Genomic DNA, 60948 nt, shown 5'->3' with positions numbered 1-60948 from the left:
GCGCAGAGCCCACCGCCGCCTCGCCCAACCGCCCTGCATCCCCTCGGCGCGACGCCAGCTGCCCCTTGGGCTACAGGCCGCTCCCGCCCCACGACGGCTGACCCAGCACCGGGCCCCGGCCCCGCCGCCGCGGGCTCCCGACGGGCAGTTCCGGCCGCAGGGCCGGCAAGCGCCCGCCCAAGCGCGCTCGCCTCCAGCCCACGCTCCCATTGGCTCATCCCGCCCGGCGCGTGACCGCTGCGCCGCCGCTGGTTGGCCCTCCGGGAAGCGCGTGTGGCGGAGCCGGCCCGAAGAGCGGGTCGGGGGCGGAAGCGGGCCCCTGTCTCCACGGCGACAGCGCCGGGCGAGGGACCGGAGGAGACAGACGGAGGAGACAGACGGACGGACGACGGCGGCCGCCACCACCGCCACCCGCCGAGTCGCTGCTGCTGCTGCCGCCGGAGTCACGCGCGGCCGCCGCACCTGCCGGTTGGCCGGCGCCCTCCGGCGGAGGAAGGCGGGTGGCGAGGGGAGGCGCCACGTGACGAGGCGCCGCCCGCCCTCCTCCCCGCTCTTTCTTCCTCCTCGGCGCCCCCCCGCCCGCCTGCGCGCCGGCCGGTTGGCTGTTGCCGTGGCGACAGGGGAAGGAGGGGGCGGGGCCGGCGCCCCACCTCAGCCGCGCCGCAGCCCGTGAGCGCGGCCCCGCCGTCGGCAGCGCCGCCCAGGAGCCGCCGCGGCCGGGAGCATCCGCCGGGCGGGCGCTAGCGGAGCGGAGCGGGGGAGGCGGCGGCGGGCAGGGCGGGGCGGCGCGGCGCGGCCCATGGCGGGGGGGTGAGGAGGGGCCGTCGGCAGGTGCGGGTCGGGCGGGCGGTCCGCGCTGGCGGCGGCGGGAGGATGCGCGAGTACAAGGTGGTGGTGCTGGGCTCGGGCGGGGTGGGGAAGTCGGCGCTCACGGTGCAGTTCGTGACCGGCACCTTCATCGAGAAGTACGACCCCACCATCGAGGACTTCTACCGCAAGGAGATCGAGGTGGACGCCTCCCCCTCCGTCCTGGAGATCCTGGACACGGCGGGCACCGAGCAGTTCGCCTCCATGCGGGACCTCTACATCAAGAACGGGCAGGGCTTCATCCTCGTCTACAGCCTGGTCAACCAGCAGAGCTTCCAGGACATCCGACCCATGCGCGACCAGATCATCCGCGTCAAGAGGTGACTTGCCCGGCGGCCGCTCCTCCGACGGCCGCGCCCGACGCCCACCTGCGGCCCGGCCCGGCCCGCCGGGGCCTGCGGGCCGCCCGTTCCCCCCTCCGTCCCTTCCTCCCCCGCGCCGGGCCGCCCCGCAGTGCCCGGATCTCCGGTCCGGCGGCTGCCCACGCCCTGCCCGCTGCCCGCTCAGGTGCCTGCCCCGCCGCTTCCTTCCCTCACCCGCCTCCCTCTTTTCCCGGGGGCGCCCCTGGGCGGCAGGACCCCCCTCCTCCGCCCCCGCCGGTGCCTCGCCCGCAGCCCCGGGCTCCCTGTGGGCGGGTACCGGCCGCAGGGGTGGCGGAGCGGGGGCAGGGGGCTCCAGCGGTTTCCGCTGCTTGCCCTACCACCCCCCCCCCCTCCACCCCTTTTGCGTTTACAACGCGGTAAGTTTGGGGTGCCCCTGCGTGAAACATGGCAGACAGGGTGGGCACAGGCGGGCAGGCGGCAGTCTGTGCCGCGGCTGTGACCGGGGGGCGGAAAAGCGGGTCCCCGAATGTTGGACCGGGTCAGCCCTCCAGTGTACTTTCTTAGTGGATGTGCCGGAGCAGATCTGAGAGGGAAGCAGCCGGGTGTTTTTGTGCAGCACGCGTGTCGTCAAAGGCGGAGAGAGATCTGCCTTTTCGGGTACCTGCACAGGTATTTCCGTGAACTTCCCACTCCTCTTAAAAGTGCAGAACACAAACCTCTCTCCTGGTAAAGAGGTGATGGCTGTGAGCGTTAGGCCTTCTGCATGCCCGTGTTTCTCTTAAATTTCCCACGGTCGCGTTGCCAGCCGCTCTGTTAGGAGTGAATCCACAGTGGCGAAACACCAGTGTGCACTGCCAGTTTGTTTTTATAACCACGGCGTTGTTTAGATATGCGTCAATCAGATAGGTGTCGGCAGCTGAAACGCAGCCAGTCACACTAGAATAAGGGTAGATGCACCATCTGAAGTCGTAGCAACCGTTTGAACCATAGCGTGGATGAGAAAACGCCGCTGGCCACATCGTCGCAGACAGAGATCTGTTATTGCCCGTGGAGAGAGGTGGTAATTATGTCGCAGAACTGGTTATAGCTTTGGCTTGGACATCTGAAAGGGAAACCCTTGCAAATAACTTAGTTGGACCGTGGCTGTTGGATTTGCGTCGTAATGTAGAGCGGAGTGCAAAAGGTGGCAATGGCTAATCGTGTAGTTGGGTATGGTCTGTTCACAGAAACTACTGTTCCAGACCGAGGCCTGGGGAAGGTGTATTTTGAAATTGGGGAGGAGGGTGAGTAGGGGAAAAGGGAGAGAGGGAGGAGACAGAGCGCTGGTTATTTTTGGAGACTTGCAACTTTCTCAAAGTAGGTGTTTCTTAATATGTGTCCTAACTTTTTCACTGGGGATTTCTAAAGACTGATGTAATTAAGTTATTTTGAATCTATTACGGAAAATGCATTTCCCATATCCTTGCAGTCCTTATCGTTCACATGTACCTTATAGAAGAACAGCTTTTCTTTAAGTAGTTAGACTTTATTCATTAATAAATACTTTTGGTTTTCCTGCATTTAATCCATGATATAAATTCATCTAGTCTCTGAATGCCTAGCTGTGGCTTTTGCAGCTTGCATTGCGCGTTGCAGTGGAGTGCCTGCATGCAGACCCCAGCTGACAAGCTGTAGACAGGTGAAGCAGAATGGGAAGCAACTTGTACTTCCATAGTTGCGTTGACTCAGCACTGCTCAGAGTGGGTCTAAATGCTGCTCTTATTTTTCTCCTGACATCTTTTGTACTGCAAGATTTCAACTTTTGGCTTTTGGCTAGGTACTTTGCAAAAGACACGTGAGCAATTTTTAATCTCAAATTTCACTTATGCAAAGTAATCTAAAAGCAACTGAAATCCTGAAAATTTTAGCAAGTCCTGAAAATTTTGATTGAGTTGTAGTTGAAAGGGATATGCTGTTGACTTGCAATATTAAAAAGATGTAGTTTCAGGAAGTGAACCGGATCTTTCCTTGTCAACTTACCTCATCTTATATTTGTGGGTTTTGTTGTTATGTTTTTGAACTTAAGTTTGCAGTCAGAATAAGACCTAATGTGCTCTTGACTTAAGCTTGCATCTTTTTTACCGGTTAAACTGGAAGAATGCATATTTACAGATATAATATGTATCTGTACAAGGACTTCTAAATTATAATTTAGAGTTGCACAAATGCATTTAATCCATGTTGAGGCAAATAATCATAGTCTTGTTTACTTAGAGATTTTGGATGAGATGTGCCTGAAAATGACAACTATATGCTTATATTGATACGAAACCACAATCTAAAAATCTCTCAACTTTCACTGTACCTGAAAACTGATTGACCAGGTCTCTAACTGGCAGATATTTCTGCATTTCCCATGTTGTCCTTGCTATTTTTTTTAATTTGGATGAAAGAATCCCTGTGTTATTATATAATTAGAGAGTAATTTTAATTACTCTCCCAAGAAGTAGAAAAGCCAGGTGAAATTCCCCCTTCAGCTTGAGATGCACGCCTGAGTCTTCTGCTTCCCTGGTCTAACCACTGCATACCAGGCCAAACTAAACCAAGGGAATCCTTCACTCCACCTGGTGAAGTTGAGTTACTTTATAGGAATGAATGACGTGTTCGTGAATGAAAGAGAGGTAACAAGTGGACCTTTACTTAACTCCAAAGCTGGTGATTAGAAGAGGTTGAGATCACTCTTGCCAGTGTAGCTTCTGTTCTCATTTGACTATTTAATATTAAAAAATGCATAAATAGACTTAGAAACAAGACTGAAATCCAGGTCTCCCAGTTTGCAGAGAAGTCACCTAGTGGCAATACTATAAAGTCAAGCTTCCTCTTGTACTGTGTAGTATGGGAGCCTTGCATCCCTTTCAGACATGGTGCACAGCTTTAACAAGAGTAGAGGATGCCCCTGTAGCTTTTTAAACAGATAAAGTTCTTTCCAAGGAAATGGTTTAAATGTAAACCATTTTCTTCTTTTTGAAGTAAACAAAATGTTTTTGTCTGGATTTTTCATAAGAACGAGTCAAGGTGCTTTACCTTCAGTAAGGGAACCGTCTCAGTTTTAAGTGGATGGGTGCACTCCCAGCAGTTCTGCCTAGACGTATGTGAGGAAAAGGAAAAGATTTCAGAACTGCTCAGTGTACTCTGGGCCAGAGTTGCCCACTGTGCATCATGATGCCAGCATTGGATGAAGGATCTTGGTGGTACAAAATCACAGCTACTGTTCTTCCTCTGGATGCTGCGTTTTACAGTAGTTCCTACCCAAGGAGTGGCTTGGCTGTAGCTCGTGTCGTGCAAAGCAACTGCTTCTGCCATCGGCTCTTCTTGCAGTGCCTTCAAGTAGCCCTACTTGTCTGGACTGTGTGCGTTAGGATTGGCACTTGGCGGGCAGGAAACTGATAAAAGGGCATGTGCCCTACATGAGTGAAGCTATGGATGCCTTGTTTTCCTGGATAAGGAGTGTAGTCAGAAGGTAGGAGGACAGAGGTGTTGTGTCCTAGTGTAGGGCAGTGGACTGTGCAGAATAAAGCCAAAGGTATAGGGTTCATCTCTGGGTTTAGAAACTTGAGAGTGCTTCCATGCTTGTTTGAAGCTGCTATCACTGATGATGATAGCTAAGTAAACAGTTTGGGAGCTCCTATTCACTGTGCGATTGACTGCTTGTCTGAAATGCATTCTTCGAACCCCGTGATCTTAGTGTTTCAGACATCTAGTACCAGTTTCTGGATCCTACTTGTGCCAGATGTGTCCAGTAAGCCTTATTTCTTCTCATGCTTGCAAATGCTGAGGTTTTATACTATTAGGAAGATGGAGTGTACATAAGCATAATAATGTGGTAGCATTGAAGGATGCTCCTTACTTTCTGTGTGCAAGAAGGATAAAGACATTCAAGTGCTGGTTTACTGCCTCCTGGTGAGATACTGCACAAAATACGTTGTCTGAGCATTTGTAGATGCTGTAACTCTGGGACCTTCTTTCCCTCCAAAATAGATTTGCAAGCTTGGCGGCAAAGAACTATCTGTTGTTTATGCTGCAGACAGAACCCACTCTAGTTTCAGAATGAACGATTTTCTGGAGAAATCTTTTATTTGTGAGAGCAAGGCTGAACTGGATGAGTGGGTCCATGCCAGCAAAGGTCTGCAGTGATGTAAGAACAGAAGCTGTCAAATGAAACAGATTGGAAGTGGTACACCCCAGGTAGATATCAAGGTTTAGAAATTAGTGAGTATGCAGATTAAGAAATTTAATTTTTTTTGGTGGAAAAATGAGTTAGGTAACTTCTAACACTGTCACGCTTGCCTTTCGTGTGATTAGAAAGCTCTCTGAAGATAATCTGCTGATATTGACAATATACTGAATTTTAATTTTGGTTATGACTTTGCCAGTATTTTTCTCCCATGAAGGTATGTTTAAACCTCATTGGGTATGTATGCTAGGTGCTTATCTAGTCTTCAGTAATACCATTTCTCAATCTGTCCTACAGGCTTGAATGTATACTATTTTTTAGTAGAACCCCATGAAATAAAAAAGTATTATTATTATTTTTATTCAAGCAGAAAATTAAAACACAGAAATAAAAAAGAACTCACAAAGTTAATTCAGAGTTCTTCACTTGAAATAGTTTCTCTAGATGTCTGACCAGTGTTTAGAAGACAGGACTGTTGTGTTAATGTTTTGGAGAATCTGTCAGATTCTACTTAAAGTAGTGTTTTGGGGAAATGCTTTGTTTCAGGTAGTGGGAAAAAAATACAAAGCTTTTCATTGTTGCTTTTCCTCTAGGAAGCAAAGACCAGAAAATTTATTAATTTGGATTGTCTGAAAATGCAGACAAAACGATAATTGCTATGAAATATCAGAGAAATGTCTCTGAGTTGACAATTTTCTTTGTGGTAGTGTTTATCATGAGGATGAAAGTCTGCTCCCAGTGTAGTGATTCTGTGTGATAATTTAAAACATACAAGAGAGGTAATTATTGAAATTTATTAATTGTGAAATCAGCATCTTGAGTCAATGTTAATTGATGTATTTAGTGACTTAATAGTGATTAAGTCTGAAAAACTATACTCAAAATTACAAGTTGCTCAAACATCTAGTTTGAAAATGTTGCTTTCCAAGAACTGTGAAAACTAAGTATGGTTTTTATTCAAAGATCATTTAGCACATTGGGGGTCCAGATTCTCAGTAAAACAAGATAATATGATCATACAAATGACTTTCAGTAAATCTAGAAATTTGAGGAGATGAAATAGTTCAGTTAGTTCTTTAGCTCTTCACCCTAATAAGTAAGTACTCTTTAAGTAAGGTTGCATTTACCGGTTTTCTGAAATTCTATGTATTTCTCATCTTTTTTTATTTTAAGAAAATACTTTTCCAATTTTGAGAACTATTTAGAAAATTCATCATAAACACGGGTACAACACATTCAACCCCAAACATGGCTCCAGCCTTCCAGGAAGAAATACCTTAGTGTTCAGAAGTGAAACTTGAAAAATACTGTTCATTCTAAAGTACTGTATGCAAAAGGTTGAGAAATGTCTAGGGACTTTCCTAGGTGCTAGATGTGTAGAGATGTTGGAAATAAGAACCGACTGAAATCTTTTTTTAAGCAAGAAAGCGTTTTTTGTTGTTGTTGTTGCAATAATCTCAATATAGTGGATTGTTTAGAGTAGTCATTTAAGTGAAAAAGGCAGGGCAGGTATTAAGCACAGCCCCCATCCCCCACAGAATGCCTGGCCAAGCTGCCAACTGCTCTTGTGCATCCAACAGATGAAATTTAGCACTTTATTGCAAGTACAGATTAATGGATTTTAAATCCCATCAAACACTTGTATGTATTTCTAAGAAAACATATGTATTTCTAAGAAAATGTGGGAACGTGAATGGAATTCTGACATGGTGCAGACATCAGCCACAGTGTTAAAATATTTAAGTACAACAGAAGAGTTATTCTGTCCTCTTTTTTTTTTTTTTTTTTTAAAGGATTATATATGAGTAGCTGTTTCTCAGGTGAGAACTTTATTGATTTACAAGAAGAAAATGTGAATATCTTAAGGATCTGTAGAGATATAAAGAAGTGGTAAACCCAAGTAGTCAGTCACATCGAATTGACCCTCTATATAATAACATCAGAGCCTTCAGCTGTATGGCCATCTCCTGTCTCTTACTGGGGAACTGATATGTAGGCCGTCCCCTAGAAAGTGTCTATGATAGAAAGACTACAGGTTTGCAGTATACAGGACATTACTGTAAAATTTCTTTAGTTTTTAACTCAAATTTTTAGTTTTTCGGTGTGCTCTCGTACTTTTAAAATAGCTTTACAACACTTCTTTCTGGTTCTATAGAGTTTAGATTTTTTTTTTTTTAGTGAATCTACCTTTGTTTTAATTTTAAATTAATGAACTAATTCTGTCAGACAAAATTATAGGTTTCTTGATTTAACTGAGGAATTCATAAATAGACAATCCTCTAAAAAATGTGTCTGACAGTGTGCAATTTTACGTTATAGAAGATTATTTTAAAGTTGTTTGGCTTAGTCTTAAACTTGGATATTTCAAGGTGCTCATGCATCTTCAGAACATAGTCCTGTAATGTTTTCCTGTAGAAGCTTTTGAATTGAATTCCGTACTTGCAGAGTTCTCTTGACTTTTCTATCACTCTTACTTTCTTGATAATCTGAAATATTCATGCTACTTTAAGTCACTTCCTGTGGAAACCATGAAAATTTGAGACAATGCTTGTAACCAGAGTCTTCTAATGTTTTTTGGGTTGGTTTTTTTTTTTTTTGGCTGTTCCCTCCCCCTGGCTAATTGTATAGGTATTCCTTTCCAAGCTTTGTTTATTTTTCGTTGTAAGGTAAAGTGACATGATAGTTTCTGTATGTGGGCACTGAAAATAAATCTTTTTATCCCCTCCTGCTTTTTAGGTGTTCTGGACTTTTATTGAAAAAGCCAGGTAGGCAAGCTCCTTTTGTATGCATGTTTAGTTTAGATTGTGCTAGTTTAGAGTATAGCATATCTTTTTTTTTTTATGATGCCCGTATCAGTTGGCATCATATTCTCTTTTCAGGTCTTAATTGCTGCTGTAGCTCATGTTGTTGTAGAGCTGTGCGAATAAACATGAATAGCTACGATTGTCAAATAGTAGAATAGTATGTGGCAAGACTTCTTAAATTTGTTTTCAGTTGTGCAGTGTTGCTTGATCGTGTCTGTGTTGTAAAAATGCTATTTAATGTGTTAAAGACCAAATATAACTGACTTTAATGGCTTTCATAGTTTAGTACAATAATATAGCATTAATGCTTGGAGTTGAATGTTTTCTATCTTGCTATTCATTAAGCTGCTTTCACACAGATTTTTGCAATGAATATTTGGAAGATTTCATAAAAAAAAAAAATCATTGCTCATTAGAATTTCTGTTTTGCCTAGAGGACAATAATTCTTTAAATACTATATTTTATAGCCAACACAGTTGGCAGTAACTTGCATCTTTTATTTCAAAATAACCATGATTCTCTACACTTCAGTTGGATAGTATGTGGATAGAAACAAATTTTGTTGTTTGGCCATACGTAAAACATTCTGGATAACAGTATGTTTAGTTAAAACTATTATGTTAGCACTCATACTTTTTGGACTGAAATTTCAAAAATAGACATTCTTTGGTGTTTGAAAGTTTTTAGATGAATAAAATTTGAAATATCTGAGTGGATGACTTTCCGAAAAATCATTAAATCCATTCCTTTTCTAATCTTCCCTGTAATAATTCAGGTTTTTATTTTTTGCACCACAGAACAAACCTGGGATTACTGGTTGTTTCTTTCCCGAAATATTGCAAGTGTTGCTCAAACATTTTTTTTTTTTTTCCCCTGTCTTTTTTTTCTCCTTCTAAATTGTGTAGGTGGTATGTGATGATAACGTTTTGAGAGAGAACAGGGAAGCAATTGGGACTGTGGTGCTAAATTATCGTGGCACGCAGTGACTTGTACAAAGATTTACGTGATTGTTAAGGTAACAAGAACTATAGCTATCTGCTCCTTCATATTCTCTTCTTCATTAGCTTCCTGCTGGTCTGTTTTTTGTGTTGGTTTTTTTGTATTTTGTTGTGGTGGTTTTTTTTTTTTCTTTTCCAGAGGTTTCCAATACAGGACTAGTATTTAGTTTTTGCTGCACTAAGGCAAACAGTATAGTCTAGGTACAGTTTACAGTGATGAGTGCAACTCTTGTCAATGGGTTGCATTTTAGCAGCTGTGTTGTCTTAAATCCTAGTCTAGACAAGAGAATTAAAGGTGTGATATGAGCACGTTATCCTTTCTCAACGTTAATGTCACAGGGCTAGCTCAGTTAGTTGGTGCTGTACTCTTTAAAAATGTGATGGTGACAATATTTTAATTCTTGTCTTGATTAGGCCTAGAGTAGGTGAAAGATCAGGAAAAAAGGAGTAAGTGTTTTCAGAACTGATTAGCTTGTTTTTGAACATTGCTTGTGTCATGCAGATAGAGCTTTAACGTCTTTGAAAATATTGTTAGTATCTTCTGCAAAAAGTCAGGGTAATGAGGCAGACAAAGCATTTGAAAATATTAGAATGTAGTAGTTTAGGGTAGTGGTCTGGGGTAAAATAAAATATAGCTCTTACTTTATAGAATAGTTTAGTGTCTTCCTGTTACTGTTATGATTAACAAGTAGCCACCTTAACTAAAAGATTAACAGTGTTTGAGATTCCCATGTGAGTATCAACTCAGCTACAATTTAATTTGAACTGGAAACGAATTGGATAAGGGTGCTGAACTTGAAGTTCTCTGAAAGTTGTGAAGAAGAGCTTTGGTCCTGGGTTTCTGATTAATTACAAGAAAAGATGCTCTCAAGAAACAGCCACATAGATCGCCTCTGGGCTATACGTGCTCTTGCTGTGACCAGCAAGTTTTGGTAGGAGAATGTTTGTACAATTTGCCCTCTTACTCCTAATATATTTTACAATGTAGAGGATAAGCCAGAATTGATCAACCTACTTTATCTGATTAGATCTGGTTGCAGTTTCCCATATTGCTCTAGTATCTTTTTAACTGCTGTACAAAATCTTACTTGAAATGTTTTATAAATGCGCAAATAACTGGAACGCTTTTTTTCTTTTGAAAAGGCCATGAACTTTGTAAGACCTATCTAGAAATGCATAAATTCTTTCCTCAAGAACTGCTTTTGTTTTGAAATTTCCTTACCATGTTTTCAATTTAATTTTTAAATTTTAGAAGCTTGTCGTTTTCGTCAGAACAAAGCAATGAATAGGAAATGTTTGGGGTTTATACCATTTTCTCCAGAAGTTATAAGTGAAGAGGGGGAAAAAGATCTGTTTTTTTCCACCCACCTCTGTATTTAATTGCACTTGGCCATATACAAAATCCTGGACAGGTGTATTTTTTGAACTACATGACAGCAGTCCTTATTTGTATACTGCTATGTGTACACCGTTTTTAAGAAGGTATATTTTCAGTCTGTGGATTACTTTCTACTGCCAAAAGGACTTGATGTTGTAAAGGGTTCTCCAAGTAGTAATCTTCTATCTCCTGGTTAAAAATTTGCCCCTCTTCTGCTGTAATAATTCTGTTGAAAACTAGTCAAACGGTGTTTTTTTTTGTGAGTTTGATATTTTTTAAAGCTGCTTAGGTTATTTTTTTAACTTTAGGAATTCAATTTCTTTTTTAAAATAATTTGGAGGACAGAAGATCATCCCCTTGAACTATTTCTTCTGGAGCATTTTATGAGATGCCTTTCATACCCACTCCACCTCCTCCCCCAGAAAAGTCTAACTAGTCTGAGTATTTCTCATTCTCCAATCAAATCCAGGCTCTCCATCTCGCTGCTTAAAGAAGGCATCTGCTCTGCTAGTCTTGGGAGCAGTTAGATTCTTGGTAGCTGACATGCAGGTTACTCCCTACAATGCCTGGAAGAGAGAAGCATGAGTCACCTTCTGCTGGGTTAATGCTGTGGTCCAGAATCAAAATCCAAGCAGTAATTGGGAATTAATTTTTCCATTGCTTTTGTCCATTTGGGTGTGGTGTTAAGGTTTTTTGGGGGGAGTGGGGGGGTCAATGTAGTACCACTTAGACCTGTTTAATCTGCTTGGGTTCTTTAACAGGTAACCTCCTCGGTATACAGTGGGGGTTTTGGGGGTAGGAGGGGTTGATTTAGTTTTTGTACTAATTGTGCAGGATGCTGTCTGAAGCAGAATGGATGCAGGCAATCCTAGCATTTATCTTCTGAACATGCAACGCACTGGAGGAGATGCCTTTTTTTCCTTTTTCTTTTTTTTTTTCTTTTCTTTTCCAGTGTCAGCCTTCTACTTTCTTGCATTTCATAAGAAACGGGTCCTGCAAAATAGCTTCATGTTTCTTTTCTGTGTCAGTTCTTCAGGAATCTGCCTTGCACTGAGGTGTGTAGTCCTGTTGCAGCAAACCACTTAAACTATCTCCTTATGTCTGTAGACTCTCTCCTCTTAAGAGGCAGTCCTTTTCACTGATCAGAAGAAAAGGAGAGAAATGGAAGCCTCTATGTCATCATGGAGCAACAACTGACCTTTTCTGAAATATTGTGGTCACCTAGACTAGGGGAGGCTTCTGGTTGCCATTCGCTGTGTGAGACGTTGATTTTGCATTTTTGCAGTGACTTCGTCATTCAGTGAATAAGCGGTCTTGAGAAACCCCTGGGTTTCAGTCCGTGGTATCCATCTTCAGCTTGCACACTTGATCTTTTTCTGTTGTTGTTCCCTCGGGATTGGTGAATTTGCCTTCAGTTACTTGTATTTGCCTTCATAGTGGTGCATCTTCAACAGGAAGATTGAAGAGTATTTTCTTAACCTCACTTGTAGCTTAGTGGTTAGAGCCATCTTCTGGGAAAAGCAGATGTGAAGCTCCCATGACGGAAGGAAGAGTATGGTGCAGATCTTTCACCTCCTTGATCAGTGTCATGATCACTGTACTGCTACATTAAATGCAAGAAACAGCATTGCCCCTACTGGCTTTTATTCCTATGGCTTGGTGTGGAAGTGATGTCTGTTGTGGCTTTTGTTTAGTATCTTACTGTTGATGTGTTACTAGATTGACAGAGGAATGTGTAGTGAATTAGGCCTCTCAAGGGACTTGGCTTCTTGCATGCCTCGTCTCTGAAGCCCAAGGGAGCTTAGGTGTGTGACCCTGTTGTGGTTCCAGTATGTGGCTCAGCTGGGCTTGCAAAAACCTTAGATGGATGTGGCCTGTCAAGAAATTAAGTGGGTAGGCAGAAATTTTATGGAGCAGTCTCTTGGACCCTAAATTCTTCTGGAGACCCAGTATATTTAACTACCTCTGTTTTGCATTCGGGCCTAGAAATACTTGCCATTAGAATGTTTTCCTGTCTTTACCTCCTACTTTTTCATGTCGTTTTCATTCCTTATGTTTTGACCAGTAAATTTCTGAATGCCTTTGCATAGATCTTGTTAGTATAGAATATTGAGTAGACCACAGACTTGATCATATCATCCAGAGCATGGGCTTGATAATTCTTGCACTTCAGAAATCTTCGTTCTCTAAAAAAGGAGTTCTATGCACAGGTTATATTGTATTATATAGCTGATTATAACATTATATTTGGAGTAGAATTTGCTTAGGTGGCTGTCCTCATACAAATAGTTGTCTGAGGAATGATAAGACTCTTTCCTAGGAAGAAACTGGAGAAGCGGATGATATTGAGAGAGCCTGCCAAGACTCCATAGAGTTTTAATGTTAAATATCAAACTGAAGAAACTTGATCAGTTAGTCTCCGCAGCCCTCTTTTCTGTGTTTTCCCCTAGTTTGGATTTGCAGCCTCACTTAACATTAAAAGCTGTGTATGCTCAGCAGGCTATCCTCATATCATCTGCTTCTCCAGTAGTTGTTACAGGTTGGCCGTGTGAGAATAGATAGCCTTCTGCTCCTTGATCCTCAGTGTTCCATAAAATTTAGGCATCACAGCAGGTTCTGGAATTTCACTTAATCCAAATATTCCCGAATTTTATTCAAGTTGTGGAGAAGCTAGGCTGCCTGTTGGTGTGGTGAATGAGTGACTGTGTTTTGATGGGATCAGGTTTGAAGACCCCTCTGCTACTTTGTAGATAACATTAGGGATCAGATGATAATTTTGCCTGGACTGTGTGAATGGATATCTAATGATCTTGCCTCTAGTCTGGCACTATATGCATTATAGTCATTCCATCTGGCATTGTGTTGCTTATCGAAGTTTCACTGTCTTGTTTTGTAGCTGCTGCAAATTCCTTATGAGTCTGTTTACCATCTAGCAGTTTTCAGTCAAACCTCTTGTAACTCTCTTATTTCTAGTGCTCTCTAACCAGATTTCATAGCAACCAAAGTCAGATGCTTGCCACCCATTACGTGAGTCTGTCAGCAACTGTTGGCAAGGAATGCTGTTCCTATTACCATTCCGAGTACCAATTTTTACTTAAAGGTCTGGTGTTACTGTAGCAATAGCCCTGCCGCCACCTGGCCCTGTGCCTCAGCTTCTGCACTGACCGTGTAGTGGGAGGATTGCTGGATTTGCTCTGCATCTGTACGAGGGTGGTTTTCGGGAACTGTAGTGAGCAAATGCAGACCTTTGACAGCCTCCTGATGGACTGGAGCTACTGTTCTTCATGACTTTTTGATTCACTCTCTTGCTTATGATTGTAATTGTCCAGAGTTCAACTACTGGGCAGCTGTACTGGCTTACAGACCGAACACAAAATGTGGATATTTAACTAAAACCGAGGAGGCTCTTTCTCAAGGGAAGGAAATAACTGGCACTTGCAGACCATATGAACTCTCAGTCATACTACTAAACTAAATTAGACATGATCAAAATACCATTATATGTCTAAAAATGATATCGCAAGAAGCTCAAGATAAGCATCACAGTAGTCTGATCTGATGACAGAAAGGTGGTTTCTGCTGACTGCTTCCTCTTACTACTTTCGTAACTCTTTGATTAAACAAATCCATGTAATTCAATTTTTACCTACCGAAGTTTGCAATATAGCAGTGTTCTCAAAAGGAAAATAAAATATATGGAAAGCTGGGGTCAGTTTAGTTGAACTTAAAAGGTCCAGATTGCTCTGGAATGTAAGGAAGAAGGAAGGAGAGTGACATGCATACCATGTATTGCAGGGCTTACTGGTGTATCCCTGGGCCTGATATGGACATATTAAGAAAAAAACTGTGGTCACAAAGTTTTCACCTCTGGGAAGAATTGCTACTTTGTAGACTCAACTTAGAATAGAAAATAGGATTTTGGAAAAAGTTTACCCTGTATTCTTTCTGTGGATTCTCAAGAACTTGGTAATTCAGTATGATTTGCTGTTTATTGCAGGTTATTGCTTTTTTTATCTTGTTCAAACTCTAGTAAACTGTATTTGTTTAAAATATACAAAAACCATATTTTTTTTTTTAAATTGAGATGGGCATATTCAAGAAAGAAAACAGATCACCTAAAGATGTGAAATCACTGAACTTAGCGTATGTTGAATTCTCCTCCAGATGTTTTTTATTTGGAAACACTGACTGCCATCACGGTGGCTTCATCTGCCAGAGAGGGACAATGGGAAGCTCAATCTTGGATGAAAGCTGAGAAGGCACACCTTGAACGTCCCTTGTTACTCTAAAGTTAAGCAATTGTATTGCCTTCCTAGCTGGGATAATTGGACTTGTAATTGAAGTCTACATTCTTCTCCCAGAGATGATCAAACGCCTTCCTTTGAAAGACACTCTGTCTGTCAGCAAGAACTGTGGTTAGATTAAAAGGACTGGGAACAGTCTGGGCTTCACGCCCCCGCACACACCTTCGTATTAATTGAAATGGCCTTTCTGCATAGGGCAACTTAATGTGGAAAAAATTAGTGGACTATTTTCAGGAAATTCTGGTTACCAATTAGTGATTGAGCAAAGAAGGTGTAATGGACACTGAGGTGTGTGGTACCTTTAAATATAGGCTCGCTCTTAAAAGAAATCCAACTTTCTCAAGTATTTTCTTACTGTTATTGCTGTTGCATTTGAGGGTTAAGTATACAAATTATCATCCTCTCTGTACCCAGAATGTGACAAACAGACATTTAAATATTGGGGTGATATTTTTTTTTCTCAGAATAAAACAAAGTACATTATAATTTCGCCTCTTTCACAAACTGCTACCTGCCTAAATGCTGCCACTTTAAGCTTACTCAGAGAAACAGCTATGTGTATATACAAGTGTATGCATATATTTGTGTGAGGGGTTTTTCAGTCTTCCAGCCTGTGGGGTCAGGAGCCAGGACAAAAAATAAAACGTGGATTTTACCAGGTTCTGCAGGTATCTTCTATTTAAAATTGATTTTGTCTGCGTACGAAAATTTTGTCATTAAGTTACTTTCTGAACAGGTTTGGTTAAACTAATGAAAAGCCACATTGTTTGTTTCCTACTTAATTTAAGCAAAGTTAAAATTGTTGTCCTTGTGGGAATTTGCAACTTTTATTTAGGTTGGACTGGCTTGTTTGTTTTTTTTTTTTCCTCTCTGAAAAGAACATGTCAGTAAGAGACAAAGCCTCTTCTTGTGAGAGTTTTCATTCTTTTTCTCTCTCCCTCTCTCACACACACGCACGTTGCTTTTTCTATCAGCTAGCAAAGCCCATCCTTGCCATCAGTTCAGCTGAGTAACCGTCTCTCTGGGTGACACAGGCCATCAGCCAGCGTACAGCCACCAGCAAAATGCCAGCGCGGAGGTGCTTTGGTGCCCTAAGGATACTGTCAGCCAGGAGCCTTGGGCTCTGACCCTGGTGCACCTGCTCCGCTGCCGACACAGGTTCAGCACTGGCCAAAGCAGCCAGATGCCTTGGAGCCCCAGACATGCAGCAGTGTGGGCAGCTGCGTGGTGATGGAGTCCTGGGGATGACCTTGCTGGTGCAGGCATGGCCTCAAGGTGATCAAGTGCCACAGAGTGTCTTCATAGGCAATAAAATGGCTGTCAGACAGGTTAGTAAAACTCTTCTGGGGAAAAAGGAGGGTTTTTTTTAAACTAGAGTAGACCCAAGGAAATGAACATTTATACAGTAGTTAAAATAGAAATAGCTCAACATCTGAGACGATGAGTATATCTGAGCATCTTGTTCTAGCTGGCTTCATTTTAATAGTTACTCAAATACTAGATTTGAAATATACATACACACACATGTAAGGAAGAATAAAATGTTTAGATTTTACTGGTTTATGAACTAGGTACCCTATATCTGATGTCATTTTATGAACAAGCTCTTACTAGGAAAGTCCTGGATACGAGAATGGGTAAGCTTTAGTTTCAAGCCTTCCAGCATATTCAGGATGCTGTTTGTTTGTTTGTTTTTTCTGTAATTAATGCCTGTTTTATTGTATGAAGAATGAGAAATGTTCCTAAGAAAATTAATTCTGAAGTTTATGCTCAACATAGGAGAGAGGTTATCAATCAGTTGTACTTAGTACTTGCCACATAGAGGTAGTATGCTAGGAGGCTGTATTTTGTCCTTGAAGATGAACCAAAACTTATCTTAAAAAAACAGGTAACAAAACAAACAAAGAAAAAAATCCCACATGACTTTGGAAGCTCTTACTTTTGTGTATTCATGTTTATATATGGAAACAGTTTCGCTTAACTAGCTGATGTGCTCTTTTTGAATCAAATTTCTAGCGTTACAAAGTTGAGTTTTTAAAGATGGAGGTCACTTTTGAAAACTATAGAGAAGAAAACCTTCTTTGTGCTTTGTTAATTCAAACATTCCAACTACTTAAACCAGGCTTATGGTAATTAGATAAATTATTCTGTAAGATGAAGGCCACCAACTTTCTGAAGTCATGGCGGGATGTTTTTCTTTCCCAAGTTAGAAGTCAAATCTACTAAAGAAACTAGTCAAGGCTTTTGGATTCCTGTCTGTTTTTTTCCTGCGTTGGTGACAAATTTTATTTTGGAAAAAGAGGGCTTGACTATAGTCAAAAGGATATGAATTCGTAATACTGCTTCTGAAGTAAAAGAGCAAATTATAAACTTGCACTAGTTTCTCCTAAATTAGTCCACCATACCAGTGTGGCCACTGGCTTAGAGTTTCTGTAAAACAGTCTATCTTTTGAAAAATACCCAGAGTTGTAACCTAATTGCACTGTTGTGAGGAAAATCTGTCTCAACAGAGCATTTTGTGCAAAGTTTTCTTATAAGCATTGTAGGATATTTTTATTAGCTCGAAGGACATTAAGCTGCGTTCTTCTTTGGTTACTAGGGCAACAAAGAAGGCTCTGCTTCATACTAGACGCACAAACTCTCTTCAGGCTATGCAATATCATATATACTCTGGTATCTCTCTGCCTTAGCTTCTACATGGGAATTGATGAAAACGCAGAAGTTTATGCCAGGTTGTTTGCCTCCTAATCCTATTATTTTTATTTTACTTTTTCTTAAGTTTAAGTGACCTGCAGCTAGGCTTAAAAGGTCAAATTCTTTAAAAAATAAATAAATAAAAGCAACTATGGAAATGCAGTTCATATCCATACGTAATGCTCCATTCTTCAGACCAGGTAATGGCAGTCAGGTTGTCAGAAGTGAATTTTGCAATCCAGGCTTGCATATGTTCTCTGGGTAGTGTTGACAATCAGCAGCTCTGACTTCTTGGAGTAAGAAGGCTCTTAACCTCAACATGGAGGAGAAGCTGTTGCTTTTTGTGTGGTTCTGACTGGACAGCATGATGTGGTCATTCCTGAACTCTAATCCTTTGGAAACAGGTGATGCTGCTAAGAAGGTTTTGAATTAATTGTTAGGCCTATTCTTGAAGACTGTAAAAGTGTAATTTTAATGAGCTAGAGGAAATCCTATTAGAATAGTTTAAATAAGTTATGCAGTGGGATTTTTATCAGTGATTATAAATTGGTTAAAGGAATATAAGAGTGTGTTCGCTTTGAAGAGTGAAATACTACCTTACAGGACTGTAGTCTCCTAGCCCTTTTAAAATGCATGTGTATTTGACTGTTTTTGCTAGCCAAAGTTTTTATTTCGTGTATCCACTAAAAAGTTTCACTTTCTGTAGTTTAAATAAACAAGGATAAAGAGATTGAAGGTATCATTAATTTATGCTTGAGCTTCAGTTAATTCTGTAAAACCTGGTTAGTTCACTTTGCTTTCATAATGCTAGGATACATGTCTATCTTGAGTCCTGTAAGTATGATTATCAGTTCCTCTACATAAACCAATAGCTATAAATATTTGTATAGCTTTAGCATTTGTTTCTCAGCCCATTTTTCTATGGAAACAAGCCTTATGCAACTCTGTGGTCTGCTTGTCTCATCTTCCTCCATTACCTACCCGTAAGTTTTGAATTCTGTGGCAAAGTTAAACTAAATTAAATGCTGGGAGAAGTTCCCAAAGAGGTTGTGGAAGGTCTGTCCTTGGAGGTTTTCAGGATTGAACTGTACATGGCCCTGAGTGAACTGGTTGAGATCTTCTGGCTGACCTTGCTTTGAGCAGAGGGTTGGAGTAGAGACCTACTGAGGTCCCTTCCCACTCCAGTGATTCTGTGACAAATTAGAAATCTAAATAGTGATTAAGTTCTAGCTGAATCATTGGTGGGAAAGAGACCCTGTCAGTGCTCTAGTTGTGGAAAAAAACTGTGGCATGTGCTCAACCCTAATTATGGACTGAGAATGGTGAGGGGAAGAGTTGTAGGCAGGAGAAACTAGAGCTTTAGATGTCAGCATTGACCAAATCTATAAGAAACTATACCTACCATTGTCCTCATAAATTACTTATTAGATTCTTTGCTTTATAGAAGGAGTGGATGCTGTTTCAGCTTTTCAAGATGGAATATTAACAACATCTTTGGCTCAGAGATTTTTCTTTCACCCAGCTACAGGCATAACTTTGATATATCTGAATTGGTACAAATCTGTTTGGTCACTTTCCTTCTCTTCCCCCACCTTTGCCAGTGCTTCCCTGTGCAGCAGGTTTACAGTATATTTTAAGATATTACAGTGATTCATCTAAAGGTTTGCATGTCAAGAGATATGCTTTCAGAGAGAAATTTCTTGTGACAAAGCATGTGTTGATAGATAAATGGTAATGCATGTTAGGGTCACTGTTAAGTTCATTGAACACAGCAATATAATAAATTGAAAATATGAAACAATTAGAATCCGTAGATTTGCTCTACGATGTGCGAGAGGCTTATGTTGCATTTAATAGGTATCTGCGTTTTTCATTGCCCTTGCAAAGGGACTTGTTCAATCCCACGTCTTCAGAATAGGCAGGGGTTTTGACCTTGTAGAAGTTTTGTACAGAGAAACAAGGAGGAGGAGAAGTACCTCACTGTCAGCAAATGTTCTAAGATATTGTGAGCCCTTGCAGTTTCTGCTCAAGGTGGTGGAGTTGAAGTGAGGAAACAACCTTGGCTTTGTCCCCCTTGCTGGTGTTCTTGCTCCTGCTCTGAGGCACACCTAATCCAATAGCTTTATTCTTTCTGCTGGCAAGCTTGATGTTGGTGCGGAATCTGCCCTAATGTATCTGTTCTCAGTGCTTGTAAAGAAAACCTGAGGATTTGGGGTGTTACATAGCCTACTGCTGAGAATAGCTGGAATGTGGGATGTTTTTCTCTTGAAGAGCGAGCAAAACTACTAATGCATCCTTCAAGATGTTCAGGTTGCCTCCATCACTAAGGATGGAAGGCCTCAGAAGTATTTACGTGCCGTAGGCATTCAGAGGTTAAATCTGATGACCGTTGTTTTCTTCAGATGGAGAACAGAGGTACAGAGTTCGAGGGACTTGATAGAAATTGTGCAGGAAGCCTGTAGCATCCCTTAAATCACACGTGCAGCACTCCTATCGCTTGATGTTTAATGTATTTTCTGCAATGTATCAGAAGATAAAGTTTAATTATAAGTGGTTATGTCTGAAAAAAATGGTCATTTTAAAGAAATATCTTTTTTAATACTTTAAAAGATGAATTAAAGATAGATAATAGTCTCTTTAATTTTATTATCTTCCATATGTTGTATGTTTGGTAGGTACTGAAAACCTTGATGTATCCAGTTATGCTCATTATGTTGAAATAAACATTAATATAGTAGCATGGCATATGGCTTAAGAAATATTTAAGGTCAGAAAACTAACATGGTCATTAAGAATAATTTTCAGTTATGGACCCAAAGTTTAAATACTTAAATATGAAGCCTAATTTTCAATATGTTGAACCATTCCTACAGCTAGTAGCAGCAGTTTTCGAAAAATTAGATGCTCAGCTTTAGTGTCTCGAAATTTTGAGCAAGAATTTTGTACTTAAGCAACCATACTGTGCCTCGTAATCTCTTCATAGTTTTCTGGACAGCTAGACATCTTTCAATGCAAACTGATTATATAGAGACCAACTAAATGAAATCAATGCACCTGTGAGAATCTTAGACTTGCAGGACATTCTGTTTTTCCTGTTGCTTTTAGAAACAAGAGAATTAGTCACAGTGGAAGAAGTCAGGTAAAACACTTGCCTTGTATTTTACATAGAATTGAAATTTGTGGTTATTGCTGCTTAAACTGTGCCAAGGAATAGAAAATTCTTTTTTGAAAATTCCAGTGTTTCTAAGTTGCTAAATATGGCCAGGATTTCAACAAGATGATGATGGTGCTCTGTGGTATAAGATGAGAATTTTGATTGGCACAGAGAGGGAACTCAAAGATTAAAATATTGTTTTGATACACTCACAGCAAACCCACTGCTAAGTGGGTAGATGTTATGTATCACTTAGAGTCTTTTCAGTCTTGATAATAGACTTCAATGTTAGATATGAATTGTAATGATACGTACTAGAGAGGGGTGTCCTGTTTAAGGTGAAAGCTAACCTCTTGTTTGCAAAGACTTTTCGATCTGAAATGGCAGTGGATGAGAAATGCTTTTACTCCTGCCATAGGCTCCTTGTTGTCATCCCCAGCCCTCAAAGTGCTGTGTGCCTCTCGCTTCTTATGCCAGATCCTTACTGCGAGGGGAACTGATGATGTTAAACCTTTATGGAGTTCTGCAAATGTGCTGAGAAAAGGTCTACCTAAGATCTTGACGGTCAGGGCTTTTCCTTTAGGACTTCCCCACAGTGAATAGGGCATGTTGGCAGGCCATTGAATTTTCAGGTATCCTTGCTGGTTTGCCATTCAAGCAGGTGACAGACCTGAAGATAGGCTTTATCTGCAGTGACTTGCTGAACATGTGAAAGGAGTTTATAATTTCTCTAGTTGCCCCATGAGATCTTAGATGCAGAAAATCCTCTATAGATGAGAATTTCTCTCTGAAGTGATTGGAAATAACCTGGAAAGTTCTTTAGTGTCTGTCACACAGAAATGATACGTGTCATCCTTCTGCCTCTGTTGCAGCAAAGGAATGTGGGTCTACTAGATAGCCTTTGAGTATGTGTATCAGATAGTACCATGCGCTGTTCTTGTCTCTTGGAAGTTCTCAGCTGTAAGGTGCCTAGAAATAACGTGTTCAAATGCTTTGGTTGAAAAGTACTTATAGTAGCAGTTGGGAAGCAAATATATATAGTGCTTTGTTACATTCCAAGCTTTTGCTTGGAACAGAACTATTTCCTCTAATTACTTATAAGCACAGTACCAAGGGTGAGCCTGCCAAATAATTTCAGCAGAACCAGTGTTGGTTCTGACTTTTTCTAGGCCTTGAAACTGAACTGGAAAGTGTAAGCTGTCTATAAAAAACACAGAACCGGATTGGCTTTAAAGTATTTTCTTTAAGGTGGGGTGATTGTTTCTGGAAAGTTTCGTGTACAGGAACAGGATAGCTTCTGAAGCCTCTTCAAAAACGATATGGTATGGTGGTTATTTATTATTCTAATGTTATTCTTCAGGTTGCTTTACAGTTATTGTTTAATTTGCTGTCCGACGAGTAAGTACAATTATCCTGACTTTGTGTACCTCAGTCTAGCCATCTGAAGAGTTTGTTTCCCAAAGGCTACATAAGGAGCTCATGTCAAAGCCTAGAATAAAATGTTAGATCCCTAGTCCTGCAATTAGGCTATTCATTGTTCTCTATAGCAAAATAATTCGTGACTCAGCCACCTAATTGCAGTGGGACTACCAATAAGCTCTTTAACATCTACTCATTTTTAAGAATTTTGAGACTCTTTTTTTAGTTGAGAGTTGTTGCTTAAGTAATTAAATCCTTACACAATATAGCTTACAAAACTGAATATTAAATGCAATTAATTGGTAAACCAGAATGACTTGTTTGCATCAAAATAGTGGGGGTTTTACAGCTGTTCTGTATGGATTTACCTGAGAAACTAATAATTTCCACTAGAGAGCAAAGGTGCCCAAACTTCGCAGAAACCTACTTATTTTTAGATTTGCATATCTATGTCCCGAGACATTCTATACATGCATAGGCATGTCTGCATTGGTGTAAATTTGCAGGACTCCATGGAAAAAGATATAGCTCTGCAGACTGAGGTCCTGCTGTTGATTTAACTCAATATGTTGAAATTTTTAAAGCTACCAAAATACAAGGAATCAGAGTTTGGAAAAAGTGGAATGTCCTCTCTGCCTAAATTTCTTAAGACAAGATAGTAATTGCTGTAGAAGTATATATGTATTTTTCCTGCTGCTTTGGTTCAAGAATTGGAAGCTTTCAACAAAGGGTTAAGATTGTTAGTTTTCCTCTTGACAATTCTGTGGTCTTGCTTCCTCTCCTGGTGTTTGAGAGGCTCAGAATCAGACTAGGGAACACTGTGTGTCTTTTCTTATCCTCTGAAGCTGATATGAGTTTTAAATATTGAGGATTCTGCATTAAACATCCAAGGAATTGTGTGAAAGGAATAAGAAAAGGTCTTGATAGTTACATTTGGAGTGCGTTCTTTCTCTAGATGAGGAAACTTCAAGTTATAACAGATTTTACTGCAGGCAATCCAAGTTTGTAAGTGACGTTACAAATAACGTTTAGTAATATTTATGTATGGATTTGTAAACAATCTAGTAGATTTAACTGAGTTTTTTGATACTTTATTTTATATTGCCGAGAATTCTTTTAGTGTGTATTTTGACACCATTTTTACCACAATTTTTAAGTCTAAAATAACTATTTTTACTGACCTTCTGATCTTGTTTGCATCATCGTCCCCAATATCTTTATCTGTTAAATTACTTTTCTTTTTGAAATACTATAAAAAATGCCAGAAATATGTTTGGGTTTTTTTAAAAAAAAAGAAAGAGGTGAAGGCACCCTGCATGATATAATAAAGGTGATTTAGTACTTCAGACTCCTTTTGATGATTAGCAATGGTTGTCATGGATAGATACCTTTACATTTCAGTGATCCCAGTATTTAACATGTAAAGCTAGAAATCGTATGTCTTTCCATAAACTTCAACAGGATTTCAGCTAGTTATAAGAAATATTCTTTAAGAATACATGTGTGTTCCTTTTGATTTGTTTTTATTATACAGAAAGTTTCTGTGTTTTGGTTGAACATATTTGGCTCTGATATGAAGCTCAGGCAAAAATCCTAGAAAAGATTCAACAGTTCCAGAATGTGAAATTAAAAAGCAAGAACTCATTTGATCTTTTTAGTGTCTTCTCCTGTACTGGTCCAGCTCGCTTCTCTCTCCCACTCGCAGTTTAGGGGTACTGGGCAATCTCTAGCACTGTTTAAGGGAATCAAATCAGTTTATTAGCCTTGATGTGCATATTTTTTTTTGTTCTTACTTTTTTATTCTTCATTTTTATTATATTTTCACTACATGTCATCTTCGTTTTTATCTTTCTCCAATGACAGCTGTAATAAGAAATCTGAAAAGTACCTTGTAAAAGAGATTCAGATGTGATGTCAGGTACTGCCTATGTTTTTCTCTCTCCAAATAAGATTGGAGATAGAAAAAATAGGAGGTAAAAGTCTCTGAAGATCATGTACATACTATTCATCTTGAAGCTTTCTAAATGTTTTAAGCTATTTTTCAAAATATACATATTAATCTAAACAGAAATGTGGATGACGTATGTGCCATGTGAGGTAAGATAAAATGTAGAAACTGTTTATCAATTTGTGGCATGTAAGGCTGTGTGGTCAGTGGTGCATAGCTGGGCCACATAAAACATTTAAAGTCTGTGTATTTATTGATTCCACGTGACTGTGGTGTCCATCCTCAGGAAAACTGAGGGATTTACTGTGGCCTGTGGGTCCCAGAAGCTCATTAAAGATGAATAACAGGGTGGTTTTTAGTATTGAATAATTATCTGGGACTGGGAAATACATGCCGATTGTCTCTTATGGAACAACAATTGTATCTTGCCAGTAGTGATATCCTAGATATGATGATATTTGACTCTGCACTAGTGCCTTTCATGGGGCTATAAATGACTCCAGTTGTGTTATCTCTTCAGGAGTTGCCACTGCTCAGTATCTGTCGAATTGGAGCCTAAGATAGATCATTTAAATGGCTAGAAGTACCTTGTTCTTTAAACGTGTTCTGCAAACACGTGTAATTGGTCTTGCGAAAATTTGTTCCTGAAGAGGTCTTGAAAAGTCAAGCCTTCCCGTGCTGCATTTGAGTATATTTCTAACAGGCTCTGCTGTGATGTTTGCCCTAGAATATATACTGTGCTGCACTGATACAGAGAAAACTGGCAGCAGTTCTCATTTTCAGGTGGCCCTCATGCTTTTCATTAGAAATGATCGGTGCCGCTCAAAGCTTTTCAGCGGTGCAGGGGAAAATTGAATTTCCCAGCTCCAGGAACGAGGAGCAAAACTGTCACTGCTCCAGTGCAAAGGGGACAGGCAGGGGGAGATGGGCCGCACTGAAAGGCAAGACCTCTGCCCAGCTCCCACCGTGCCCTCGCACCCATCCTGCAATGGCAGCACCAGTCTGGCTTTTCAGGGCTCTGGTATAGGTGGGTGGGGTTTTAGCCTCTTTTGCTCTGCTGAAAGTATTGGTGAATAGGTTAGATCGTACTTGAAGCTTCTGGAAGGGTTTGTGAATTCCTGGGCTTGATTTTTGTGGTTGTATGGAAGGGCTCTGCATTGCTGCTTTGGGTGCTGCAAGGTGGCTCTTTTTTTTTCCTTTGTAAAGAAGCTATTTTTCTGTTGGGTTGCTGAAATTCAACAGGGTGCAAAGCCTGTGGGGAAGGGATACTCATCTTCCCTTCAGATTTGATTAGAATAATATCATTCCACCACATCTGAGAAGTCACCCTTCCCCGTTGAGGGTCTGTGCTGCTGCTCCCCGCCTCAGTGGCTGGTGTGCCAACATCTGGCCAGTCCAAAGCTCTGCAAATAGTCCCTGAAGCTTCTGGCGGCAGGCAGAAGTCACCTCTGGCAGGATCAGCAGCCCTGGTTTAAGGAGAGCGTTGAACCAGAGATCTCCATGCTCATCAGAAATACATTTGCCCAGGATGCTAAGTGAGGCAGAAAATTCTGGCGGTGTTGGGAGGTAAAGGGTGGAGAGCCAGCTTGAACTTCAGAGCTTGTAGAACCTGGTTTAGTTGAGAGCTAGGGCTTCTGTGGTGCGTTACCAGAACCTGAAAGCTGGGAAGTTCAGTGCAGAGACCCTTAAGGACTCTAAATGAAGACAAGCAGGGCCTGGAACCACTACATGGAACCATATAGTTTCTGTAAAGGCCTATTAGTTCACACACAATTATTCCATCATCATGTTTGGAGAATACAATGCACAGACATCTCATCTGGCTCTCCCGTGCTCAGCTTGGATATGGCAGGACTGAGTGAACTGGAGCTCAGCAGCCCATACTGGAGCCAGTCTTCTGCTCAGTATCCATGGACTGTTTTCCCATTATATGCTATATTCCAACCTGCATTCTTCTAGATAATGGATGCTTACTTTTCTATATAGAAAGACAATTTGTGTGATTATATATATAGTGTGTGTATATATATTATAGTTTTAATATATATTATTATAGGCAGGCATAAGTATATATATTTATATATACTATAGTTATATATTTTATATATATAAGGTCACACAGAGTATGCATATATAAAAAGTATTTTCTCTGTAAAATTGACTACTCAAAATTTAGGTAATACAAGAATGTATTTTGCAAGAGAAACTTTATTTTTGCCCTGTGAGGAAGTATTTGATAAGATGATATAATGGGAGTTTTGCAGAAACACTTTCTTACACAATTTAATGTTGTAAAGTGGTTATTGGATGAATCTGGATTATAAGGTGAATAAGGCTATTGACTGTAGGATTCCCATCTCATTTTAAGTAGTGAAGGCAGGTAGCAAATAGGGTAAATGCAAGAGGCAAAAGCAGGAAAAAGCACTACAGAAAAGTGCTTCTATCTGTTCCACCTAATAGTTCCTAGATGGTCTTGTGTGGATATATTAAATTAGACTTTTCACATCTATCTTGTCTGCTAATCAGTTGTTCTTTTTGTTCCGCAGCACGAAACTTCACTATTTCCACTGCTCCGTTTCCCAGGTGCTGAGTACTCATAGTAAACAGATACTCAGATATTTAGTCGCCCAGCTTTTCCGGGGTTCCTAGACCTTTCTAAGCACTCGAATATTTCAGTGGAACTGGCTATAAATCTGCAATAAGTGTGGAGTGTTTTTTTCCTCATGTTTCTCAACAAATTGTAGTGGTCTTGCAGAACGAGAAGAGATGATCATGTGTTTTAATTCTGGCTCATCTACTTCTTCACTGAATGCTTCTCAAGTGGCTACTTTGAACTTCTCAGTTTTTCCCACTGGTAGAATTGAGGAGATGCAGAATACCTGGAGGAGCTGGTGAGGGGCAGGGGGAAGTTTGGGGGCTCTCAGATAGCAAGAAATGCAATGAAGGTGTACCTGATTCCACTTGCATTGAAAGGTTTTAAGTGCTGTACAGAAAATACAATAGGCCACATGCATCTGAACAATAAAGATAAAAAGAAATATTGAATTGCTGTCTTATCTGTTGAATGCCATCCATCTTATGTAATTAAAGACTATGCTATCATGTGTTTAAACGCGGGAGGACAGATTTCAATATGCTTGTGTGTATTTTGGTACTTAATTAATGGCAGCTTAGCTTTTGCAAGCGTTCCAAAGGTATCATTGTGCTAAGTACTGTATATCCACAGAGTAAGAAATGGATTGTGTCTCTTCAGATGGTAAATGAGGATAGGATAAATGGTGAAAGTGAGGGGAATTCTCTAGTTATTGACCACAGCTCTAGACTGTGAATTAAATTACATTCCCATAGTTAGCCAAGAGACAAAGTTTAGAATTTCAGCTGCATCTTGTGACATAGTTGGACGAATTTTTGATACTGTTGTGGTGGTGTAAGAGCTGCTGAGGTGGTTTGAGAAGTTACTGCCCTTTTATTCTTTCTGACTTGGTGGGACCCCACTGTCCCTGCAGTAGAGCCGACAGGAACACAGAGGTTCCCTGTTCCAGTGCAGAGTCTTGACATCTGGGTTTCATCGTGGCTGGTAGGTTAGACCAAGCTGCTGGATGTTTCCCTCAACCAGTTGAGGCACATGCACCAAGTCTGCTCTGCTGCCCTGCCTGGGAGGCAGGGAGAGCAGGTGGGAGGGATGAAGGAGTAATAGGTGGCTTAAGGACCGTCACATCTTCATCTGTGCCAAGTGTCAACTATGACTCTTGTCTGTCTGCAGTTCAGTCCTACTCAAGTGATTTGACCCAAAGCAGTACTACTAAGCTAATGTGAAGTAGGAAATCAGGTTTAAATTAAGAGGGAACCGTCTTGTTTCTCTTGGATCTTCGTTTAGTTTAAGTGCTAGAAGCCGTAATCAGTTTTGCTCTCAGTCCTTGTTGCTTGCGTGAGAATACATACCCTTGTAAGAGTATCTTGGAAATAAGCCCAGTGTTTTCTTCTCTGCTATGGCAAATATGTAAATTTAAAACTTGACTGAACACTTATTTGGTTCCATGTCTGAAGAAGATATGTGAGGATGGAAAAAAAGAAAAAGGCAGGCATTTTAATTTAAAAAAAAAAAAAGGCAAGGATCTTCTCACAAGGACGTGCAAAGTAATAAATTCCTTCATAGCGTATATGATCTATTGTGCTGTCCAAGTTGATTATGAAGCAGAACTGTGATAGTATTGCCTGAAACTTATTTTTCTTTTTTTTTCTTTTCATCCTGTTTAACTGGCGTAATGATGTGAATGCTGCAAGGGAGAGTTATATATTCTGTATTGGCTATTACATGTTTTATATAACAGTACTTTTGTGTGTCTACAGTACTTGAAGTGGGCTATGTTTCCTGAAATTTCAAATTAATTTGCTGCCCCTTTGGTTTTTTCCCTTTTATTGGTAATCTCAGAGTTCCATATATATTAACCAAAGATAAATGTACCTTTGAAAGGGAGAGTGCTGCATCCTTATCACAAGCAGGAAATAAAACATGATACCTCTTCAGAGAGGAGGAGGACATAATGTTGGAGGGTTGGATGTCCATCCTGTTCTTACACTCTGAGAGTGCCAACACAGAAAATATTATTCTATTCCTAGTTTTTGTAGTGTGGAAGTGTTCCTGGACATTTCCTGTTGGGAAAGAAAATCCAAAGGAAGAAGCATTCCCTAGAACTCTAAGAAAACTCTTGAGGGAAAGAGATGTGCAGCGAATCGCTAGAATGTGAAACATGCAAAGCATTTCTTTCAACATAAAATTTTAAGATGGTCCAAATGTCACTTTCCTGTTGTACCTGTACTATTTGCAAATAGACGTTTACATTTAGAATATTGCTGTTTTTAAAATATAATTATTGCTGTTGGTTTTGTTTTTGTTTTTTTAAACTGTAGGTATGAGAAGGTACCAGTAATTCTGGTTGGTAACAAAGTGGACCTGGAAAGTGAGAGAGAAGTATCATCGAGTGAAGGCAGAGCCTTAGCTGAAGAATGGGGCTGCCCCTTTATGGAGACCTCTGCTAAAAGTAAAACAATGGTGGATGAGCTCTTTGCGGAAATTGTTAGACAAATGAACTATGCGGCACAGCCAGACAAAGATGATCCATGCTGTTCTGCATGTAATATACAATAGCATTAAAAAATGACCTAACCTGGACTTAATTTGCAGAAATTTTGTAAGGTGGTAAAACTGTCTACTTCACTTCCTGGTTTGTGGGTCACTTGAAATACATCTGTAGTGAAGTAGCAACATTAACTCAGAGCTGAGCATTGAAAGTCAATCACTGACTCTGAATATAATTGGGTTAAATGACCACATCTCACCCGTTTTTCCCTTTGAGCACCTGCAATTTTATGGCATAGCCAGTTGATCTACAGGGTCGTTCCAGTCGAGCGTACGTGTGTTGTCATGTCAGACAGCAACAACAGCAACTATTTCCGAAGAAGCTGGAAAACTTTTGGAAGCGGGAAACGGAAGCAGTGGAGATAATATCTCTGAAGACCGTTCACAACTAGCACAAGCATGAAAGAAGAGCAAAGTCTTTCAGTGTCTAATTACCGTGCTTCAGGATGTGCGCTGTCACTTGTGGCCAAGTTCGTTCAGTCAAATATGTTGATTTCACCAGAACTTCTGACAGTGTTAGAGGAAGAGGCTACCAGAGACCTACATAGTTTGAATTTTTTTCAAAATCGATGCTATTATTTCTACACGTTATCCCACATCTTGAAATAGAAAACATTGCATCAGTGTGTGAAATGAGGGGCAAGATCTGAGAACGAATGACGGGTGAAGAAACAGTCTGGCATTGGAATGTTTTAAATCTTTCATTTTGCTGCTCAAAAATGGAGGATCGCTTCAGGTTTTGGTCTGCAAAAAGCCAAACAAACCCTCTGTTTACAAAGCAGGAAGCATCTTTATTTATCACTTTACTGAACCAGGAGGAAGCAACTGTGATGAAAAAAATTGCTGAGCCTTACTAACAAGGAACACTTTAATAGATTAACTAGTACCATCTTGTAAGGAAAATTAAGCCATGTTGCATCCATATGTTCCCTTCTGCAGAAACCTCGTGGGACAGTATGAACATCCTGCATTTTTAAGTTTGTTAAAGACAACAGTTTTTCTTGCCTTTAAGGGCTACGTTCTCTGGTGTGATCCCTAACTAACCTTTGAAAAATCAAGTTTGCTATTTGATAGCTTTAATGTTGAAAACTTAAATTGAGTAACCATGTGAAATCATTTGGTTCAGAGGTGAAATAGTTACAGTTGTAATTCCTTAGGTGAGTGTGGAAATGGCTCTTTAATTGCCTGACACACTGTTCAAAGGTTGCCCCAATTATTGGAGTGTTAAATGGTGGGAGCAAATATTTTGTTTTGAAAGGATGCTCGAGCTCTGACTTGCTAGTTTCATAGCAGTGAAGTATTTATCATTTGCATGACTAATGGCACAGAAATACCTATTCCGAAGTCTTACAATCAAAGTATAGAAGAGTTTTCAATCACAATGTTTAGATTTTAAATGCTGGGGAGATTGTCTTGAGTTGGATCTTTTATAGGTAAAATTGGCCATAAAAATACAGAGTCACTGAGCCTGTGGTCTAAATAACACCGTGCGTTTATTAGTTTTTCAATCTTGTGCAGTAACAGTGTAGTTCCTTGTGTTTAAATGAGTGAAAACAGGGGTGCTGGGGTGTGTGTGTGTGTTGAGCGTGTACGTGTGTGTGTATATGGCCCTTAGAAATGCTGTAATTGGAGTTAGGTTCGAGAGTTTTGCCTCCATCCGCAGAACTTCCTAAAAACGCTCTCATCTGCTACAAAGGAAACTTGAGTACGAAACGCCTTGCTGATTTTCATGCATAAATATCCTTAACGTTTTGAATTATAGTTCAGTGGATGATAACTAAAGGAAGTCATATTAATGGAAGAGAACTGGCCATCTCTGCCCTTAACCTTTCAAGACCTTTCCACAGCCAATGCATCAACGGGCATTAGATGTCGCAAAACATTAAGCCTTACTAGAACGTCAATGTAGCCCATTTCTCATCTACCTTGCCGAGCTGTCGTTACTGTACTTTGTTCTCTTAGGGAGATAGGCACACCGTTTGTTTCTGGCATCTGAATGCCCGTTTTGGGTGCTCTGAATCGCCCGCCTAGAGGCACCTACCTCTTTCCATTGACCATATAGCAAACTTAGGCTTTTAACTTTGGTCCTCCAAGTCACGCAACTTGTATGCCTAAACTAGATGGTATGAATGTTCTCTTCCCCACCGCCCGCCCAGTGTGTCAGCCACCATGCTTAAGCACGACGCGAGACGTTGAATTAATGATATTTCAGTTTTCAAAATATCTAGATTGGGAAACGGTTTATTGAACAGTAAAACCTATCTGTAAAACAGCTTGTCAGTGTGAGATACACTGCGTAAGTGCTCAAAAAAACCCATCCGAAAACAAGCCCAAATTTGAAGCTAAGTTGGAAGAGCATGTTATTTACAGAGATGTTAAAATCTTACCTCACAGATTGTTCATCAACCAACAAAAAGGCATGAAGTACAATATGAGCAGCCTAACATGAAGTTCGTAATATAAAACAGATGGGCTTTTAATACAGGAAAAATTGCACAGTAAAATTTTAAAGAGGAAATATTAACAAAAATATCTCCCAGTCCCGTTTCTTCGTTACGCTCTTACATTTTCAAAAACATAGGCCATGTGTAAGCTACCACACAACGTGGCGGAGGGGAAAGCGTAAGTGTTGTTTTTCATTGTATAGTTCTGAGGAAGTAGTTATGCACTATTTGTATTTCCACTAATGTGAAAATAGTGGAGCTTGAATCAATGACAGTTGCACTTGACAGAGATTTTTCAAATTATAGGGGTAGCAGAAAGGGAGGTAAGTGAGCCGCGTGGCTGCCGGCTGCCGCGTGGCCACCCTGCAGGAGTCACTGGTCTTGGGTTACTGTTTCATTTGTACCCTGATAGGTTTACCAGTTATAGTATTTGAAAGTTTCTTATAACATGCCTTAAAATATTATGATTTGTTCCAAAGACCCACTTTTCCTTTGGCTGTTATTGTAGATCTTTGTATTTTTCTACAAAGACAGCATTTCTCCAGTTTTGTTGTTTTGGTTTGTTTTGGGTTTTTTTGTTTGTTTTTTTTTTTTTTTAAATGTTGCAACTTTTATTCTTTTAAGCTATGATAGTGAGAGCAACTGTTTCCTCTTTCCCTTAAAAATACACACAAAAACTGGTCAAAGCAAACAAACAAGAATCGGATCAAGAGTATTAAATATAATTGCATCGGGTTTTGTTTTTGTTTTTTCCTGTCGTGTCCGTCCCCCTGCCCACCCCTTCAGAACATCAAGAAAATTTTGGTGATGTTTTCTGTTCTGGTTCTAGCCTCTCCCTAACCCCAGTGCTACAGTTGCCATTACTTTTGTGGGAAAACTACTGGTATTTGCTTTCCTGTATAGAATGTTGCCTAAAGATGTCAGCCATTTGGTTGGGGGGGGGTTTGTGCATGTTTGTTTTTTATTTTATTATATTTTATTTTTTTTTACCAGTGTGCCACCAAAGCACTGGTTAGGCTTTAATTGTGAAACTCCGCAACAAAAGCAAATGTTTGACAACTGCAGGAGGCTTTTATCTGCATTGTTGTGCATCTGTTAATTCTTGATCAGGGTTTGAAGACTGAAGTGGGTTGTGGAATCAGGCTTAACACTGTTGATTTGGAGTTTCCTAGGGGTGAATTAATGTATTTCACAGTTAATTGTTGAGCTCTAATACAACTGGCAACTTAAAATGGGGCAACAGTTTGTTTTGTAACAATGTCAGTTGTTTAAACCTTGATGTTTCAAATAAAACAAGAATTGTACATAGAACTCAATGCAAACTCAGCAGTTGTATTTGGAGTTAAATTATTTTAACAAATAAATTTATTTAATGAAACTTCCCTTGCATTTCCTGTATTGTCCATTTTGATTTAATCAAAAAGTTCATCTAAAGCTGACTAGGGCTACCCGGTAATTTCAAACACCACTCTCAACTATTTGCAGTTCAGCTAAGTATTTCTTGCCAAAAGGGTCTTCTGGTACAAATTAAATAGCAATAAGTAAAAAGCAAATATACTCTCATTTTTATGGATGGATGCATGCTGTGATTTAAGTTATAAGCTTGATAAGGAACCACAGGAAAAGGTTTTTTTGTTTACGTCTTCTCTTAGAGGGATGTACACTGACAACAATGAGTAAGCCTCGGTATTTGATAAGAGATAGCTCTCGCGATGGCAAGAGAATAGTGCTTGCTGTAAAATGTAATAAAATTGTGTACAAACTTGGTCAATATATGATATAATTAATATGCAGTACTACTTTTACAACATTAAGATTGTAAAGGGTTAAAAAAAGGATTGTTTGTTATATCAGCTCTTCAATTGATGAGTGTTTTGCAGGCTTTCGGTGGGATACAAAAGGAGTTAGTGTTAGAAAGAACTTCAAACACAATTAGCCTTGCAGAGATTTATAAATGAATAGTTGAGCTAATGCTAACAGGATTATTCTAGCTAATTGGTACTGATCAGCAGTTACATTTTAGTCATGCCAGTATCACTAAAATACCCTGTTTTCAGTAATGATGGGTGCGTGGTGGTCTCTTGTTTTCATGTCATGCATGCCATAAGGAACAAGAGGCCTGAGGCTGGCACATCTTAAAAGCTGCTAATTGTATAGATAACACAGAAGGCTGACGCATACGGCTAATTCTGGTTTTTATTTGCCCATTCATTCTGTAAACCAGTTCCAGGGGAACTTTTGCTGATGAGTCCTTGCAGTCCTGTTAATTTAGTAATATCTTTTTGTTTCATCCGAGAAGATATACCTATACAGGGACAAGAAGAATTCATTGGGCTGTTCTGAACAGTTCAAAAAAATGCCAGTGTGCGACATGTGCTCTTTTCAAATACTGAACAACTAGAAAACTTCAAATATTGTACTCTTAACAAATGCCTTCCCTGGGCCCATTTCTTTTGTAGTTACTGAAGGAAACTTGACTCTCTGAGAAAGCTTTGAAAAAATATTTTGATTGGTAATAAATGTCTTGTTGTCTATCCTCCGCAGGTGTCAGTCTTACTGGATCACCAGTCTTTGGTCACTATTTCTGTTGCTTGACCAGATAGTCACTGGACTACATCTTCTATCCTAAGTTACCTTCAGAAACATTCTCCCTCTTGCTGTTTACCTGCTGCCTTATGCTTTCTTCTCCATCAACACAGTGTTCTCTTTTTCTGAGAGAAGGAATAATTATTCTGAGATTGCTGACAGCTGTTTTTATTGCTGTCTGGCTCACGTGAGTGTACTTGGCATGTAGTCATGTCTTCGTTTTGCAGGCACCAACTTGATCATTCTCTTTTAGCAAACATAAATTTCCAGTTTCCTCTGGCTCTGTTTGGATGCACTAGCACCCTAGTCAGTCGTCTTACTGTGCATAATTCCTATTTTGCCATAAAACCTGCAGAAAGATCTTCTCTATTTATCTGTGCTAGTTGCAGTCACTGAATTTGCAGACATTTTGAGCCACAGGCTTCTCATCTTTTGTCATGGGGAGGTCAGTTAATGCCTGTGTGAATACATCTGGATTTTGAGTCCGGTTGTTACGTATTTGGGCTTTGGTTGTCTGACGGTCGACACATGTTTTTCTTACTTTTTACTTCCAATGTGAGAAAGTATCAAGTTAATGTAACTTTTTTTTTTAATACCTCAACTCCTATAATTACACCTGTCATGTGGTCTTTTGATGTTTTCAAATGGGGCTTTTACTTAGTGCTTTTATGGTCACTTTTTATCTCAGTGGTTGGGCTACCTAGCTGCATTCAGAGTTGTACCTGTGCAAGCTTTGCTAGACTTTGCGCCTGTTTGCCTAGCAAAGCCAGCCCAGCTTGGAAGCAGGAACTGGCGTTGCTCTTAGCTCTGTCTCTGAGGCACAGAGCAGGCAGAGCCTGCACCGGCGTTCAGACAGTGGGCTGCATTTACAGGCTGGATTGCGAGTGGGTGGAAGGAAAAGCCACATTGCTGTGAACCAGGCACCATGCAATACTGGAATCGTGAACAGCAAATCTTCATCCCTGTCTGCTGGAACTGGTTTTCTGTGTACTTGCAAGCTCACACATTTTGGTTTGACTTGAATATGAAGTAGTTTGGGGAGCACTGAGAATTTATCTCAATTCTTCACAGTGCAGTGACCACTTACATAGGCAACTGAGTGACATGCCTGCCTGCTCTTCTTAGGAGTGTTTGCAAGGTCAGACAGCCACATAGGAATCTCACTGAAGAACGGGAAAGCGAAGTGGTTAACTGGCAGGAGTGAAAGGAAATGGGGATGCATCTAGGTAAAGAGATGAAAATGCAAAACTTAAAAGATTGGTCGAGAAAAATATGTAGGTAGTCTAAGAGGGTGTCATGTTGAAGGAAGGAAATACAGCATTTATCACAGACCGAGGTTAAGAGTATTCCTACACAAAAACACTTATTAGCTACAGTTGGTAGGTAAGTCAGAGAACTAGATCTTAAGAGTAGCCTTCTACAGGACATTTTTTTTAGTTGAAAGAAGTAAAAAGCTGCTTCTTGAAATGTTGAAGGGAAAGATTCTGAAAACTTGGATTTTTTTTCTTCTTTTAGAATCCTTGTGCAGGTTAATAACCAAAAGATGTCATCCCCGAACATCATCCCCAAATACTTGAGACATAGCACCTTAGCTTTCCAGTTCTACAACACAGTTTAGAAAAACAGAACATGCTTTCATCCTACAGCTGAGACTATACTCTAGACTACAGCTCTTTTGGTTATTCCATAGGCTTCTTTTTCGTATTCACTCTCTGTTCTTGCAGATGGAATAGATAATCAAACTGAATAAAGGTTGCCTGGTACTTTTCAGTATGAGATGAGGTGATCAGTTTTTTTTATTGCTTTCCAAACTATCTAGTAGAGCTCCAGTTTTCTGAGTTAGCTATCTGTCTCAGATTTGGGGACAGTTAGTTGTTCTCTTTTTTTAATGGTTCACCTATTTCTAAGGATGAAGCAAAGGAAGATGCATCTTTTTGCACGTGCTAAGTTCTTGAAAACATTCTGTTAAGACCTGGCACCTTTCTGGTTTGAATCACTGGGAAATTGCCCTAAAAAAACCCCACTAGCTCAAGTCTAAACGGCCAAGTTATAAGCCTCTGAAAAAATGGTTTATCTGGTCTGCATCCAAACTCTTCAGCTGCCACTGGGTGTGCTTTCGGCCCTTTGTCGTTCATATATAGTAACTGTTGGGTGTAAGGCACAGTCCTTGCATGTGTACAGAGAGAGATATATGTACATGCTGGGTAGGAGCTGAGAAACAGTGGGAAAGAGTAGGATGAGACTGTTCAGCAGGGAAGTTTTCCAACTGTAGATCTTAATGTATCTTGCATAAGAAATAGAAATCAGCTTTGCTGACAGTTCAGGTCCTCTAGAAGCAGATTCAGAGACGGACTTCATTACCACCAATGAGGGAGGGCTGGTTTGAATGCATGAACATCATAACCTGCCTGACGGTTCATGACCAACACAGTGACACAAGAAAGCTTTCTAAAAATGTTAGCATAATTTTACTTTGAAATCTTTCTATCTTTAATCAAGCCAATAATAATTTAACCTTTACAGTATTTGCTGTGTGAGATTTTAATTACAGGAACACAAGTAATTGATTAACCCAGAGAAGATGAGATTCTGCAAAGCAAAACAGGTGACATGTAAGTGTCGTATTGATAGGAAGTAAATGAATGAGGGCTCTCAATGCAATATGCATTGACACACTTCTCAAACTCACCATGAAGCCTCGAGAGTTGTATCTGGTGCTGCCGCAACAGAGTAGGATTCTTCCAGACCTGTTTATTTCTCTAACTGCTTTTTAGCTAAAGTTTACATTTTTCCTGTCTGACTCTATTTTAAGTTTGTTTTGGGGAAGATAACCCTTAAAGTGAGTCAGATGCAATATCGATTTCATACTTAGCTTTGTGTTTTAAGATGGAGAGAGATAACAAAAAACACGGCTAGTTCTGCCTTATTTTTTCAGGGAAAGATACAGCTCTGAAGATTCAAGGCTTTCCAGAAGTCTTCATAAGAGTTGGCACCTCTTAATTAGGTGAACTCAAGCACCCTTTCTTGATGAAGGTGGTATTTGTGATTATTTCTGGGAAAGTGCTTGTTCCAACAGTCAGACACCGTGAAGTGTGGGTGTACATTTACTGTGTGTTGTCTATTGGTTTCCCTTTTCCACAGGGGAATGCTATGTGTGACATGCAGAGATTAGGGGTTATCTGAGTAAACTATCACGCATTTGAAGTGAGAGTTAACCTATCAGGTGGACATCCTTAATCCAGGAAGAGAACATCCACCTGGAGACAAGTTGTATGAGATGACAATGGAGAGGGGAGACTCATCTCTGCTTCAGATCTAAAGGAAAAGGCTCATTTTCTGGGTCACTTTTCATGGTTATAAGAAATCTGAGGAGTAATAAACATTGTTTTCTCCCCACCAAGAGAAGGTAGCCCCAGTTTCAGAGTTATTTGGTTTGCTCAGAAACATACATTCGTAAGAACTTCACATTTGTCGGTAGGGATGAAGGGTAGTGATGGGAGGATTTACTACTCATCAAGGTACGTGGCTCTTCACCCTAGGCAAGTCACCTCTGCCATTGGGTGAGCATCCTGTTCTCATGTTCAGCTTTCTTCTACGACATAAACAACTTGGAGGACAAGAGAGATTCTTCTCCCTTTTTTTCTTTCCTTTTTTTTTTTCTTTTTTTATCTTGTCCTGGCTTTGCACTTAGCAGCTGCCCTATGTTCTTGAATCAATAGTTCATGGCAGAAGCTGCTTATCCCCTGCTCTCAGGAGGCCTTCTGACTCAGAAATGTACAGAGTACTAAAACAATAAACCTGGTTTAGTTGTTTATATATGGCAAAGTTTTCTAAGAAATTACGAAGAGCACATTTTTTTAAAAGTTTGTAATACTGCCTTCTCATTGAAATTTTTCACTTGTTCCAGATTTTGGCATGCTTGCCTAAGATTTAAAAAACAAACAAACAAAAAAACCCCAAACAGTAAAAACTAAGGAGAAGGAAAATAATCCAAGTCCAGTTCCGGTTTCCTCATCTGGATAACTCCAGTTAAAAAAAGTTTCAGCTATTCTTTCTTACCTATATGTGTCCAGAAACCTATAAATGCAAATAAAAAGGAGGGAAGACTTGGAGGGAGAGGGAAAGGTTCTGACTGCTCACTGAGTCTGGTTGCTAATCTCAAAATAATCCATAAAGTTCTCTGAACGAGTATAGTATCTGGAAGCAGGTGATCACTCTGGACTTGATGGTGGTAATAATAATAAAAGTTCAAGGAAAAAAGAAAGTGCACTATTCTTTACCCGTACAAGTTCCCCTGTAAGGAAGCGTGTGAGTGAACAGTGCCTGCCACATCGTACGCATGCTGGGTGACGAGCAACATGCTCCAGCAATGATGCTGTGAGCACCGAGGAAGCTGGATTAGCATTGCAGCAGCTGCTACATTCACCTTCTTTAACAAAGCTTCCCTGCAGACCACAGCTGTGACTTAGTATGTTTAGAAACATGCAGCTACTTTACCTGATCCATGTCATCACTCCTGAACCTGTGTTTTCCTTAAAAAACAACCCTCAGGTGCTGTCCGTCGTGGAGGAAGGCTGGAGGGCCGTCTTCCTCTTCAAGGTGTTGGTCAGGAGCTGCACAACTAGAGCATGCTGAATACTCTCTCTGCCTTAAGAAGCCACCATGGAGGTTGCTTCCAGATAAGCTGGGCTAGTTGGGCTGCTGTGATTTCAGAGGTCATTGCTCTGTGAGAGAAGTATGGCCTGTGCTAGCTCCTGACCTGCTGGGTGTCAGTATGGTCCCAAAATATCTCTTCTGGATTTTTTCTGGATTGAAAGTCTTAACCAGTGCTGTTTTCTGTCGCCATCATCCAATACGTGCAGTGATTGACTGACCCAGAGATCATCTAGTAGCTCTTTTTGGTCTGTGTAAGAAATAATCTTTGAGATTAGCCCTCTTAGACTAATTGAGCAGAGATTAGTCTAATCCCCTTAGAGCAGACCTCCAATTGCCCTGGCTTTGCCCTGACAGACTCTGTAAAAACTCTGGCCGTTGCCTGATTGATGAAGCAGACGTGTACTGACCGAGGTAAACGCGCTGCCAAAGCTGTATTGGCGGGGTAATTCAGCATCCTTGCTGTCAGATTTGTTAGGATGCTTGGGTGCATCCTAACATCCTGAGTTGCACCAAGAGCAAAGCAGCTTGATGCCCCAGAATGCGATGTCCTGCTTGTGTTGACTTCTAGTGTTATGAAATGCCTGCAGCACTGTACCACGGGCACGTTTCTAGCTGGCTTTCTCCAGGACATGCCTCCTGCATGCCACCCTGACAGCAGCCTTAACACCACCTATATGCTGCTACCTTGCAGTCAAGCTGCAGGCCACCCACCTGGCAGGGTGGCTCAGGCCCTGGCCCTTGGCATGCCTGCCCTGCCTCCAAGCCAGAGCCGTAGTGTCCCAGTGCTGGAAATGGTATGTCACAGTCCCAGGGGATATTCTCTGAAGGGATCAAGGGTCAAGGACCTCTCTGGATGCATCAAGGGAGTTGCAAAAGTCAGTTCTCTACCCAAAGTTTATTCAGGGCATGAGAAGAGGACTTGGTCACCTGCGAGTTGCTGAAGGCATGGGAGGTGATAGGAAACGTTGCATCAGGGTAGCGTGTAGGATGTTTTCCCTCTATCTGAATGTCTCTCTACCAGGACATCTCAGGTGCTTCAAAGAACAGGCTATTTCTTACCCACCCATCTCTCAATAGACACAACTTACTGCTGTCACTGGGAAAACACTGAAGATCAGCGATTCTAATACTGAGTGAAGCAACAAGCTGAGAGCGCAGGATGGGAGTTTTCCTGTCATTAACTGAACGGTCATGGAGACCAGAAGGTTTCTGAAGCTTCTACAGAAAAGCCGAATTAAAATCTAGTGCAACTTGGCAAGGCTTCTCATCTAGTGATTAGAGTACAACAGCGTTTAAAATGTTCTGCCAGGACCAGTCAGATGCTGATGGTAAAAGCAGGCTTTTGAAGGCCTATCTTAAAAGTCTGTAAAAAATAAAATACCTTGATAATATCTGTTGAACGTTTCTAAGAAGGTAGTAGTTGATCCTCAGTTAAAACATAGTTTCCAGCTAAGACTGTTTTTTTCTGACTTCTCTCTTTTGCACAACTATTGTAGAAAGACTTTGGAAAAGGTGAGCGCTTGCTTTTCTGTCAGCTGAGTGCCTCAAAGGTGAGTTAAACTCAGGACCCCAAGGGCAAAGAACCTCAAATGACTTGTCCTTCCCAGCTTCCTTCTGTTGTGGTAGGAAGACACCTTTGCACATGTTCGAGTCTGGGAATAAGAACTCCTTTCCTCTGCTGATACTTAGCAGATCCTTTACTGGCAATTTATCCGAACGTGCACGTAACCTTTATCAGCAGCCTTTTATTTTAATGGGCCAACAATCTCTTGTGGTGAAATTTGTTTAAAAAAAACATTATTTTTTTGACTCTTTGTTGAGTTTATAGTCTATGTCATGGTCTCAGGCAATGATCTTTAAACTCTTGAGCAAAATGAACGCATTACATTCTCATTTCATGCTTACGGAAAGGAAGTTGTAGAGATAGTTATTCGCCCCAAGGAGTGCTCTGTGGCACAGCAGATCCCCAAGCTCATGTCTGAGCAAAGATTCCTCCTGTAGTAACAATAAACAACAATAAAAATAAAACTCTGAAGCTAAAGGATCTTGTAAACCCGTTGGTTTCAGAACTACCCTGCTTCTAAGTGCATCAACATACACAGAGTGTAAGGCAGTAGGGGAGGAAAGGAGGTTTGCGTTATTTTTGTTTGTTACAAAAACTTGGAGCTTCAATCTTTCCTCTTTCCCTTGTTTGAAAAAACTCAATGAAGTAGGCGATGGCTCTGTAAGTCTTGTACTTACAAAAATAGCCTGGGTAAACATAAACTGCTTCAGGCCTTTTAGTGCTGTATGTGGCAAAAGAGACAGAAAGCCTTTCAAGCACTCAAATGGGGAATCTCCTGGAAAAGGACAGCCTGAATAGAGCCGGCCTTTGTGATGCCAGGGAAACAGGAGGTCAGGCTGAGTAAATTGGCTAGAATTATTTTTAAAGGGCTGTGATAAACTGGGAAGGATACGTTTATGTGTAACTGCACATTTCTGCACAACTGTAATGGGCAGAGGGAATATAAGATGTTTTTTTCCTTTTTTTTGGTCTTCTTGTTCTGGCTTGTTGGATGGGAAAGGAGAAAGTGAGGAGGGAACTCGTCTCTTGCATGCTTCTTGGTTCTAGACGCTGAATGCTTTCCCTGATCACTAAGTGATGAGGGAGAAGACAAAAAGGAAGCAATGCTTTATGAACCTGATCTCGGAGACTACGTACATAAAAGCAAGCTTGGAGGTCTGTTCGGCGGCGCGGTGATGAATAGCAAGTCCCTTCAGGGACTCTCCAGTCCTCACCCAGGGAGGAAGATCTTCCTACAGCCAATTATTTAAGCAACAAGCATGGTGCACTCCGGCTTGTAAGTGCACAGGAACGAACTGAGGAAAGAGTGATGTCACAGACAGACTTTGGTTGTCATGCAAACCCCAGGAGACGTGGAAAAAAGTTTGTAATAATAGTATTGATAGATAAATTTGCAGCTGGAGAAGGAGCAATAAGAAAATGGCTACAGGAGAGAAGTCACTGTGTGAACTTCCCCATGGAAACCACAGCAATCCAACGAAATCCACCAAAAACACTCTTCAATGCTCTCTCTTTCCTAAAGAGGAAAGCAAAAGTGATAGCTGAAATAAACACCGGTTCTCACCACCAGAATTGCTCGCGTCTGAGAGATGCTGTGAAGGGTCCTCGTGAGGTGATTCAAGCAGGCAGTTTCTTACTGGTACATAGGGAAACGCTTTCTTAAAGCTGCTAAAAACATTTTCAGGCTGAGGCCAGCTGACATCTAGTAAAATCAGTTTGCCTGAAATGGCCTCCAAGGAGAAGGGGAGAAATAATAAAAAAAGAAATTTGAAATTCAATCTTGTTTCAGACCCGCAGACCTTTAAGCTGGGCAAAGAGGAGGAAGGCAGACACAAAAACGTCTTCCCAGATGAGGCCACCAAAGCATTGAGATGTTGTCAAGCCAGGCCTGATGCGACGTGGCTGACCCTCCCAAGGAAGGGTTTGGCCTCGGCCTGACGTGGGAAAGATAAAGAGGGAGAGGGGAGGACACACCGGAGGGTCCGCACGGTCCTAGCCGGCAGGCACGGGTGAGCACCGTGGCCCCTGCCAGCGGCAGCCCGGCTGTGGCGCGGAGCCCCAGGAGCAGAACCTTCCCAGGACTGCCCTTTTCATGGGGCCATGGCCATGGGGGCCCTTCTCTCTGCTGGTGGGGACAGGCTGGTGGTCAGCCCTCTGCTCCTCCATCCACACCGGCGCTCATCCCTTTCATGGGACGCATGCTAACGTGCCGCCCTGTGATGAAAGCCAAATGCAGTTTTGTCTGCGACTTGTTGAACAAAGGTTGTGGTCAGGGAGGCTCTGGTACCCGCAGCCCAAGTAAGCGACCCGGTCTCTTAGCAAAGCGTGCCGGTGTGTCCTTGCTTTCTTCTTCAGTGAAGAGAGACCTTTGATTTTCAGGCAAGAGTGTGGGTACAGGGTCCTCTGAGGCCATGTGAAAAACCTGCTCTGATCAACTATCACATGGGCAATAATTATTAGAAACTGGAAGCAGCAAAGCACAGTCTCCGCATTTGACCTCCTTCAAACGGTGTCCACAGGGCCATCCCTAAGTGGATGACAGGAGCTGGGCTTTGTGTTTCATTGCGTTCCTTTTCTCTTCATATTTTCAAGCTAAAAGCAGCTTTCACCAAAGCCCTCACAGACTCTGTCGCTCTCTCCCATTTAGACAAGTGATAAGTTTTAGTGACAACATCCCCTCTCCTTTCCGCACCCAAAGGCTTTTGAATGAGTCGTTCCAGCCCGAGAGATACTCGTTTAACATTTTCCATGAGCTTTGCCGATGCTAATTGAGATTCACAGCACCAAGGCAGTGTTGATGGGATGCAAGGTCGCAGGGTGTATCTCTTCCCTGATTGAGCACAGCTTTTAGAAGCAGCTTCCTTCTGCCGGCGCTTGACATGAATTTGAAATTCACTTCCAGAGCCTGTTCTGCAGGCATTTTAAATCCACTGTTTTGTGAAGCCTCCTGCTGAGTGTCTTTCTAGGTAGCCAATGTGCTGCACGCCTTTGCAGGCTGCCCTTCTCTCTGCCTCTTCCGTTGCCGCAGGATGGGAAGTGTCGAGCATCTCCCACCTGGAGCTACTCTGGACATTCATGAACACAGAGCAAGTGATCGCCAAGTCTTCAAGGCTGGCTGGCTGACTGCTTGGCCAGCTGGAAGCACAGAAAATAGTGCTGCTAGTGCTGTATGGGGAATGCACTCAAGTGCTTCAACGAAATGTCATCCTACTTACACCGTAGAAAGCTGCTAAGGAGTTCATCTTCCCACCGCTCCCTGCTCTGCTTGGTGCTGGGTGCCATGCCTTGCTAGGGCCCTCTTCGACGCTAACAACTCTAGGACTCGGTCAGCAAAAACCACCCGGCAGAAGAGCTCACTGGCGCTGTCAAACCTGTCATTCCTACTCACTTAGTAAAGGTACTCAAGGCACCGAAATGGCAAGAGCATGTAAAAGATGTTTGTGATTATCAACTGAAACAGGCAGGAGACAAAGGAGGTGGAAAAAATGATTCATTTTAATGCAGCGAGAGGTGAGGAATCGGGTATACTCTCCTTCCAAACTGGCAACGGTGATTAATAGAGCTTTAATGACCTGGAACAGCAGTGTGGGGGCAGAACTGACTGGTAGAAAAAATATACAGCTAGCTCCATGAATACGAGGGAAGACTAGGGGGCTCTGGTGCTAACTGGGAAAACTAGATGCATAGCACCATGGTGGGTGGAAATCCTTTTCGAGATGCACGTGGAACAGGATGATTTGAAAGTTTTCATCATATATGGACTGTATTTCCTGGACTAATTCAAGTCACTTTGATCCCGGCATCATTGCATTTTATCATATTCAATAACCTAGCCTCAAAAAAGACAGCAAATCCGAAAATTGACAAACTATTGAGCTTCTTTATAAATTTATGGTGCCCCTACTTGAAATATTGTAGAGAGTTATTAGCATGCCATTTCACAGCATACATCAGAAACAGCAAAGCGAGCCAGAGATGAGAACAGGAAGGATTAGCGATACGCAAAACTTCTGCAGTCAGCAGTGAAAAAATAAGAATTGTTTGACTTAGAGATGAGACTAATACAATGAGACTAAGAGGTGAAGATGTGACAGTCGGTGAGTCGTACAGGGAATGTAGATCCAGCAAAGTCCGTGTACCTCCTCATAGCAACATCAAAAGGGAAAACATCTGAAGACGGTGTAAATACAAGGCACTGGAGTTTATTGCATGTGATAATCACAGTCAAGAAATTGATAGCACTGAAATGGATACAACACTTAAATGAATAGTGATGGGAAAGAATAAAACCACAGCAACACTCATAACACTCCAGATCTGCCCAAATCAATGTCTTGAAATTTCAATAGCTGCTACTGGAAACAGGGGAGAGGACAAAGTGTGCTACATGCTCTGCCTTGGGTGGGATGGTCCAGTGGAGTTAATCAAATTTACCTTATATGTTGATGCCAGGAGTAGCACCTGACCCTTTCTGGTGACCTCCTCACCCAGTGACAGCGACAGCACAGGTATAGTACAAATGTGATGAACAGAACCTGAAGGAGACCTGAAGTCCTTCCAGCAGCACTAAACATGCTGGATCTGGATCCTTTAAGGAAAACCAACTTGTTTTCAGAGGCAGTAAGGCTGAGACCTCAGCTCATTCTGGAAACACAGTGGCTGCTTTGCATTTAATCCTACTATTATTAATGATCAAAATATTCTGCCAGCTGGTGGGTATCTGGCAACCTGCGCGTCTGAGTCAGATCTCCATGCAGCGCCCGCTCCGAGCTGGCTCCAGTGCCAAAGCCATCTCCTTGTTGGAAACCTCCACAGAGGAGCCAGCCAGAGGACAGACTGCAGGTCTGATGACTAAAGGAGAAGTTTCTCATGAGCAAGTTGGTGCAGTGCTGGCTGCGTGTGCCATGCCTGTCCTCGCACAGCCCTCGCAGGTGGACAGCGCTGCTGGTGATGCTCGGGTGGGTGCCCACCAGCAGCAGCAGCCGCCGACCCAGAAGGCAGAGGCTTCGCAGGCACCCCTGGCACAAATGTCCCACCACTGCGGAGGTCTTGCTTAGCAATGCATTGAGAACGGCCCAAGATGCTCGTGCCCTGGCAGCTGCATCACTGCCTGCACGTCCTGCCTCCAGCACCTCCCTCCCACCACTGTGTTTCCCTAGGCTTCAGAGTCAGAGGAGAATGGGACTGCAAAGCATATATACACCAGTGCAAAGATAGGCACAGAAAACCAACAGCAAACCCTTAAATTACAGAGATGTTCATTGACCATGGGTCTGGTTCGCTCAATAAAGGCATATTTTTCACTATAAGAAACTGCCACATAACATTAGCTGTGTAAGGGGGAAAGGGAGAGGGAATGGGATGCAACAGCGTCATGAAAATCAGATAGGATTTTCTGGGGTGCACATCCCTCATCTTGTATCAGTAAAGCTGATGGGAAATTGATAACCATCTCCTGTGTGTAACAACAAGTCTTAGGGGAAGAAAAGTAAAATAATATATTCTTCATATTCATCGAAAAATATTTGGGTATTTGCAGACATGAAACTGGAAAGCTCCCTGCCAGCCCATCCTGTAAGCTGATATCTGACAAGAGCAGCAAAATGCATCTAAGTTTTAAATGCAGCTTCTTGGTAAAGAGACGCTGTGCCTGGCTGGAACTTATTCTAATGTATGCCATGTGCAAAAGGCAATGTTGACCTTGCGTGCCACGTGAAAGAGGCTCATTTGAGCTTCGCTTTACGATGCTGTGCTTACAGGCGAATAAAGATAATTTCTCTGGATTGTTACTATTTGCTTTACCAGCTGTCCCTCAAAGCGCTGGAGCAGATAATCTGAATGGTTTGGTAGCAGTTCTGTTGCAAAATCCTTGCTACCCAGTTGGCTGTGATCAACAGCGAGCAAACATCAGCCTTGCTGGATGGAGGGTGCGTCCTGGTTTCAGCTGGGACAGAGTTTGCTCTTCTTTTTAGCAGACAGAAGAGCTCTGTGTTTTTGTATTAGTCTGAGACTTGCTCTGAGAAGAACACTGACAGCGCACTGATGTTTATATCTGGCACTGAGGTCTCAGGGACTTTTCAGCTGCCGTGTTCTTGTCAGTGTGCAGGAGCACAACAGGATAGGGAGGAGCATAGCCAGGACAGAGGGTCCATGACTCTCCTTATGATCTGTACTTAGAATTAGGATTGAGGGCCAAATAGGCCAATGAAGTATTCCATATCATGCAACATCAGGCCCAGCATAAAGGTGAGGGTTGACCAGAAAAACAGGCTTTTCCTCTTCTGAAGCTCTCACTCTTGGGCTCTTGGAGTGCTATCTCTCTCTCTTGCTCTATTTTTGGGCCTCTCGCTCATCCAAGATTGCGGTGTTGGGACTTTAATGTTTTGGGATCATTAGTCCAGGATGGAACAGGCCTTGGTCAAAGGGTGGTGAGCAATTACACTGTGCATCACTTGCTTGTATATACTGTTATCATTGTACATGTATATATTCATGTATTAGTAGTAATAAATTGTTCTTATCTCAACCCATGGGTCTCTTTCCCTTTTCCCTTTAATTCTCTTCCCTATCCACTGGGGGTGGGAGACGGTGAGTGAGCGGCTGTGTGGAGTTTTGTTGCCAGCCGGCCTAAACCACAACAAGGCGGACTGACCATCATCTCAAAAGTCATCCATGGCTGTGCAAGGGTGAAGGGCTTTATGGTGGGAGTAGGGAGTGGTGTAAGGAGCACGTGTCTCTGGGGGGAAGGGTTTGGCAGCACTTGGCCTGATCCCAGCGGTCCCACCACCATCAAATGGTGGACAAATACAGGCAGGCGCAGTTCTCTTTGCAGGATGGGGAATTCCTGGTTATCAGTAATTTAAGCACCACCACCCTCAGTGATGCTGCAGGAGGACACTGGCTAGGATGGCAGCCAACTCCAACTGGCTGCTTGGGCCAAAAACACCCCGGACATGTGCTTCAGCCCTAACGGCAAATCAGAGGCTGATGCTGCCTCGGTTTTCACTGTGGGGCTGCGTGAGTCCTTCGGTGTGTTTTACTGGCAGAGGATGAGCAGGTGGTCAAGGAAGGCACCCTGACCCAACTTCAGCACGTTGCCGAAATAACCCACGGATTTATGGCCCGTGAGCTGTGCTTCCCCTTGCAGCATACAGGGGCATCTGCTGAGGCACAGGGAGAGGGCTGGTGGTACCCAGCACCCTATGGCCTCGTACCAGCCAGAATCAAGAGGAGGTGATGTGGCGGTGCCTTTGTGAAGCAGCAGCTTTGCTGATGGCATTTTTTTTAACTCGTGTTCCCACTGCGTTCCACTCAATGCTGGACGAGATGATGCATTAAAAATAGCACCATGTACAGAAACAAGCAGAGCAGCAGGGTTAGCCACACACGTTGCTTTCGCTCCTGCGAGGACGGGATTGTCGTATTCAATGTACTGGCAGAAAAGCTGGGTTTAGCACAAACACCCTGACCTCCTTCCTCTGGACCCATTCTGTCTCCTTCCATTCCCATCCCCAAAATACTTTAAAAAGATGCTTAAAAAGTCATTTTACAAGAAGAGGAAATTAATTCTGAATGAAAAAAGCACATCGTTGCTTCTACTATTCAAGTACAACTTAACTACTGTTCTAGCAACTTGTGTAGTTAAAGCAAAACTTAATTATTTCCTTCTACCTCTAACTCCAGCTTCATGTCTTAGAGTTAAAATAGACCAAATGAGCTGCTTTTCAGGAGAGAACTTTGTACCACTGGAAAAATGTGCCTGGCAGTCTCCCCAAAATCCTCATCATTTTTATTACAACATTCATGTTTGTTTTCACTTTTCCTTTTGTTAAATGTTTTAGGCAATTCAAATGAAGCCCTCACCATCAAACCAGCCTTTCAGCAGTAATGACATAAATTACATTGTTCTCCTGGGCTCGTAGCACCCAGCTATTAAATCCAACCATGGGAGCTTGGCACATCTTTTCATATGTGAGGCAGCTGCTTCCTTTCTCCCCTGCCTCTGCCTCCAACCCCATTTTTTCACCTTGCATGAGTGCAATGTGTGCTCTGAGGGCTGTATAGCACCCAAACCCCTTTGCCTAAGGTGCTTCCACAGAGCCACGGGTTTCTTGAAATCTTGATGCCCACGTGCAGCACAGACCAGCTCTGGGTCCCAGCCTGTTGCACCCCTCCAGGATCACAAGCTCAGTTGTCCAGAGTGGTTTGATAGCACAAAGCTGGCCGAAGCACTGTGACTTACACAACCGCCTCCATCACTGGGGAGCAAATCCTGGCTCCTGCTGTTGGGACACCTTGTCTCGGTGTAGTGTGGCTCTGGGACCAGCCGTGCCGATGTTTAGACCACACTGCCAAATGTCTGTGCTTGGTTAACAATCCCAAATATATATTTGTTTTCCCCAGGATCTGCTGAAAGTATTTTGACTCACATTTTTTCGGTGTGGTTTTCTGCCCAGATTGGGCTACCCCAGGAAAGCCATCGGCTTGCAGAAGACATAGCTGTGCATATCCCACTTCAAAGGGCACTTATTTTCATCCTTAAATTGCCCTGCCATCAATGGCAATTTTCACACTGTGCGTAGTTACTCAATGCCAATACTCTAATGCAGGCTAAAAGATTGTTCATTTGCAACCAGTGCTGTTTAACGTACACAGGAAAATGGTGATGTGCCAGTCACGTACTTCCCCTCGTGATGGATGTCTCCCATGGGGACACATGACACGTGGCCCTGGTCGGCACCCAGTGCAGCAGCATGAGCTGGCTAGTGCAGAGATCTCTCCTGACCGTCTTTGTCCCCACGTGGCTTCTGGGCAACCTGCTGAATGCATGAACGTGCCCAAGGACACCAGTCTGCTCCTTGCTACCATCCTTCCCTGATGCTGCTGCTGCATCGCTGCCGGGTGGTCTGGAAATGGATGATTTGCACCCATCATGGGAAGCCCCATGCTCCCAGCCAGCATCACCTGGAGGGCATCATCTGCAGGTTCAGTGACAGAAATAAGGAGTCCCATGACCGGTTTAGGCTTCTTTTCACTGAAAAAAATGAAACCCAAACCCCAAGCCTATTTTTCTTCAGTAAGCTCTGGCACAAGCAGAGAGTCTTCTCTCTTGACGAACTATTTTCTGTGCAACAGCAATCGAAATAAAAAGAACAGAACTTAAATGGGATTTGTTAGTAGACAAACAAGGTTAAACAGGTTAAGTTGTGGAAATAAAAGTCTCTGTGTTCATATCTTGGAGCAAATAGATGCCTAAATGACCGTATCAGGGATAAATGTTCCTGTGAGACATATTTGCTGGTGCTGCAGTGCAGAAAGACAGACACTGCAATCCTTTGCCTCAACAAGAAAAACCTACCTGTGCGCAGAAGGGAGGGAAATGTTTTTCCTCCTGAGGTTCAGAAAGCTGGTTTTGAAACAGAGATCGGAGGTGGCAGCAACAGCAAGGAAAATGCATCCTCCTTGTGGCTTGGCTGGACAAAAGGAGAGGCAGCACGAAGCCATTCTGGCAAACAGAGGGAGAGACAATACCATACATTTACACAGACGCTGTTCCCACCCCGACACATGCTCTTTCCCCAGAGACTGAATGGCACGAGTAATTGAAAGGAAATAGTGAATATTTCCCTGTCACTGTGTCTGCCACTCGCTTGTGGGGCACAAGAGATGCTGTCACTGGTCTCCCTCCAGCTCTAGCACAAGAGGCATGGGATGGGAAATGGGCTGGGTAGTGGTAGCTGCTGCAGCCTGAGGAAGGATGGGGAAAGTGTATGTGCGGGGTAACCATCGGCTTTGGCTGGGTTTGTGATTGACCTTGCAGAAAAGCCTTCACCTGTTTACAAAGTGCCTTGGTTTACTGGCATAGTCATTTAGAAAACTTTTAGAGATGCTGAAGGTTTCATTCATCATCAAAGGTGGGACTCAGCTCCAGTTGGTAGAGTCCTAAACTTATTCCTCTCACCTTCCAGTGGACACCTAAATCTGGTCATCTGAATCATTCTTCAGGCTCTATTAACCACTGTGGGGTGTAGATACCTGGTTCATCTTTAGTTGCCTATATTTAGATGTACATATTTAGATGACCACTTTTGAGGGGGAATCCCACCCCAGATGTTCATTATGGACCCTTAACGGGCAACCACACAGGCAGCCTCATAAAGGATTGTGTGAGTGCACCCACTCTGTTTCGGTGTGACATCCCCAGGGATTTTAGTGTAATGAAGGGATGCCACAGCAACATGACGAGTGTTCACATGCCTTGTGATGAGGTCCTGCTGTCATGGTGACAACCAAGGCTGTGGCTGATTAAACAGCTCAGCCTATGTCTGCAAAAGCCTTTTGGCCTGAAGGCTTATTTTCTCATCATTACACTGACTGAGTTTGCTCCTACCCACCTTGGGTCACTTCTTTCCCTCCAGGGTTATTTCTGGCCAACCCAAGAGGTGCAACTGTCCATGCAATCTCAACAAGAGTCAGCGGCACTGCTACCTCAACTCTTCCAGCCACAGACAGGGGCCAGGGCAGACGAGTTAAGATGCTGTCCTCTACATCTACACCTGCCTCAATAACTTTAAACCAGAAAAGCCATGGGCTTCTACAGTGGTGAATAATACACAGCAGTTTGCTCACAGGGTGAAGTAAGCAATCTTTGAGTTCAGCAACTAACTGCTGAAGAAGTAAACTCCAATAAAAGCTAAATGAAGGTGAATGAAAGCAGTTAATCTACTTTTCTGCTTGATTAGCTTGCACCAAATACTCAGCACATTCTTCTAAGTTATTGGTAATAACACTGAAAAGGAATAGTTGCACCTCCTTAGGGATCCAGGACAAAGAAAACTCATGGGAATGACAGCAGGACATGAACTGAACATCACCATATTCTTGCTGCAATAGCAGACATTTCCAGGAGCAGGACTCCTCTTGGCAAAGGGACTTCACCTGAATACTTAAGCTAGCAGTCTGGTGGGATAAATGCTGGCAAGCCTGGAAACTTTGAGTTTTCAAAAAAAAATCAGAGGAGGTTATGTGAGACTTAGGGAAGCTGTGTGCTTGATTTTACTACAGAGACAGAGAAAAAGAATTTAAAAGCAGAGATATCAATGGACAAAGGAATGAGAAAAGGAAAGACAGAGGGAAAATCCTGCTGTTGAAAAAAAGCTTTTGTGTAGCCAGAAACACAGAGGGTAAACGACTGGGACTGCTACAGGTAGGAGTGCGGACAAGATCAGGAAGACACAACCACAGTATTTGCATACTCATTAGGGAGCTAGTCAGTGAGTGAACAGAGGGAAGAACGTGTGGATATTGAACGGACAATGGTGGAGCAACACCAGTGACCATAACAGGTAGATAGAAGTTAACAGAGAGATGGATGGGTGGGTAGATAGATAGATAGATAGATAGATAGATAGATAGATAGATAGATAGATAGAAATGACAAGTGACCAATCTGTGAGCTGTTAAGGAAACAGAGAAACCAAAATAAAAAGAGGAGTGTGATATTATCTGCTGGAGTTGTTGGAGCTGTTGGAGCAGGTCCAGAGGGCTACAAAGAAGATCTGAGGGTTGGAACACCTCTCCTCTGAAGACAGGCTGAGAGAGTTGGGGTTGTTCAGCCTGGAGAAGAGAAGGCTCTGGGGAGACCTTCTAGCAGCCTTCCAGTACCTAAAGGAGGCCTACAAGGAAACTGGAGAGGGACTTTTGACAAGGGCATGTAGTGATAGGACAAGAGGCAATGGCTTTAAACTGAAAGAGCGTAGACTTCGATTAGATCTAAGGAAGAAATTCTTCCCTCTGAGGGTGGTGAAGCACTGGAACAGGTTGCCCACAGAAGCTGTGGATGCCCCGTCCCTTGAGGTGTTCAAGGCCAGGTTGGATGAGGCTTTTAGCAACCTGGTCTAGTGGAAGGTGTGCCTGCTCATGGCAGGGTGGTAGGAATTAGATGATCTTTAAGTTCCCTCCAACTCAAACCATTCTATGATTCTATGATCTGCTAATTTTGCAAGAGATGATTAATGAACTAGGGATTGTGAAAGGGGCTCAGTGTGCTCTGCCGCACGCTCCTAGCACTGCATTTAGAAGAGGGAGAAAGCTTTGCAGTTTCATCAGAAATAGATGTTCTTGGGAATCACATCATTGCAAAGACTTAAACTTCACAGTTACTAACTGGAAAATAATCCTACTAATACTCAGCAGCCCTAGGTATTCTTAGATGCAGCAGCTCACTTGTCATTGAGCCAATCAAAGGTGACGTTATCTTAAACTATTTCGTTAGATATACAGCTGGTTATAGAAAAGCTCATTGTAGAAGATGATCTTGGACCAAGTGGACATGAGAGGATTTGGTTTAAGTTAATGGAAAGATAACAAAAGTGAACTATAACAAGATGGCTTATTTTAAAATATAATACTTTCAGATATTTAGGAAACAAATCAATGAAGTGAACTGGATTGGGAGCTCGCCTACTCAAATGTGGAAAAGAGGACTTTGACTTTCTGCTGTCATGGCTGTTGTATTCTGCCATGTCTCTTGCTCCTGCCATGTGCCACCTCTCCCATCATATTGACCCAGAGGTTTGTACAGTTGCATCACGGCCCTGGACCAGGAAGACAGCACAGTGAAGAAGAGTGCTTGGAAGAAAGCGAGAGGCTGGTGAGGTCAGTTCAGCAGTGGCAGGCAGGAGAGGTTGAGGCATGGCAGGTGGTGTCTGGGGAAGGCATCACTGCCATCCTTCTGTGCTCCATCCTGACCCGCTCACCAAAGGCCATCGGGATATGGTACCCGAGGTGGGGAGGGAAAGGGGCCTGGAAAGCCTCCAGGCTTAACAAGGCATACAACCGTCTCAAAGGGTGTTGTGAGTTGAGACCAAGAAAGAAAAAAGGAAAGGGAAAAGAAAGAAACCACACATTTGAGATCAAACTGTCTATGGCTAATGTGAGATATTACCCCAATCAGGTCTGGTTAGACCTTGCAAAGAAACAAAAAGAAATAACAGAGCCCTCTGTAGCTGCTGCATCCTCCTAGAAGTGTTTAACAATGTGAAAATGCAGCATACAACTGGTGCAAGAAGTGGTCTGCTCTTGCAGCAAGAGAGTGATCAGATAAAAACTAAGGTTATCGTATTGTTTAGCCCGTGTTGAAACCAGCAGCTTACCTTTCAGTTAAGGGACTTGAAAGAAGATGTTAATCAGCAAATTTTTTCAAATATGAACAAAATGTTTTGCAGGAGCTTGAGTGCTTGGGACCAGAGGTATTGCAGTTGGCTGCTGGTGGAGTGGGGTGGTTACAGAGGCAGTAGCCCCCAGGCTCTGTGGGAAGCCCTGCCTGGGCTTGGCAGTTCCAGCACCATCCATCTGCGCCTGAGCCAGGCAGCGGGGAACCCATCAGAGCCTTTTGTTCTGGACTTCGCACATTCCTGCAGGCAAGCAAACGAAACTGCATCAGAGCCACTCAATTCCTCCTGTTGATTTACCCTCCTAAATGAAATTATCTGTGAGATCCTGACATTCAGCTTCCTACTCAGGTTAAAAGGAGTAACAATTTATTTAGGTCTCAAAAAATAAGAGACTAGCTTGCCTCTGCAATTCAATAGGAATAATTATCTAGACTGCAGGGTCAGAGCCAGGATGACTAATGGAAACGTTCCGAGAAATGGAAATTACCCTGCTACAGATTGAAGCAAAACTCAGAGTTTAATATATTCCAGCTAGAAAGACCAGATAATCTCTATCCCCAGTGCTGAGGGAACTGGCCCATGAAATTGCCAGTCTGATAGTACGGATTTCTGATCTATCAAATCAGAGATCGCTACCATGACACGGGAACCCAGCAAGTGTAGAAATGAGAGGGAGGGAGTGATCCAAGCTGCTTACATACTCGTTAATCTAACGTCATCGGTTTACAACCCTGTAAAACAAATTTTGAGTGAACGAATAATTCAAAACATGGCAGAAAGTGAGGCTAAAGTGTAGCATAGGCCAACCAAAGGTCATCCAGCTGGCAGTTTTACTGACTCAGTGTCCATAGACCTGAGGGATAACTACAGGTTACTTGTTATAAACATGGGAGCAAACCTGTTGCCTGTCCCTGGACTCCTAAGCCTTGGTGGCAAGGCAGGAGTGGGGTGGTGGCACACACCTGGCTCCAGGGAGGCAGCCTGGCATTGCCGGAGACTGGCAACTGAAGGGCATGAGAGAGGCCACTTCGACCACCTTTACAGTGGTCCATGTATGTCACCTTGTGCAAATGAGCAGCTCCCTTACTCCAGTAAATCTGGGCTTGGAGAAAGCAGAATCCAAAAAAAGGAAGCAATTTGGCCAGAAAGCCCATGGGTATTTTGAGCTAGTGGGTGAACACAAGGGCACTACTTCAGACTTTGTAATAACACCCATCTCAGAGGTAACTTCATTTTTTGAAGAGCAAAGGTACTTGAAATCTGGACCTGCATTTGTAGCAAACAGGCAACTGTACAGTCTCAAGCTCACAGAGGAAGGGCTGAGCCCTGCTCTACGGTCAGGGACCTGTACTTTTTGTTGCTCAGCAATTCAACTTTGAACGGCTTTCTTGATATAACCTGTCTTGGTGTTTGCCAGCATGAAAAATCTGTAGATTTTATGTTCAAGCCTAGAATAAATTTTAGCAACTCTTTCCTTCTTTCCACTCTAAAGAGTGATTTTTCTTTTTTCTTTTTCAGAGACCACTGACAGACAACATTTAAGGACACTTACTGTTTTAACATGGAAATTTGGTTTAACTCTACTGCTGTAGCTTTATAAATGCTTCCCTTGGTTGTTCTCCTGTGCAATGGCACTGCAAGGCCACACAGACATCAGCACAGGAGGTGGCAGGTAAGAGTGACAGGAGAAGGGGAGGAGGTGAAATACTGTCAACCTACAGCTTCCCTGTAAGATGCCCACTGCCTGGACCCCACAGCTCCCACATCCCACCAGCGCGGCACAGAGTTCCAGGAGGCATTTTTTGGTTTTTTTGGTCGTTGCCAAAGACAGTTTCAGTCTTAACGGAAGATTTTTCCAGGTCATATTATAAGTCTACATGAGTAAGCCTTGACAGCAAATGGTATTTGCAGCCTGGTGTAGATGTACAGAAACTATCAGTACATCATAGCGTGTTTGTGGGGCTGATCCTCTTGACTGTCCCACATCTCATTGAACGTTACTGCCAAAGTGCTTTGGCTCTTGTCCAACAAAGAGTAGGCCAACATGAACTGTGCAATCTTCTGTAGCTATGTTAGTCAATTATTTCTGAGCTCTGTGGCTCTGTCCATGGATGGCAGTACTGTTGCCAACAGGTGTGTAAGGGTTTAGTCCTGCATTAATTCTACTAATACAGACAAGTTAGAGAAAGATCAAGGCAAAAGTAGAAAAAACTAGAAAATATTGCTGTGGCCAGCATTTACTTCCCTTGAAGCTGCAAGAGCAGCCGTGGCTTGAGGTGGGACTTGGCTGAGAGGCTGCGGTCACTTCTTCCTTACTGATGCTCCCGTGGCTGCCCACTCTTCCCGGAGCTGCTGGAGCAAGCAGCGCTGGCTGTCACGGGGATGACTGGGGTGGTCCCATGGAAGTAAGCTCTTAGGGAGACCTCTGGGAACTGAAACCAAGTGAGGGTCATTTAAGTTGGGTATTTTCTGTCTAAAAACATTTTGATAAATCCAGAACATCCTATTAGAACAGTATACTGATTTTTATTTTAGTTTTTTTAAAAACAGGAAGGAAAAAAAAACCTAAAAATTTTGAGCAGCTTGAGATGTTACTTCCTAAGACATTTTCTTTTAATATGGGGATGTGTAGAGAAACAGACATTTTCTGATATGTATTATTTTCTAAATAAATGTTGCAAAATCTTTGTCTGATGGAAAAGATCTCGGCTCTAGATTAAAATAATTTTTTTGCTGACCCTGAAGAGATTCTTTTTCCACCAGGAATGTGGTCTATGGGGAAACTTTAAGCTTGCTTCAATCTGGAATGAAAGCAACGCCAAAAATCTCGGAATCTGTCACAAGTTGGAAATTTGGACTCCCACCAGAAGAGTCTGGAGACTTCTGTCCCCTGTGAGTAGGCTGGGTAAAGGCAGGCTGCTCTGCCCCACAGCACATTCTAGCACCATACGAGATGGAAAAAGCTGAAAACCAGCCCCCAGTACCGGTTTGGAGAGAGCTATGTCCACCATCACCTCCTGATAATGAGACCCAGGGACATCATATTTCCTCAGGATAAGTAAGCACTAACAAGCCATAGTTAAGAGCCCTCCCTAACCTACCAGATGCTCTTGCTGAGATTTCTGAATTGGTTGAGGTCTCCTGTGTTGCCTCCCTACCACACCAACAGCAACCACAACCCTGGGCTTTGCTGGGAGTCCTGTCCCCTTCTGCCACCTCTAAGGCACCAAGGAAGAAGAATGGACAGAGCCGAGGTCTCCCAGGAGCTTGTCAGTCCTGCAGAAAGAACATTTTCTGGTGGAGAAGAGTGAGTGTGGCTGAGGCAGGTGCCCTGGGTGCCAGGTCTCCTGTGCAAGGTCATTAGAGTATCCCCCATTATTTATTTTGTACTTGTACTTTTACACAGGGAAAGCAGCAATTTTCTTAATTTGGCAGCTATTTGAGTGCCCCAAAACATCTAATCCATAGTCAGTACTTACAGTACCAGCAGATAGCAATATGTACTTTCGCACGTGAGTTATAATCCTTTTGAATGTGGTGCTATAAAACTCGAACTTCATATATATTCATTTTAGTTTCATATATATTTGTTTTATGTAAATACTGATATACGCACTTTTTATATGCATGTATATATACACACACACACATAAATATGAATATGCTTACTTATATTTACCTATAGATAGGTACAATGCATGGTACCTGTAGTTTTAAGCACAGTCACACCCTTAGCACGGGCTGTATCACAAGTGTTCAGCGTGAGTCATAGACATCTAAGCACATGAATACACTTGCACTTTGCCTGACCTCATTAGATACCTATTCTGGACGTGATTTTACAAAGGATGGTGCTAAGCTAAAGAAAGCATCTCCCTTACAGTGTCAGACAGAAATACAGGCCTTTGAATGAGACCGGAGGAAGAAGAACAGCACAAGCAATCAGATAAAACTCAGTGAGTATTTCAGGCCACTGGCAAACAGCCCAAAATTTGGTGTTTCACACAGGTACAGTGTCTGCCCAGCAGCATCTGACTGCCCTGGGGTGATGTTCAGCCCCTCCAAGCAGTGTCCTCAGCACCCAACCAGCCTCACGCTCACCAAGGGGGCAACGTCGTCCTGCGAACACACAGTCCTGATGGAAAACCCCTACAGAAAACCCTTCACCTTTCCCTCCCCCAGCTGCCACCCATCCCTTGGGCAATGATTTGGCACCAGTGCCATGCAGTGAGCCGACTCGCAGGTGCGGTGCGGTGATTCCCGGGGCCAGGTGCCGAAAGGCACAGCTGTGCAGATGTTTAATGTGCCCAGGAGCAAGCCGGGCTCTCAGCCTTGACAGTGGTGTGAAAACACTCGCCTGTTGTCTGGAAGTGCTTCTCCCATTGTGAAGGGGTCAGCAGCACACGCTGCCCATTCGAATGGGGACCAGCACGGAGTCTTTGGGCATTTCTCTTCCACTCCTGGATGACGTCCAAGGAGCAGGAAAACAGTTTAGTGACTAAGCGAGTGGCTCATGGGAGGAGGAGGTCATTAAAAACCTGTCATTTTTAAGCCCTTATGAGGCCGAGGAGAGACTCTCACACACATTTACTATTTCTTTGACCTTAAAGTAATATGTTTGTATTGTACTTATCGCTGGGAGCACCGAGCATAAGACTTCTTTTTACGCACTGCCACATTTCCTGAAGAAGCAACCGGGATGGGTTTTTTGGGATAAACTCGGATAAAAATATTTCTTGACTTTTAACCTCTTGTTCTCTATATATCTGCTGAACAGCTTGGAGGGCTCTTTTGACCACAAACGTGCTGTGTTTTGAGGCATCCTTACTGTTTTAGGCCCCATGGTCAGATGACAGAAAAAAATGCCAAGCAGTTTGGAGTGAGGCAGCATGGGACTATTTAGCTTGCCTGGTCCTGTTTCAGACCAGAAGCAATTTGCTTCACCCTCCACAGGGATTATATTAGTGGGGTGTACGTCTATACCCCTAAATTATCAAAAGTTTTTTGATAGTGTCATCTTTTTCCTATTCTGAAGCCTGCAAACACACACACTCTCATTTAGCTGAATGCAGAGAAATCCCTTTGGCTTCACTGAAACTAATGACTGTGCCAGATAGTTGACAGTAGAGACAGGCAGCGCATCAGAGAGGGCTTAGCCTCTCTTTGTGGGGAAAGGTAGAAAAAAACAATGTAAATAAAACCCAAACAATAATAACGCTGATAATCAACAGAAGGATTTTCGTTCTCAGAAACTCAGGTTTGGGGCCCTGTAAAGAGAAATTATTTCACCTATTGAAAACAAATCTGGAAAACAGTTGATTTCTAAGATGATGAACTAGGAATAAATAATTTCAGGATGGAAGGGGCTTCTGTAATGGATAGGAGACAGATACTCCAAAAAAATATATGGATATGATGAGCAAAGGGAGGAGCAGAATAAAAGACAGGGAAGAAGCTCTGGGAAAACCATTAAATACTGCAATGGGAATTTTAAAGCTTTTGTTAAACTGCAGGCTAACCTCATGAAGCAAAAGGGAAAAAATGTGAGCTCTAAAGGAAAACAGAAACTCAAGTGGAGTGGCAGAGGAACATTTCTGTAAGCCCAGCACAGACAGCTTTACTGAGTGTGGGCAGAAAATGGATCTGCATTTTTTTGTTGTCTTTCCCAAAAGCAATTTCAAGATTAACCAGCCATGCCAGAAGTTTCCCTGCAGTTGGGCTGGTGCCCACGCTCTGCAGGAGCCAGGGCCACGGGGAGGAGGCAGCCGCAGACCCACAGCCCCTTTGCCACCTCCTGGGACCTGCAGACAGACCCCCGTCTTCTCACTCTTCCCCCATCCCAAAGGAAGAAGAGACTGTGTGAAAGAGCATGTCCTTCCAAGGGGTGGTGACATCGGTATGGGTCTGGCACAAGAAACACAGTAAGGCTCCCCAGGCACCTACACTCACTCCATCTTCTCCATTCTCGCTCAGTTCGTGGCTCCCTCCACCGTGAGCCCAGCAGCACAACTCATGTGGAAAGCATCTGCTGTTCCTTTGAACCTGCGATGGTAAGACATAAGAAGGAGGAGACTGGACAGTGTAACCATGGAAAAGCGATGTTCAAAAAGCCCATCAGTAGCAGTGACGAGGTTGGTTTCTTTGTGGTGGTTGGTGTCAGTGATGAGGACAGGAGGTGGTATGAACCTTGTCTGTTCATCAAAGGGGTGAAAGAAACAGTGAGTGTGTCTCTGGAGAGCCTTTCCAGACCTGCAGGTTCCCTGGTTACAACAGGTGATGCCTCCCCAGCCGTGGTGTGACAAGTGACACTGTCCGAGACATTGATCCATCCATCTACAAAGCACAGCCTTGTTCTCTCAGAGTTGGGTGGGAGTGGAAACAACAGACACCCAAAGGTTGCAGAAATGAGATGGCTGTCTAAATGCCTTAGTTCTTACCCAAATACAAGCTCCAAGCCTGAGAGTCATGTTTTGAGAAGAACAGTAGGAGAGTGAGGGCCTGGATTGTGTGGACACAAGGTTCAAATTTGGGATGAGATCTCAAGCCAGCTCTACTCTGGCAATGCTTCAGTCTTCTCACAAGCCAGGGTGTTTTTTTTTTATTGAAATGCTGGGATTAGCAACAGGTAAACCAAGGAACTCAGCTGGTGAGCCCAGCGGGTCGGCTAGCTGCTGTGCTAGCCTCTCACACCGGTGGGGAGCCCCAGGTCGCCTCTCGAATTAAAAGAGCTACCAACTACAGAAAACTCCCAAACTCCATCTGTTTTTGTTGAAGGAGGACTGGGCACCCATCGCAAGCATTCTGAAAGCATATGTCTCTGCTGCGGGCTGTGAAACACCCACTGAGCTTCCCAGCCTCAACACACGCGCATCATAGGACAGAGCTTTCCTTGCCCCGAACCTGCCGGGCTTTAGCCATGGGACCATCAGCATTAACCTGCTGGCTGTCACCACAGGAGCTGAGAAGCAGGTTCACAAGTGGGCACTCACAAAGCCACTAGCCTTTCTGCTATTAAAGTAGCTACAAAAGAGGATGGCAACATCAGCAGGATGCTGATGACAGAAGCCTAGCGGAGACACACAAGACCAGGGAGCTTTGTTGTGCAGACAGGAGCCAGGCAGACCCAGTTGAACTTGGGGGCAGGAGTCCCTCCTCTCCCTCCTTTATTTATCAACTGCTTTTACAAAACTGGGCAAGGATCCCTGCAAGGATCAGCCTCACCAGCTGTCTAAAACAGGAGCATGATGACCAGCAAATGTAGGGACTCAGCAAAGACAGTT

General features: G+C 42.6%; 1 protein-coding gene across 2 annotated transcripts; it reads left to right on the top strand.

Moving 5' to 3' along the window:
- The first annotated feature begins 864 nt into the window (after window positions 1–864).
- RAP2A (RAP2A, member of RAS oncogene family) lies at window positions 865–29252 on the top strand. Of its 2 annotated transcripts, XM_086611183.1 has the most exons (3): window positions 874–1008; window positions 1060–1187; window positions 29015–29252. In XM_086611183.1, the coding sequence occupies exons 1-3, from the start codon at window positions 874–876 to the stop codon at window positions 29250–29252; spliced, it is 501 nt and encodes a 166-aa protein (XP_086467309.1). The 2 variants fall into 2 exon arrangements, with proteins under 2 accessions (XP_086467315.1, XP_086467309.1); XM_086611189.1 differs by having other exon boundaries at window positions 865–1187.
- Window positions 29253–60948: the final 31696 nt, after the last annotated feature.

Source organism: Tauraco erythrolophus, chromosome 1, assembly GCF_009769465.1.
Source record: "Tauraco erythrolophus isolate bTauEry1 chromosome 1, bTauEry1.pri, whole genome shotgun sequence".
In the NCBI taxonomy this organism is placed as follows: Eukaryota; Metazoa; Chordata; class Aves; order Musophagiformes; family Musophagidae; genus Tauraco; species Tauraco erythrolophus.
Note: the sequence above shows the minus strand (reverse complement) of the source record. Positions and strands in the feature narration are given on the sequence as shown.

Excerpts from the sequence above, each read along its gene's own strand:
- RAP2A (XM_086611189.1), top strand. The coding sequence starts at position 874 with ATGCGCGAGTACAAGGTGGTGGTGCTGGGCTCGGGCGGGGTGGGGAAG. Across the intron at positions 1,188-29,014 it reads CAGATCATCCGCGTCAAGAG|GTATGAGAAGGTACCAGTAA; the intron begins GTGACTTGCCCG and ends TTTAAACTGTAG.